The sequence below is a fragment of the Urocitellus parryii genome, chromosome 2, assembly GCF_045843805.1.
Source record: "Urocitellus parryii isolate mUroPar1 chromosome 2, mUroPar1.hap1, whole genome shotgun sequence".
NCBI classification, from domain to species: domain Eukaryota; kingdom Metazoa; phylum Chordata; class Mammalia; order Rodentia; family Sciuridae; genus Urocitellus; species Urocitellus parryii.
This window is the reverse complement of record NC_135532.1, coordinates 64425914-64498002: the sequence shown is the minus strand read 5'-3', so window position 1 is coordinate 64498002 and position 72089 is coordinate 64425914.

Sequence of the window (72089 nt, the reverse complement as noted above, 5' to 3'; positions counted from 1 at the left end):
CAAAAAACAAAAATAGTGATCATTAATTTCTTTCCTCTTATGTTTTTAGAACCATCAATGCCATGACCAATCTAATAGTGAAGACGATCCAAAATAAGAGATACACCCTGTTGGGGTCATCATTTAGAAAGTACAGACATAGCTTGATGTGAAATATGAGCAAATGGTCCTCTCTTTCTTTCATGTTGCACACTAGAAAACTCTTAAGTGTCGGGTATCATTTAGTGGGCTTCTCTGATCATGGTCCTAGACCAATTTAAAGTCAAGTAAGGATGAAGAAGTTAGATAGAAACCTGATTCTACAACTATCATACATCTAAAACACAAATGAAGTAATAGAACCCAGGTGGCCACATAAGAAACTTAAATCTCTATTGACAAAAAGAAAATGGAGAAATATTGGTTGGTAAAAGCAATATTTTAACCAGCCCAAAAGCTTTTGCTCCGGGAACAAAGGAGAAGCAGCCATTTAAAATGGTACTTTGTGTCAGTAAGTTTATTAAATAGGAAGACTGGCAATCCTGGGTAAAAGTAGACTGTCCATCCAATTAAATTACAGAATATTAAAAAGGTCAAAGCAATATAGAAGTCCTCTAATTCATAGAAAACACTAAAATTCTGATTTCTCATACTCCTGACAAAGATTGTAATTGCAATTTGAAAAGGGTAAAATATTTATCTAGTCCTTTGACAAAGATTGAAATGAGAATGTGACTGGTCACAAATGTAACCTCACAAATGTAATGTGAAAACTCATTTCTTCAAAAGTCTGAACCAATATACCTATTTCTTTTGTCTTTGTAAGAAGGATTATAAGATGGTTATAACAAAATCATTTTAAAATCTTTTAATATATAATTAGTCATTATTTTCTTATGTATAAAATCACATTACTTATCTAAAGTCTCCATGAGCTTCTGTATCACTTAAGCATTAATTCTCCATGGATGCCATGGATCATTTTGTGGTTTTCTGTTAATATTTAGTTTACTTCATATGTTGTTAAAGACATTCAAGAATGGGAGCTCTGTACCTGCATTATATCTTTCTAAAGGATATGTGATATAAACTGCAATGTGTGCACAATAATGCTATGACTTTGTTTGTAATAAACATTTAAAATGACCGACTTTCTCATAAATACACTAAGTAGGATGATCTATGAGATTTCTAATTTATTCTTGTTTAAAATTTAACCATGCTTTTTTAAAGCATATCAATTTTGTTAATACCATGTAATTAAAACATGTCAGTGCACAGCAAGTTTTAGTCTAAATTAATGACTATGAGAATTATTTTAATTAAATAACCAATTATAGAAAAATCGCAAGCATGAGAGCTGACATTTAAATGAATTTCATTTAAATTGCTTCTTAACATTGTCCCATCTAGGACACTAATGCAAAATGAACTATTGTATCAACTTAGATTATCACTATTTTTGTATGCACATAATGTATTCATATTCAATCACTGGAACTGAGTAGAATATTTGGTATTGATCTAAAACTTCTATTAATAAAAACACAACAGAATGAGCTCAAGTAAAAACAAACCATCTTTCTTTCTTCCTGCTTTCCTTTTTTTAAAGTATGGGCTGCTGAATATTATTATAATTCTCATAGGAGATAATGTTTACATATTTGGGAATTGTGCCTAGTTAAATCAAGAGGATTTAAGATCCATTTTAAAATAAATGTACATATATGATTTCAATTCCCTGCACACAGTGGGGCTCCATAAATGCTTCTTATTAGTGATAATATCTGTATTTCTTTGTTTTCTTCCTTTTTGTTTTTCAAAAATGCTAGCATAGCATATGGCTTCTCCCTTATGATTTGGACAATTCGAGACTTACCAAATGAGGAGGTTACTTGTTCTGTGACAGCCTAGCTGGATATCTGTCCATATGTTTGCTTCTATACAGCTCAACCACTCCATTGTCATTCTTTCTACTTAAATACATTCCTGTTACGTTATTTCGTTAAATTTTTGCTATTCAAGTGATAGTCATTCTTCCACAAAAATTGATTTTTAAATATAAATTTAAACAACTTATCATAATATCCCCCACAAAACACCTTTACCTTTATAATACTATTTCTGAGAGAGGAGAAGAATGTCTGAACAAAACACAAATTTAACCCAATGGTGCTTTTACTTATTGCACAATGCAAGTATGAAAGGAACCACAGAAAGAGTTAAAAGTTTTGTCCATATATAAAATGAACTTGAACACATTTTGATTCACTGTCAAACTATCAGTAAAATTTTAAAGGAGGTATTTTATCTGTGTATAACCACTATTCCTTTGTTTGCTGCCATATTTTACAGTTTGAGCCAAAACTTAAGAGTATAAATGGACTATTAGTAAGCTTTTAATTTATTTTTTCTAACACAAGTTTTACACATATCTTTGGAGAAAATCTTATTTATTTAGTAGTTTGCAACCTATTAATAAAAGGAGCTTTCTGCATGTTTGCTAGAAAAAGAAGCAACCGTATTTAGATTTGACTAGTTAATTGTTCTTCATTGGAATGCACTAGGGTATGTAGTTTAATTATAATGTTCACATTTGCACACTTTTTTCATCATCAAAAATTATTTATTATCAGGAAAATGTGAACGTTTTCCTACATATTTCATCTTGCTATCACTTTAAAAATAAAGAGGAGAAGAAAAGGCTACTGCATTTGTTGTTCATTGATTAACCAGTAATGTTATGTATAAATAATGTATCTGACAGTATGGCAGCCCACTTGGGACATTATGCCATTTACTACAAAATAGGATGCAACATACAACTGAGCAGTGAGAACAAATTAAACATCTTTCCTTGGTAACTTTAGCATTTTTATTAGGTGATAAACATCACATTGAGAGGAAAGCAGATGTAGTTATTTCAGTAATATTAACCTTAATCGAAAGCTAACTTGACATATAGCATAATACTTCTGCATTATAAAATTTTGTCCAATAACAATGGAAACCAAATTTTCCAAGGTCATTATGAGATGATATCTGTAAAAATTAATAACTATCTTGTGTAAAATTTCATCTATAGCTATTGAATTGTATTATTAATATTGATGGAAAAAATTTTTAAACATAAATCTAGTGACTTATAAGCATGAAAAATGCCCAAGTATTTTCAGTGTTGTATTTCTCTTGCCTTAACAAATGTGTCCTGTAGTTATGTGACTGTGTGTGAATTTGGTCCTTCAAGAATGTGTAATATAATTTCTAAACTCTTTTAGAAGCAGCTGAATAGTGAATAAAATTAAGAACAATTATGTACCTAGCAGTCAACATTCACTTCCCTTTCTTTTTTTATTTCATCATTTACTCATGGGGAAGTAGAGATGAAAACCCTAGTCTTTGAAGGAATTAACAATTGATGTATTAACAACTGCTGAAGTTCATTTAAAATATAGGGTGTGCTGTTATAAGAGATTTGTCCTTCCTTCACTTTCATTCAAAAATATTTATTGTGTTCTTATTTTGCATCAGGACCTATTCTAGGAGCTTCACTATACAGAAGTAAACAAAACAAAGATCCTGCCTCACATCATTCTTACATTCTCACAGTGGGAAACAGTCTATAAACAATAAACATGCCAGGCATGGTAGCAACCAAGGCAGGAGGATAGCAAGTTCAAAACCAGCCTTAGCCACTTAGGGAGGCCCTAAGCAACTTAGTGAGACCCTGTCTTTAAATAAAATGAAATTTAAAAAAAGACCTGGGGATGTGTCTCAGTGGGTCAGTGGGTAAGTGCCCTTGGTTCAACGATCCTCAGTATGTATGTGTGTGCGTATGTGTGTGTGTGTGTATATATATATGTGTGTGTGTATATATATATATATACATATATATATATATGTATATATATATATATATATATATAAGTAAACATGTAATATGGCATGTAATTAGGGTAAAATAAAGTGGGTGGGGATGGATGTTGATAAGAGTGGTTATCAGGGTAGGCCTCATTGAAAAGGGCATTTGAGTAAAGATTGAAGTAGGTGAGAGTTAGTCTGAACTGTAAGGAATGTATACTGGGCAAGATAAGCAGCCAGTACGTTTTTGTTATGGTTTGAATATGAGGTATCTCCCCAAACTCCTGTTCATACAGGAATATTCAGAGGTGAGATAATTGATTGTAAGAGCTGAAACCTATTCAGTCTATCCCTGTTTGAATGGACTGACTGGGTGGTAACTGTAGGCAGGTGGGTCATGGGGCCATGACCTGGAAGGGCTGTTCTTCCTACAGAATCTTCCTCCCTATTCCCACTCCCACCCCCACCCACACCTCCCCTCCCCTCTCCCTGACCTGGCCCTGAACTGAACAGTGTTTTTCTGTTGGTCCTTTCCCTCATGATGTGCTGCCTCCTCTTGGGCCAGAGAGTTGACTGTGTATGGACTGAGACTTTTGAAGCTGTTAGCTCCCAAATAAAACTTTTCTTCCTCCAAGTGGTTCTTGTTGGCTATTTGGGTCACAGCAATAAAACGGCTGACCAAAATGGTTCCAAAATTGGGATTCTGACACGTTCGAGGAACTGTAAGGAAGCCAATGTGGCTGGGACAGAGTAAGTAAAGTCAGAGGAGAATTCTGCAGGGAGCTGGGATGCCAGATCTTTTATGGCCTCATAGACCATTGTAAGGAATTTGGTTTTTGTAAGAATTGGGGTACTAGTGTTTTCAAATTTGGATAGACATGATCTCAGGTAGCTTGATAGGATCACTCTGTCTTCCACATTGGGAATTTGCTGTTGGAAATCAAAGGTATATTAATCTGCTCAGTTGCCACACATAGATCACAGAGTGGGTGGTTTAAATCATAAATATATATTTTCATATATTCAAAGGCTAGAAGTCCAAGATCAAATGCTGGCAGGGTTGGTTTCTGGTGAAGCCTCTCTTCTTGGCTAGCTGATGTCCACCTGCCCACTGTGTCCTCTCATGGCCTTTCCTGTTTGTGTTCACTTGTGGGGTCTTCTTCTTATAAGGACACCAGACCTACTGGATTATGGACATCTTGATCACCTCATTCAATTTCATTTACCTCATTAAAGGTCCCATCTGAAGTGCTTCACTTTGGGAATTTGGGTTTCAAGATATGATATTGACAGGGACACAATTCAGTGCATGACAAAGAGTAAAGTCAACAAGACAGGTAGAAGACTGTCACAGAAAATCTGGCAAGAGATGATGGCGACTCAAATCACAACTGTGCAAGTGGAGGAGGTGAAAAGTCCTTGAATTCTAGAAATATTCTGACAATAGATTAGAGACAATTTTCTGAATCATTAGAAATAAAACATTAAGGGAAGAATAACTCCAAGGTTTTAGGCCTGAACAACTAGAAGAATGGAGTTTCCATCACCAGAGGTGGATTCAACTGATGAAGGAACAAATTTGGGGCAAGAAGTGATCAGGAATTCAGAACTGGACCTATGGAGCTTGTAATTTCTATTATATGGTGAAGTGGAAATGTCAAGAAAGCTTTTAGATCTATCAGTTTGGGGAGATATAGAATAGAAAAAGAAACTAGGGAGTCTGGCATATAGCTGATTTTTGAAGCCATAGAATAGAGGTAATAAAAGAGTATATGAAGATGAAAAAGAGATGAATGCAAATCCCTGTGCTCTCCCCTTAAGAGGCCTGGGAAAGGAAAAGAACCGGCAAAGGAGGCTCAAAAAGGTAAGAGACCAACAGAGTGGAAAGAAAGTCAGTTAGCGTGCAGAAAGCCTGTGATAGTAGAAGCAAATGTGACTCCATTTTGTTTTATGACTTTACCCTGTAAAACAACCATGCCAAGTAGAAGGGTCATGACTGTGGCAAGGTGTTCTTTTCCTTTTGTTATAGAAATGTGTAAGAACACGGAACTACCTAATGGGGCATTGTTTCTGCAACTGGGGTGATTAGGCTAACTGTGATTGGTTAGGCTTCCCTGCACTTGACTGCACTCTTCCGCTTCTGTAACCTGGCTTGCTTGCATTGGCTAGACCCCCGAACATCCTTTTTGCTGTTTTCAGGCTTATAAGGAGCGCCCTTGCAATTGTTCAGGGCTGATCTGGGGAGCAGCTTTATGTTCTGGTCAGCCGCCACCTGTGTGCTTCAATAAAGGCTTGATTCGATTATACGTAAGTGGTCTGGAAGTCAGTTTATGAAACCCTGGGACGAAGCTTTAACCATAACAAGCCAACAAGAGAAAATATATCCACATAGAGGGAGTGCTGCCCCATGCTCTGACCAGTTCAGAGGGATAAAGTGACCATCTGGATTGACCACTGGATTTAGCATCATGGTCTTTCCGAAGATCATTTTACTATATGGAATTCAGATTGGAGAAAGTTTAATGGGGGATGGAAGGAGAGAGATTAGAGGAAATAAAAACACAACTTTTTTTCAGAGTATTACATCAGAAAGGAAGAGAAACAAATGGATGGCCTCTTGGGTCAGGGAAGATCAAGAGTACAGAATATTTTTAGAATAAAGAAAAGCACTTCAGGATATTCATTTGCTGATGGGAAAGATCCAAGTAGAAAATGAAATATTAATGCTGAAGAAGAGAGACTAGGATTACTTTAGTGTTCTAGATAATATGAGAAGAGGTGGGATCTAGGCACAAGTTGAGAGCTAGCCTTAGATGGAAATACAGGTAGTTTTGCTTGTGTAACAAGCAGGAAGGCAGAGACTTTGGACATAGACGCTGGTAGATGGTTAGTTTGGTAAAACTTTTAAGTTTCCTTCTTATTTCTTCAACTTTCTCAACAAAGTTTGACACCATGGGCATAAATTCTAGTCCTAAGAATGCTGTCCAGAGCACTTGACCTTGGGAGGGTGAAGGGAGTAGAAAGGTCTACAAGCTTTGGCCAGGTGAGAGTCGTCAGAGGTTAGCAGGTAGAGGAAAGCATGTCTCCAGATAGTGACTTAGATTTACATAGCATTTTGCTATTCACAAATACACTTTATTTCATACCAATGAAAAGCCAGTTTTTATTACTGATCATTAGTATCATGGTTTCTGATCATGATTTCCTTGTCCAACAGACTATGAGAATTCCTGGGAATTTTATTTCTCAGCAAGAGTTAAATGGCAAAGGAAAAAAGGACTGAAGAATGCATTTTAAAGGGGTGTCCAGAAAATTCTACTGAGCAATTGAATTCCAACCTACATGGCTCTGGAGCCTGAGAAGCAGGTAACATAGGAAAAAATAAAGCATGAAAAACTATAGTGCTGTGACTCAATTTCCTCTGATTCTTTTGTGTTTAGTCACTTTGATAAAACAGACTGTTTTCCAATTTTTCCTTTTTTAAAAATGTTTTTTTCATTGTCCCTTTCTGGAAGGTTTTATTGAATAAAGGGAGAGATGGACACAATCACTTAGGGTATGGACATTGACAGCATAATCCTCATAAATAGGTTGATGTGAAACAATCCAATAAATTTGAGACATGAAGGCACTCTTCCCTTTGGGATTAACTAGTTCCCTTCTTTGTACTTAGCTAGGATTATTTTTTCTTTTTCTTTATTTTTAAAGAATTAATTCCCAAATGCTGAACATTTCCATTTGTGTAACACTCTTAAGATTGTAAAGTGTGTTTGTACCCATTATCTCATTTTGTTCTTACCACAATCCAGCAGTCATCAGACTAGTGATTTGGATCTCTAACAGATAGGGTTGGGTGAGGAAGAAACCATGCTTGCCATGTTCATCCATGCGCTGCCTACACATAGTCCAAGGCAGAGTAGGGGTTCACATAATGCTACATAGGATTACAGGAACCAGGCAAGCATCATTCCCAGTTTACAGATGATTAAATCAAAGCTAACCAGGGATGTGGAGCTGGCAAGAGGCAATTTGAAATAAGGGCTCATGGTCCTTAATGTAGTATTTTTTTTTTATAATGAACCTTCATGTCAATGGAAGCCCTTAGCATTTCTGTAGGAGATGAAAAGTCTTAAAAAGCAATAATTTGAACAAGATGAATCCTGTTTAAATTGTATTTATTTGTTCAGTTAATAGAGGAAGAGAGTAGAACAGTAGAGGCAGTTTTGGGGGTGGGAGGGATGGGGAGACATTTCTCAAAGCATATAAAGTTTGAGTTATGCAAGGTCAGGAGATCTAATATATCAAAAGGTGACAATGCCATGCTGTGTACTTGATTCACTAAGAAGGTAGATTCCAAGTATTCTCGTTGTGCATACGCACACATACACACACATGTGCATACACATACAAAGATAACTATGTAAGGGGATGAATATGCTAATTAGCTTGAATGTGGTGATCATGTAACAATGATATGTACATCAATTCATCAGGCTGTGTACTTTAAATGCAATAAAAAATTAAAAATAGAAATAAATTGTATTTATAAACAAGGTCAAGTGATCAGTTATGGTATCATACTTTATAGTAAATCATGTTGCTCCTTCTTATACTTCTTGAAATGAAATTCAATTAAATAGACCTTTACCAGCAAAATAGAGGTATATGTGTATATGGTGAAAGGATTAGATAAAATTTAGTATCTTTGCAAGTATATGCATAGGTAGGATATTTTGAGAAATCAGTCTTATTATACATGATCTAAAATAATCTTTTATAACTTTTGGGTAATGAAGTTGCCCTCATTTTAACTACATGATTCTTTTTTAGATCAAAATACAGTATGGTTCTGTACTAACTGTTCTTTGGATTCTTTTTACACACGTTATCTTGTATGTTATCTAAAGTTACAAAGTTAGCTAGTATATAAAGGAAAGGATAATTATAAAAAAATGAATTGAATTCACAAAGGTAAGTCCTTTTTAAGGGTCTCTACTGGAATTATAGCTCTTGAAAACTTAAAATCTTGATTGAGACCAATCACCAGCTAAGATATATCAGACCCATGAAACTGAAATCTTTATGTAAAATGTATTTTTAGAATAGAAGCATTAGGGCTGGGTGTGGTGGCATGTCTGTAATATCATTGACTCAGGAAGCTGAGGCAGGAGGTTTGCAAATTCAAGGTCAGCCTCGGCAATGTAGCAAGGTCTTAGGCAACTTAATGAGACCCTGTCTTAAAATAAAAACAGGTGGGTGTGTGGCTGAATGATTAAGCATCTCTGCGTTTAATCCCCAGCACCCAAACCCCGCAGAGAAAAGAATAGAAGCACTAACATGAATGTAGTTCACTGTTCTAGGAACTGCCAAAATTTGGTATTTTGTCACCATCCTTTCAGTATTCAGATTGCATTTTATTTATCATTCATTGGGAATCAAGTACATCTCACATGAACTCCACGTGTGTCAAGCACATGTCCAATGTGACTTCTTGTTGTGCTGTAGTTTTGGATCCCACCACTTGATGGCAGATACAGTAAAAGCCTGTGAAGAAACGGGGAGAGCAGAATCCAAAGTGCACAGAGGCCCTGTTAGAAGTGCAGAGTCTCCAGGCATCCTGTTCTCTGTCTCTCGCGCCAGGCATTCAGAATAAAGATGCCACCTGCACAGAGTGGTACTAATGGGGTGAACATGTAAGCTGGTGGGGTGGGAGAGGCAGAGGATGGAAGGAGAGATGTGGAAGGGAGGAGAGAAGAAAGGGTGATGGAATTGGGAAGATCATATCTTCGTTCACGTTTTCATCAGCTTTTCGCTGCTACAACTAAAAGACCCTACCAGAACAACTGTAGAAAAGGAAAAGTTTATTTGGGGGCTCACAGTTTCAGAGGTCTTAATCCACACAGATAGCAGATTCCATTCCTCAGGGCTTGAGGTGGTGCATAACATGGTGGAAGAGTGTGGAAGAGTGTGGCAAAGGAAAAGTGGCTCCCATGGTGATCAGAAAGCACAGAAAGAGACTCCCCTCTTCAGATACAAAATATATACCGAAAGCCACAGCCCCAATGTCCCACCTCCTCCAGTCACGCTCCACCTGCCTTCAGTCGCACTCAATTAATCCCATCAGGTGATTAATTCACTGATTGGGTTAAGGATTTCATAACTTGATCATTTTTTCTCTAAACTTTCTTGCATTGTCTCACATGTGAATTTTGGGGGGACACCTCACATCCAAACCATAACAGTTCAGACACAGGTACATTCATAATAAAATCACTTCATGATTATTGGGCACTCTGCTTCTTATTTTTTGATGGAGCATCTGTACATAGAAGGAAGCAACAAACCTTCAAATATCTATATGTAGCTACCTACCTCGAAGGAGGCAGATATCTTTACTAAGACAGGAAGACCTTTCTGTTTCTTTCCATTTATACACACACACACACACACACACACACCCCTTGAATTCAGCTACAGGTCATGCTATAATATACATACAGAAAAAAATTGACACTGGGCATTTGGTTTCTTAATTTTTTTGATGGGACGTTCTTACAAACAGAGGAGAAATGACTTAGTATTCAAGTATCTATCACTATATAGATTCAGACACAACCATGCTGTACTGTACCTTAATATAAAAATATGTATGTTGTGAGATTAAAATCTGGCCAATATTATTAACTGAAAGATTTAAAACATTCTTCAGGTATTATCAATCATATGATAATTCTGAATCTCAAATATCATGTATATGCATATGGAAATGAATGTCTTATCATACTAATGTTCAAGACCAGGTAAATAATTTGTCAGGCCCAGTGCAAAATACAAATGTGGGCCCCTGGTTCAAAAGGCAGGAAAAGTAATATTAAAGATATTAAAATATAAAACTTTTCATTTCTTGAAGTCTCTCTCAACTTATATTGATGTTTCCCTTTTGCTATTTCATATCATCCTAAGTAAAGATGAATTGAAATTTTAAATTATTAGCATAAATTTTATCATTCATCTTTATATTAAGTCATGACAGTTTTAACTACAATATAGAATCATTTAAGCAATATACCGAGTCACCAAAATTATGCAACTTACTTTATAGCTTGTGTACACATTTTGATCTTATCAGTAAAGTAGAAAAGCTTTACAAAGCTAACTCAACTATGTTAGTTTCACTGTTTTTGTTTGGCTCTGAACACATTTACTACCTTTGGCTTACTAATGAGTAAGGAAGGAGCCAAAGGAAAAGGAATTGTTTTCATTTTCTTTAAACTTACCATTTTCAGCAAAAATTGGTTGCCAGCAGAGGAAACTATCATGTATACGAAAGAATTACAGATTTCCTTAGGCCTTCATGTTTGTTAAAGTTTTGTTCAGACTTTCTGCATTTGAGGAAAGCTCTGGTACAAACTGCAGGTATAATTACCTAGAGACATCACTGCTCCCATTTTCTCAGTTGTTTATATAGCACACCCACCTTGCACTTGATTTTAGTCTTGCCAAACTCCCCTGCATTGTGGATCTGCCACAATTTTGTGCTGATGGGGAACAGCAAACACTATATGAAAAGGTATGAAAGTGTGAAAGTGAAAGGACAAGAACTTCTATTCTGTGCATATGTTCTCTGTTTATTCACATGCTCCACCACCCTATTGGACTTACGTACAAAACTCAAGTGCAAAGATAAAATTATTAAGTGATAATGGAGCATTAAACCAGGCATGGAGCCCTTCTGAGCATGGGCCTTGTACTCCTGCACTGTTTTTGTATCTCAGAAGCTGACCTTGGCAATTACTTAATTCTTTGAAATCCTCTTGAGGTACACACACACACACACACACACACCATACACACACATATGTGCACATGGAAAATCACACAGTGGCCATCATCAGTAAGTAGTTCAAATGATTTTTATACAGAATATTCCAGAAAAATATACCTTTAATTTTGTTGGAAGACAAGAATTGGAAACTACCTGGGTTGCAAAACCTTTATTCTAGCATTCACTAAAGCATTTCCTTTCTGGAAGCTTACACAATTCTGTGTTTCCAATTATCCATTTGCATGATTCCCTAGAGCAATGCACCCTAGTAAGATATAAGACCAGGGAGACTTATGCCCATATTTCTGAGGCTCACGGAAGGGAATGATAAAAGGAGAGATGAAAAAGAGAAACCTACACTCCCTTATCAGCATATTTTCAAGCAAATGAATTGTAGAATGGAGTGTGTGTAAAAGATGAGGATGCGGAAATTGACTCTCTTAAAGCAATGGGCACTTGGGTACCCTTTAGAGAATCTTTGCATGACTTCAGCGTAATGCAGTTAGAGGCTGCTTAAGAAAGTGAAAGCAAATTTATAATTCATTAAAAGGCAATCAAAATTTAATACAGTTTAAGTTGTACCAAAAATTCCTTCAGATTTTACCAGAAATCTTAAATATAATAAATCCTTGCAAAAGAAACTAGATTTGGTCATTTGGATGAGGAACAACACAGATTCTGGGATTTCGTTCTTATGACATAACTCCAGAGAATGTAACTAAGGAAGTTAAATATATATTGAATTCTCAGAAAGAAAATCTCTGTTTTGGTTGGCTTAATAATATAAATGTATTTCCTTTATCTTTTAGACTTAGGTTATTTTTTAATTGAGTACAATCTTTATATAGGACATCTGATTTAAAAACTCAGGTTAAAACCATTTCTTTGTAAATTCATCTTGCCTTTAGAATTATTTAAGGCACATTTTCATTGTTAGGTTATATATCCTTGACTTTTTATCATCTCCCTCTCTCTCTCTCTCTCTCTCTCTCTCTCTCTTACTTTGTGTCTAATATCTCATGTAGATGGTCCTAATTTATAATCTCAGAAATGCTTTAAAGTACAATCACATGCTATTTTTCTAAAATTAAGAAAAACAGCTTGCATTAAATTCCTTTCAAATTTTGTTCCAGGATTCTCTTTGATAAATTACAAAGTTAGAGTTCTCATGATAATATTCTATATAAGAATAAATGAATTACAGACCTTATATTCCACAATTTATCATAGACACCCCCCCACACCTTTTAATTCAACAAAGAAAGATTGAGTATCTCATGTGTCAGATGCCTTGCAAGACACTGAATTACCATAGAATAGTGGTAACTGCAGATTTCTGTAGCCTAAACGCAGAGACGTGCGATGACCTGAGAAGTTTTGCAGCTTTTATGGACTTTTCTGGATCTTGAAGTGAAAGGACAAATTAAGCTACAGGGTTCATGATAGAAAAACTGTTTATCGTTATTCATACAAAATTTCCATCTAAATTCCTAAATCAACAAAGCTTATGACACAGTTTCTTAATATATAAAAATAATGAAATGAAAGTAATGATGTTTTAGATTCTATGCTTTATATTTTAGTGATTTGAAGGTCTTTTGGGATAAGGTATCTATCTACATGCCACCCTGATATTGAAAATGGCGGGGGTATTCTTTTCCATATTGATGAGATGGTTTGATTATCATGTACTAGAAATGACCTCAACATATAAGTGATCATGCTTTTTAATTATTGTCAGAAATAATGGCGTAAGTTCAACTATTCAAAACTCAAATCATAAGTTTTGGCGGATGTCCTCTAGCAGTTATTGGCTTCTGTCCAACAAGTCTGTGTTACAGGTCAAATCATTCAGTTATCTATGGATACATTGTACCAATTAATCTATTTTGAAGGTTCACCAGGAGTTAAATTGTTTAAAATGGAATAAGTGTTATAAGTATAGTCTGTGAGGTATTTTATGACTGGAGGTGGATAGGAATAATGATAACTCTCAGAAATCATCTGGATTGTTTATCTGTTTGCTGAAACAGGGTAAAATAAGGTTTTTGGGAAAATCCCACCCATTCTCATCACTTCTTTCATTCATTCCCAAGCAAAGGTGGCATAGTTTGTTTTTAAAAATATATTTGTAACCTCGTGCAAGTCAAGTGTCAAACTTTATAACTTAACTTTAAAATTACAACAAATTATGTTCACAGTCTACTGTTTTATATTTTTGTCAATCAATATTAACCTTGAACTCTCTGATGTCCAAATCTTCTCAAGGATTCATTAAGAAACAATATTGATGGAATATATGTGATCCACAGATTATTCTAGGTATTCTAAATTTGATTCTGGGATCAGGTCAGCTACATATTTATAACACATTGTTTTGGAATAATAGTGTTGGCTTTTACTGCACTTTCTTAGGAGAATGACACTGACATCACTAGGGAACATAATAAAAATCATTATGAGAAACAACAGTCATTAGCAGGACTAACCCCAGGGATACTGAGGACATTTTCACTTTTATCACACATAAAGGAGATCACATAACACTGTTTCCCTTACAGGAATTGTGTTTCCTTACAGGAACTGTGATCAAATTTCCCTCTTTGTTTTGGGAAACAGCTCACCACTGGCAACTTGAATCTTAATCTTTCTTTCAGCTTTCTTGTATTTTCTCCTCAATTTTTTTTATTCAATTTTCTTGTATTTTTATCATATTATAATGTGTCATGCATTATAATAGTCTGATAATATTTAAGTCATACCAATTTTAAGTGAAATATTTTTAAAACTGCACAGAAAACAAAAGGGTTCAAGATTTTAGAAATGGAGCCATTTCCCCTGTGGTCAGATTCAGAAATGTGATCACAAGGAGTGGCACTGAGGGTCTTTGGAGGATCAAAAAGTACTGAGACTATGGCATCAGTTTTGTTATACAGGAATCTAGAAATTCCTCTAGATGATAACAGACAGAGAGTGGAAGGAAAGATAGTGAGCTGACTGTGTGTTTGAAAACCATCACTGAGTGCCTATAAATCCATACCAAAAAAAAAAAAAAAAGAGAGAGAGAGAGAGAGAGAGAGGTTGGTACTGCACATAGTCAAAGGCATGGGCAAATTTCTTATGAAATAAGTTGAAACACTATTTTGAAAGAAGATGCTTAGGATGTAGGTGACTTCCAGAGGCAACAGTGAATGAATTGCTTAAGTACAAAAAGTACAGTATGGAGGAAGAGCCCATCAGAGTAGGATTGGGAGTCGGAAAGATGGGTGCTTGTGTGTGTGGGGGAGGGGTTTCCACACTTGGGTAGATCTTAGATGATGTGATACCTTGGATATGTGATATCCCCTGAAAAGCTCATGTGGCCACACAGAAGTGAATGCTTAGATTATGGGAGCTGTGACCTAATCAGTGGGTTCAACCATTTGGTGGCTTAATAATTTGAATACATTACTGGGTGGTAACTGCAAGAAGGTGGGGTGTGATTGGATGAAGTATCCTGGGGACATGACCTTGGGTCATTTTGTCCCTGGATTCTTGCTCTCAGTCTCTGCTTCTCTGCTGTCAGGAGCTGAGCAGCTTGCATCTGCCACACCCTTCTACCATGATGTTCTGCCTCCTCTTAAGTCCAGAGCAATGGAGTTAACCAAACATGGACTGAACCTTGGACACTGTGTGCCCAAATAAACTTTTCTCCAAGTCTTCCTTGTCTGGTGTTTTTATTGCAGCAGAAAGACTGACTAACACAGGAGACAGAAGGTCTGGATAGAACTAATTAGTTTCTGATTCCAAAAGGTGCCTGGTTTCAGGACCTAGTCCCTATCAAGGCATTGCTTTGAATCTTGGCTAACTGTGGAGACATCAAATTTGGCACAAAATTCCATTTCCCCCTTAATCTCTGCTTATAAATATAAGTAATATTTCCTTTGATTCACTCATGTTCTCCTAGATATTCACAAATCTAGAGTCAAAATGAGGAAGGAAAAATTTGAAGTTGTACTGAATGCAAAATTTACAAAATCAAAATATTTGTGCTGTAACTTTCATGTGCATCCACCCTGTGTCTTTCACTCAGGGGACCCATCCTGTAGGGATCAATAAGAGGTCATCCAGGCTCATTCTCAGCCAAAGTTTTGCATCCCCTTGCCCGGTTCTTCCCCCATTCCTTACCTCTAACTCCAGTCCTGAGTTTGTCTAGCTCCTGACCTTTCAGATTTCATCTTCTACTTCAGACCCTAAATTTATTCCTTAGCGCTGATGACAGGTTTACTGTCCTACTATGATCTTTTGTGCTCCTGTTTCAAATGTGATTATATACTGATCTTTCTCCACATTGCTTTCTGTGCACACACACACCAGGTAACTATCCTCCAGATAAAATCTGCTAGTGGGCACTCATTCAGCCCCAGTGGGCAGAGCTAAACACTTCACCATCCTAAAGGCCTAATAAACAAATCCCCTCTGTACCTCATCTAATTCTTTGTATTCAACATCTTATTCTGTCCACACTCTGCTCTTCTCTAAGTGAGCTGCTGATCTCATAATATCCTGGTGTATTCCGAGTTCCTGAGCTAGTGGCATAAGGGTTAAATGCCTATTTTCATCTTCTCTGGATTTTGTCATGAAAGTGTTAATATTTCTATTAAGTGACTAGGACGAGTAATTTGGTAGTGCACAGGGCCTTTGGGGCTACTAAACCTTTCAGGATCGAAAAGCACCCACTCCACATATGTAGTGAGCCCTTTGTCTCACCTGTTTCACCACCTGCCATATTAGAGTAACCCACAGGCAGGAAAGCAGATGGGGGATAGAAATAGTGAGATAAGACACATGATTAGAAATGTACAATATTGTTTAGGTGCTTTATTCTTGCAAATAGATCATGTAGACTGAGTCTGGAAGTTGGGGAATCTTTAGACAAATAACAGTTAAATTATTAATATGCTTAGAACTTTTTATATGATTAGCAAATCACTTAGTATTAACATTCAAAAGTTACAGTAAGAAAGCCGAGGCTGAAAATTTTGAAATCAATTGCTTAAATCACATAGTCTACTAAAAACAATAGTAACAATAATGCACGCACCATTCTAAGACTTTATCACATTCATTCATTGGTTTGTCTTAACATTATTATTATGAGGTAATGACTTAGTCATCTTCATTCAACTATAAGCAAATCAATGAACAGAGAAGGTATGCCACTGGCCTGGAACACACAGGTAATAAATAATAAGGCAAGGTTCAGATACAGGAAGATTCTCTCAGAGCTTGCATTTTAATTCTCCTACCACGCTGCTGACATAAGGGACCTGAGACTGAATCCTTACTTCACTCACCTTCTGCTCCTTCTAGCAAGCAGGAGACCTAAAACAGTATATTTGTTTAGATTTTTCCCTGGGGTGGGGTGAGAAGTCCCACTATAAAGTGGGAAGGGAAAGTTGCTTTTTTGGTACTTAGATAAAAATGTAGAAAAAGAAAGCAAAGGCCAATAATAAGTGTAATCCTAAGAAATATCAGTTGGCTGCTGTAAGTCTGTGTAACTCCTGAGTATCTTTGGAAGATACATGGCCTCCACAGGAAACTATTTGGTTTGGGTACAGTGATTTCTGACGTTCAGGAAACTTGCAGAGCATACCAAAATATAAAGAGCTTCTCACTGATCCTCTCAGTGGTGATAAAATGTTACATAAATAAACATTTCACTTTGTTTCCTTCTAAGTAAAATTATCTTTGCTGCTTTGATAGATTTTCTAGTACTGAGAGCCACCGGTCCTAACCTCTGTTGGAAGAAAATGAGAAATAATCCCTATATGCAAGATAAGACAAATCTAATAGTTATGTTTGCAAACATCAAATAGCAGTGGGCTAAAGAAGTGCGATATAAAGCTATCAATTAATTTTGTTGTAACTGTATGCACCTGTGAACAACTGTTTAATTAAAGAGGCAAACAGAAATCTCTCACAATAATACCTCACATTACTTGCACTTATGTGACTGTCAATTAGCTAGAGTGGATAAACACAGTTGGAATCCTGCCATGTAGACTTCTGGTAAAGAAAGAAAGGAAAGAGATATAACCAGGAGATAAGTGAATAGAGAAAGGAGGACCCACAGACAAATATGGACCATTCTCTATGGGATAAACATCCATTTCAATAAAGGAAATGAAAGTAGATGCTTTCCACTGAAAGGACCCAACTCCCTCAATCACTGGAACAAAGAAAATGAAGCTTTCATACACAAATATACATCAAAAGGAAAAGGAGCCGGAGCATCTGGGCTGCTTGCAAATATGAGCTTAGTGCTGGTGTTTTATTTCTTTATAAAAGAAAGCAAGGCGAATCCCCAGGCAACTTGTCTCCCAAGGTAATAATATCTACCTCAAGGTCTCTCCCCAGTTTCACTCTGTCCACAATTCTTTAGTCTTTCAAAAAAAAAAAAAAAAAAAAAACAACAACTCTGGCAGTGTGTGGAGGGAGAGGAGCTTAAAACTTGTGAGAATGTCAAGGTTCCCTGTGGAAGAAGAGATGAATTGTACAAGTTGGAAATTTCCAGTTGTCAGCTCTGCTCTCTGGTGATTTATTTTGCTAATTGAAGTAAAAAGACTATGGAGTTATGAGATTGAAAATTGAACAGGCAACATTTGAATTATGATGAAATTATAGCCCACCACTAAAAGCCTCCTTCAACCTGTGTTATCAAAGGGGGTGGTGAAATCGTAGCTGCTCTAATCCAGGTGCTCTTGAGGAAAGTTAAATGATTCTTGAGGAAGCAGACAGCACATTTGCTTTTATTACCAGAGAACAATCACTAAGCCCCTGAGCCCACAAAGGGCTGGAAGCTCCTGGAGGGCTGAGATTAAGTCCTACTCTTGGTTTCCCTAGTGCCTAATATAGTGCCTGACACTCAGTTAAACTCAGTTAGGTATACACTTAAGTGAAAATTATGCTTTTTAAAAGATCTCATGTCCTACCCCCTCTTCTAGTTCTTAAGGCTTTGAGGCATGGACCAAGTTTTATTTTATGAGTAGAATCACAAAAAAAAAAATTTAACTGGAAGAAAGCCAGACTCACTTAACAAAGTAGTTTGCTGCTAAGCCCTTGCTTGTCTTGAGACATAAATCTAGAAGAGAAAATATTTAAAGGATCAAGTGTCCACAGGTGTGGTCCATGTGTGTGCCAAAAAGACTCATATGACTACACACATTTCTGAACTTTTTAAAACAAGAGTACATTTCTATGACAAATATGAAATAATCTCTTAAAATAATACATGAATTATGTGCAATTATTCAGCTGTGATAATATGCTCCAAATCTGGCCTATCACCTGTCTTTGTAAATAAAGCTTTGTTGGAACACAGCAGCTAATTCATTTACATGTTGTCTATGGCTGCTTTCACACTACAGTGGAAGAGTTGATTAGTTGCGACAGAGCCGATATACCCTGCAAAGCCTATAATATTTACTATCAGGTCCTTTATATTAAAAAAAAAAGTCTACTCATCCATGATTTACTTGGTATGATTGCAATTTTTTTTTTAATCTTACAAAATGTCAGGCACTGTGGTGTATCTTATTAGCTCATTAACATGGTTTATTTCATTAAATGAACATGACAAACATATGAGTTGGATTTGATTTTTATCCCCATTTTCCTAGTTGAAGTTTAGAAATGTTAAGTAACTAGACTGCTGTTCAGAGGTCAATCACTCCTAGAAGCCACATGGCTGAGCCCTTAGGTAAAGCCTCAGTTTACTTCCCTCTGTATTCCAGTAGTAATCTGTATTTTCCTGTGAAAACAATTATCACATTGTTGCTAATGTTGACCATGTGTCTTGTTTCCTGCCAACTGGACAGGTTGGTTCTAATCCACTGCTTGTATTTCAGTGATTGTAGCATCACAGGTGTTTACTAAATTCTTCTCGAATACCTGAATGAATGAATACCTGTGTCTGCCTGTGTTAGTATGTCAGTCAGCTCAGGCTGCTACAACTAAATGCCATCCTGGGTTGATGAAAGAATAGAAAAGTATTTTATCACAGTTTTAAAGGCTAAGAACTCCAAGATCAAAGTTCCAGCAGGCTTCAGTTTCTGGTAAGGGCTCTCTGGTCTACCTTCTTGCTCTGTTTCCAAAAAGCAGAATGAGAGAAAGAGAGAGAGGGGAGGGGGGGGAGAGAGAGAGAGAGAGAGAGAGAGAGAGAGAGAGAGAGAGAGAGAGAGAGAGAGAGAGAATTCAGATATCTCTTCCTCATTTTTTCTTTTCTTTTTGTTTTGAATAAGATATTATTTAATTTTTTTTTCCTTCTTCCTCCTATGGGTACCAGTGCTATTGGATGAGGATCCACACTTGCAAGTTCATTTAACCTTGCTCACCACTTTAAAGGCCTATCTTCAATACAGTACCACGGAAAGTTGGGCATAGTATTTTGGAAGGAAACAATTCAGTCCATCACAGATAATATCACAAACACCATGGGGTGGGGTAGCCAACTCTACTAGTACTTTCAGTCTTCTCTGCCTTGCTATGTTTATTTTGAAGCTGTAAATGTTAAAAGTTTTCACTTCCAATCAGAGATGGTCACATGAGTGAGATCTGCCAAGGAGTGAACCTCAGTTAGTTCAACCTATTGCCCTCTGCCTTCTTCCTGCCTGGGAGCAAACATCCCATGATACATGGAAGTGCAGCAGCTGTCTTTGTATCAAAAAGTCCAGAGTTACACACTAATTTGGGGAATGTTAGAAGGGCCCTGGTTTTAAGGATCTGCACACTGCTCTGCTCTAGAACTGCCTGTTTCAGGTGTCTTAGTACATGATATAATACTAAATGGAGTTCCGATTGATTTAACCTGGCATAAAGGAAGTGACTCTGCCAAACTTGCTAGAAGCACTGGCACTAGGTCTAACACTACATAGCCCTCTGATATTGAGAGAGCCCTTTGTCTAAGAGTTAAACTAGATGGCTGCTAGAATTTCTCCCATGTATAAAATTATATGATTTTATGATTCATACAGAAAATGAATTGACAATAAGCCAGGACAACCCCAAATAACACACTAAAAACTCTACTGAAAAAGAGGGTTACTGGAAGGATTTATATGAGATTAACATGATTGTTGAATTTCTGAATATCTTTGGTTTACCTTACCCACAGCATCTTCTGGATCTGGTACTTTCTCTGAGAGAATTACCTTAAATTCATACCGATTTATTTCTTTAGAGAGAGGCATTTTGCTTGAGCTAGGGAAAACTGACGAAGAATGTCACCATGTCTCTCCTGTCCGGCTTGTAGCTGCTGCTGCTCTCTCATATGTGTCCCTGTGACTCCAATTGACCCTTAAATATACTGTTAAGCACATATTTTATACATGACAAGATAATCAATAAATCTCATAAATATTGATGTCTCAGAGAGGAAATGCATCTTCTGCTGGAGATCAGCATATGGAGTGCAGCACCCACCCAGTCATTCTTCATGAGTCCTATGGAAAGTCATTGTCACATTATTTTTGCTTTCTTGCTATGTCATTATAGACTGTGTCAAGGATGCCTGTCAGGCACTTGTACCAACAATGTTTTGAAGCCATGACATCATTTTGACACTAATTTCCATTTTTCCATTATTCCATAAGAAGCCCCTAACATTTCCTGTTTTATGGCAAGCATTTTACTGTCTAAGAACTCAGACATCAACTGTGAATAGCGTTTCCATGAAAAAGAAATACAGAAAAACGACAGGTAGGTTGTTAATTGATATGCTAAGGATTAGAGGAATCTTGGTGTATCCTGGTAATGTGATATACAGAGGTTGAGCGGACTGGACTCCCTCCTCCTCTAAGTCTCTGCCTAATGACACCTCCATTTTTCAATTTCTTAATAGCCACAAGCCCTCTGGAAGGAAATCCTTGGCCTCACCAAGTCTTAGCATTTTTAGGAATAACTTCAGTGTGAGTGAGATAAAACAGTGGGAGCCAGTGATTTTTCAGAGTGCTTTACACTGTCATCCTCCCCGTCCAAGTCTGTCGCACTTAGAATAAGTGGTTTCTCTAAAATCCTTCAGCGCATCGACGCCTCCTCCATCCTTCTTTCCATGTTTGAACCTGGCTTCTTTGGAATGGGCAGTGTAATGTTTGAAGTCATAATACCAAGTTCTGCATCTTGTTACAGGGAACTCAAGGGGGTGGAGAGATGCGTGTCCTTAGACTGTAGAAGTCCTGGGCTCTGAGGAAGCATTTTCCTTACTGAACTCACTGTGCCCAGACAGGCGGCAAAATAAAACAGTCCATAGGATGGAAGAAAAATTACCAAACAAGAGAGGGATATAGTAGAAAATTAAGAGATGAACTCATCTTAACAGGGTAACTTATTGTGTAAAAAATTAGCTTAGTAAGCCCTGTCATCCTAAGAATTAGAGCTGAGTTATGCCATTTAAATTTTTTGTGACCAAGTTTTAAAATTTAGGCTCTTTTGATGCTTTAGGAATGCATAGCAGTAATGTTCATAGATTCTGGAACTATGTTTTCTCAGTTAAAAAACTACCTTTGTTACTATCTCTGTGTGACAGCTTTTGGGAAAGTTATTTAATCTATCCATGCCTCAGTCTCTTATTCAGAAAATGGGGATAACAATAGTACCTTACCTCAGAAGGTTGTAAACATATCTGAAGCGCTTAAAACAATATGTGGCCTAGACTACGAATTTTTTTCAATAAATATTAGTTGTAATCAACAAATGGTCACCTTTTATTGCTTTTTATGAACACTTGCTTATTAGAGATAAATCATAATGCACCAAATACTCTTGGTGGACCATAAAGCTGCATCTGGTCAAATCCCATTCCGATAAGCTGATTGTTCTCTCAGTTTTACAGTGAAAGGCAGAACTAGTCCCAGAGCTGCATTTCTGGTATGTTTCCAGTTAGTGTAGCCTGAGAGACATTTTCTCAGAAGAGCTGGAACATGGAAGGAGGCAGCCACTTGTAGCATGCACAGTCCTTCTCCTGGTCATTCATTTATGTGCTAATCCGTGTGCATCTGTGGAGGGATTTTGTAGGTGCAATTCAAAGTCCCTATTCATAGCCAGGTGCAGTGGCACATACTTGTAATCCCAGCTAATAAGGACGCTGAGGCAGGAGGATTGCAAATTCCAGGCCAGCCTCTGTGACTTAGTTAGATCTTGTCTCAAAATAAACAGTTAAAAAGAATGAGGATGTAGATCAGCAATAAAGGACCCTGGGTTTACTCCTCTGTACTGCCCAAAACAACAAACAAATAAACCAACAAACAAAATACCCTAATCATTTGACCTTAAATTTTATCAAATGAGTTGGCATGGCCATCTTACCCCATCTATCCTACATTTCTCTCACTGGAATTTGTGGGAGCACATTTCATAATTTGTTTACTAATTTTTATTTTCCTGCAATGATTCTTCCTCTCATATCATTCTCCCTATCAGTTCCTACTGTTGAACAACAGTGAAACCTTTTAAAAGAGGGTGAGTGTTTTGGTTTGGATATGTGGTATCCTCTTAAAGCTCACTTGTGAGATAAAGCAAGAAGATTCAGAGGTGAGATTATTAAATGGTGACAGTTGTAATTCAATCAACAGGATAGTAACTGTTGGGAGGTCGGATTCGACTGGAGAAAGTGGGTCACAGGGGACCTGCCTGTGGGGTTTATATTTTGTCCCTGGTGGGACAAGCAGACCTCTCTCTGCTTTCTGGTGGCCATTTCTGAGCTTCTTTCTTTTTTCATATTCTTCTACCATGTTGTGCTGCTTCATCTTGGGCCCAGAGTAATGGAGCTGGCCCTCTATGGACAGAGATCTGGAACTGTGATCCCCAAATAAACTTTCCCTCCTCTATGTTGTTCTTGTCAGGTCCTGCTATTATGTATAATTATAATTCACCAATTAAAATTAAACTCTAAATAAATAAATAATAATAAGAAGAAGAAATAAAAGAGAATTAGAACTTTCCTGAATCTAGACTTCAAGGACTGGTTCATACTTCTGGGATGTCGGCCTGATGGTAACAGTCCCTCCTTGACTGGCTGACTGTGCCCTCCAAGATTCCTCTTATACAGTTCATCATCCTGCCTTCCTGGCCTTCTGTCTACAGATTTTAGGGGCTTATTTAACTGGCTTACATATTTTTGTAAAATTATTTCCATGATACACATGCTATCTAATTTATTTATTTCTAGTTCTGTTTTTATTTTTTTTATTATTTTTTATTTTTGCCATCAAGCCTAGCAATGATTTATTTCTTTTTTTTTTATTGTTGGTCGTTCAAAACATTACATAGTTCTTAATACATCATATTTCACAATTTGATTCAAGTGGGTTATGAACTCCCAATTTTACCCCGTATACAGATTGCTGTATCACATCAGTTACCCTTCCATTGATTGACAAATTGCCTTTCTAGTGTCTGATGTATTCTGCTGTCTGTCCTATTCTCTACTATCCCCCCTCCCCTCCCCTCCCCTCCCCTCCCCTCCCCTTTTCTCTCTCTACCCCTTCTACTGTAAATCATTTCTTCGATTTGTATTATCTTGTCTTACCCCTCCTTTCCTCTTATATGTCATTATGTATAACCCTGAGGATCGCCTTCCATTTCCATGCGATTTCCCTTCTCACTCCCTTACCCTCCCACCTCTCATCCCTGTTTAATGTAAATCTTCTTCTCAAGCTCTTCGTCCCTACCCTGTCCTTGTTTACTCCCCTTATATCAAAGGGGTCATTTGGTATTTGTTTTTTAAAGATTGACTAGCTTCACTTAGCATAATCTGCTCTAATGCCATCCATTTCCCTCCAAATTCTATGATTTTGTCATTTTTTAATGCAGAGTAATACTCCATTGTGTATAAATGCCACATTTTTTTTTATCCATTCATCTATTGAAGGGCATCTAGGCTGATTCCACAATCTTGCTATCGTGAATTGAGCTGCTATGAACATCGATGTAGCAGTGTCCCTATAGCATGCTCTTATTAGGTCTTTAGGGAATAGACCGAGAAGGGGAATAGCTGGGTCAAATGGTGGTTCCATTCCCAGCTTTCCAAGAAATCTCCATACTGCTTTCCAAATTGGCTGCACCAATTTGCAGTCCCACCAGCAATGAACAAGAGTGCCCTTTTCCCCGCATCCTCTCCAGCACTTATTGTTGTTTGACTTCCTAATGGCTGCCAATCTTACTGGAGTGAGATGGTATCTTAGGGTAGTTTTGATTTGCATTTCTCTGACTGCTAGAGATGGTGAGCATTTTTTCATGTACTTATTGATTGATTGCATGTCCTCCTCTGAGAAGTGTCTGTTCAGGTCCTTGGCCCATTTATTGATTGGGTTATTTGTAATCTTATTGTCTAATTTTTTGAGTTCTTTATATATTCTGGTTATTAGGGCTCTATCTGAAGTATGTGGAGTAAAGATTTGTTCCCAGGATGTAGGCTCCCTGTTTATCTCTCTTATTGTTTCTTTTGCTGAGAAAAAACTTTTTAGTTTGAGTAAGTCCCATTTGTTGATTCTAGTTGTTAACTCTTGCGCTATGGGTGTCCTATTGAGGAATTTGGAGCCCGATCCCACAGTATGTAGATCATAACCAACTTTTTTTTCTATCAGATGCCGTGTCTCTGATTTAATATCAAGCTCCTTGATCCATTTTGAGTTAACTTTTGTGCATGGCAAGAGATAGGGATTCAGCTTCTTTTTGATGCAAATGGATTTCCAGTTTTCCCAGCACCATTTGTTGAAGATGCTATCCTTCCTCCATTGCATGCTTTTAGCCCCTTTATCAAATATAAGATAGTTGTAGTTTTGTGGATTGGTTACTGTGTCCTCTATTCTGTACCATTGGTCCACCCGCCTGTTTTGGTACCAGTACCATGCTGTTTTTGTAACTATTGCTCTGTAGTATAGTTTGAAGTCTGGTATCGCTATACCGCCTGATTCACACTTCCTGCTTAGCATTGTTTTTGCTATTCTGGGTCTTTTATTATTCCATATGAATTTCATGATTCTTTTATCTATTTCTACAAGAAATGCTGTTGGGATTTTGATTGGCATTGCATTGAACTTATAGAGAACTTTTGGTAATATCGCCATTTTGATGATGTTGGTTCTGCCTATCCATGAGCAGGGTATATTTTTCCATCTTCTAAGGTCTTCTTCTATATCTTTCTTTAGTGTTCTGTAATTTTCATTGTATACATCTTTCACCTCTTTTGTTAGGTTGATTCCCAAGTATTTTATTTTTGGGGGGGATATTGTGAACGGAGTAGTTTTCCTCATTTCCGTTTCAGAGGATTTGTCGCTGATATACAGGAATTCCTTTGATTTATGCATGTTGATCTTTTATCCGGCCACTTTGCTGAATTCATTTATTAGCTCTAATAACTTCTTTGTAGACCCTTTTGGGTCTGCTAGTTATAGAATCATATCATCTGCAAATAGTGATAATTTAAGTTCTTCTTTTCCTATTTTTATGCCTTTAATTTCTTTCGTCTGTCTAATTGCTCTGGCCAGTGTTTCGAGGACTATGTTGAACAGAAGTGGTGAGAGAGGGCATCCCTGTCTTGTACCAGATCTTAGAGGGAATGCCTTCAATTTTTCTCCATTCAGAATGATGCTGGCCTGTGGCTTATCATAGATTGCTTTTACAATGTTGAGGTATGATCCTGTTATCCCTAATTTTTCTAGAGTTTTGAACATAAAGGGATGCTGTACTTTGTCGAATGCTTTTTCTGCATCTATCGAGATGATCATATGGTTTTTATTTTTAAGTCTATTGATGTGGTGAATAACATTTATTGATTTCCGTATATTGAACCAGCCTTGCATCCCAGGGATGAATCCTACTTGATCATGGTGTATAATTTTTTTGATATGTATTTGAATCCGATTCGCCAGAATTTTATTGAGGATTTTTGTGTCAAGGTTCATTAGAGATATTGGTCTGTAGTTTTCTTTCTTTGAAGTGTCTTTGTCTGGTTTCGGAATCAGGGTGATGTTGGCCTCGTAGAATGAATTTGGAAGTTCTCCCTCTTTTTCTATTTCCTGAAATAGCTTGAAAAGTATTGGTGTTAGTTCCTCTTTAAAGGTTTTGTAAAACTCTGCTGTATACCCATCCGGTCCTGGGCTTTTCTTAGTTGGTAATCTTTTGATGGTTTCTTCTATTTCCTCTAGTTCTGTTTTTATTAAACCCTGACAGATACTAGAATTTTGGATAAGAATATCATATATTTGGGTCACCTTAAGATCCAAATCCAGTCTTTATGATCTCTAAATAATTAACAGTGTAGATGGCAATTATAAACTCCTATTCAAGAAATTATAGAAAAAGATAATTCAGTTGCCACCTTCAATATGACTTACCTATATTGGTGCCAGTGGTTAATTATTAGAACCTTGGGACTGATAGTGAGGAAGCCAAGACAAGTGTGATAAATGTGAGAAAATAAAAATTTGGGAACAAATTATGAAATATTACACCAAAGAATTATATTGAGAATAGAGAAAATGAAAAGATATAAGTTTGAGGAAGATAAGTTTGGACAGAACAGAATTTAATGCAAAAGCATATAAGGCAAAAAGGAAAAAAAGCTAGCAATATAAAAGATAGTATAACTAAAAAAAGATAAGACAAATATGACCAGGATTATATACAATATGGAAACCTATAGTAAGGTGATGAATTCATATTTTAGCATTTTTCTGTATTAAATGGTGAGTAAAAACGCCAATTTAATAAAGGACAACTTTTTTTTTCTTTCTACAATTTTATTTCCTTTAAAAAAAATTAGTTAGAAACTACCAGAATAAAAATGTACTTATTGGAACCAAGTTGAATATTTTCAAAAGCTGAATTAACTTTCTAACTATATCAGTAGAATTTAGCATTAGTTTAGAACTACAATCTTAGTTTCATTCCTACAGCCATAGACATTGAAAGAATTTCAAAATAAATAAACAGTGGGGAAAAAATATGGGTACCTCATTCTTTCCATTCTTGGACATACTGTATCAGCTCTGCTTGATGAACTTGTCAGGAAGAAGAGAAAAAGATGCACCAATCAGAAACATGGAAAACAGTTTATTATTGGACGTGAGGGAAAAGAAAGGAGAAAGGAAAAATTTGACCCAAAATACTAGACTTGTGTGCCTTGGAAGATAACAACCAAGAATAAGAATCTGATTTACACAGATAAAGCTAATAATTTCTTATTATCAAGAAATATTACATCATGAAGAAAGTTTGAAAAACAACAATTCCCTCTGACCTCAGGATACCATTTTATTTGCTTACAATTTTATGCCATTCAAAAAAATGTATATTTTTAAATTTGGAAGCCAAAAAGCATATTCATTTCCTTCACTTCATGTTCTTTAGTAATTTTACTAAAGAAGAAAGTCAGGAAATTTCTTGTCCTCAGACTCTGTAACTCTGGCTGAGTATTCCCATGAAAATGTGAGTGTCATGAAAGAAGAGTGTGGCCTCTAGAATATGAGGATATTATTAAATGTGGAATATTTACTATTAAAAGATAGTTTCCCAAAATTGCCAGTCATTAGGGCAACTTTCTTAACATCAAAATATTATTAGTTTTATATACTAAAACAAATTCAAGTTTCACTAACTCCCCAGGACAAGTTGATACTCTGCTATAAGTGCATTTTCCTTAAAATAACTTTTTATTCTTTAAGAGAATTAGCATATTTATGTTTAAGTACAATGGAATGAAACATGATGAGTTAGAGTAAATTGCAGAGGACTGAGTGTTGAGTTTATTTTTAAAGCAATGAAAAATTTTCTTGCCTTTTTAAGTGACACACCAAGCAAACTCTCCAAAAAAAGGAATTACTACTCAATATGATAAACTTAAAAACAATCTTAATAACAATTGCTAGGTCAGTTCACAAATTAAATATGGAGACTATGGATCATATTGTATTAGAATCTATGTGGAAGATGGAAATTAATAACCATTGTTTGTTACTGTTCTATAATTTTACAAAGACTTTGACATTCATTATCTAATTTAATTCTCAAAATACCATATGAACTATGTCTATATTAGCTTCAAGCCTTTGATATGCATTTACAACATGCACTGCGAATAAACTAAACTTCTACCAACCCACAAGCAAATATAACAATAAGTTAGTATGCAGACAGAGCAAACTGGATGCAGAGGTAATTATAAAGTAATAATTCCATGTTATTCCTGATGTATGAAACACACACACACACACACACACACACACACACACACACAAAAGTTACTTTTCTTCCAAGTAGTCAAGGTATGAACCCTCTAGTGAGTTTTTATATCTTATAACTATTAGGTACTTTCTTTGGGACACTATTTTCTAAATTGAATTGTGAAAGAAAATATTTTCCTTATTTTATAGGTACATTTTGTTTTGACCAAAGTAAGTATGACTAAGGATTCAAAGTTACTCTGAGTTGTCTCAAAGTTTAAATTTACCTTTGATACAAATTGGGCATTTAAAAAGTGTCAGAGGTTTTAAAATTAATTTGAAAAACAGATATATGTTTTTTAAGTCACATTATAGGGGAAAAAATCACCACCAATATGGATGAGTAAGTTCTCTCTCTTTTTTTTCTTTTTTGCTTGAATTTAGGAGCACTCAACCACTGAGTCACATCCCCATCTTATTTTGTATTTTATTTGATTTGAAGAGAAGGTTTCACTGAGTTGCTTGGTGCCTCACTTTTGCTAAGTCTAACTGAACTCCAATCCTCCAGCTTCAGCCTCCTGAGCCCCTGGGATTACAGGCATGTGCTACCACAGCTAGCTTTTTTTTTTTTTTTATTGTTGTTGTTGTTTATCTCATACTTTGAAACACTACTATGCCTCACACTTTAAAATAAAACTTAAAAATAAAATTTAAATAATAATAAAGTATAAGAAGGATAACAAAAAGATGCCCTCAGGCTGGGGTTGTGGCCCAGTGGGAGAGTACTTGCCTAGCAAGTGTGAGGCACTGGGTTCAAGTCTCAACACCACACATAAATGAACAAAATAAAAATAAAGCCCCATCAACATGGAAAAAAAATATTTAAAAATATAAAAAATGCCCTCAATGAAGGAAGGGAGGATGTGATGATATTTTGCTGGTGATAACTTCTTTGATGGGAAGTGTAACTGGCGAGATTATTTTGGATAGAAGAGAAGGTACACATCTAAGTCTTTGAATTAGTGGATTGTCTGTTGTCTTCCATGTGTGTTTCATGAAAAGTAGAACTCTTTGCTACACTATCCTGATCAGCATCCAGCCCTCAAAACCAAACATCCAAAATAAGAACACAAGAAATTGGAGTTAAGTTCAAAGACCAGAATCAGAAAAACGACATGGTATGAAGACAAAGTAACAATTGTGACACGAGGCTCTGTGTGTCATTACAAAAATCAGCTGCCAGGAAGCTCCATTTTGTGGTTCATCTCTTGAATGTGAATGTCATCATGGAAAACATTCCACAGAGCAAACTTGCTACTGAGGCCTCCTTATTGTTCATGCTTTGCTTTGTTTTTTGCCTTATTTCTCTTACCCTTTCAAAAATTATCATATTGTTATGTCTTCACAGCCCACTACAATCCATCTTGTGACAAGGATGAGTATAAGCTAATTTATACATTAAATGGGTTCACTGGGTAGAGCCATACCACCAATCTAAAATAAGTGGAAAGCAGAACACTAAAATATATATATATATATATATAATCTATATGTAACTATACAGCTGAAAAATCTGACACCAAATACCTCAAGACGGCATGCATTTGACTGTACCTGCATAGATCTCTTTATTCTTCCTCTCTTGATGCCAGGCTACTTGTACTTTAGGTGCAAAAAAAAAAAAAATACCCTGATACTAATTAATGGAATTAGTTGACAATTAATTTTGTAATACCTATCATTAATATCATGTTTGTAGAGGGCAGCCTGTAGAATTACTAATGTAAATAATCTTTAAGAGGATAGCAAGAAACAAAATTTGATTATTTGGCTATTCAGCAAATATCAATGAAGCCTTAGCATGTGCAAGTCACTTTCCCAAATAGTGAAGAGACATAGGTAAATGAGAAAGTCAGAGGTACGGTTCTCCTGAAACCAGCATCTGGTGAGGTTGGTACAAGGGGAGTGCTTTCTATAGTTTGATTCTGGAACAAAGGCCCATGTATTAAGACTTAGTCCCCAGCTTGGCAATATTGGGAAGTGGTAGAATCTTTAAGAGGTGAGGTTCAATGGGAGTTCTTCAAGTCCTGGAGGTATGACCTCATTGTCTTCCTTGGAGGGGGTAGTGTGACCCTAGTGTCTTCCTTTTTCTCTCCTTTTTAGTTCCTGTCCAGAAGGTAAATGGATGAGGGGGTAGCTATTCCATTTGTTCCCATAATAATATGCTACCACCATTCAAAACCAATAGGGCCAACCAGTCTTGCACTGGAACTTTCAAAGCTGTGAACCCAACTAAAGCATTTATCTAATAAGTTGTTTATGTCAGATATTTGGTATGGTAACAACAACAACATCCAACTAACTAATGCAATGCTCAATAAATGTTAGAAGAAAGTTGCCTTTAAGGATGGTGTTTAACAAAAGCCAAATGTAGGTAGATGGAGCAGATAGGTCCAGAGATAAAGTCATGGAAAAGGAAGAAAGTAGTTAAAAATAAGTTTTGGGAAAGGATTCTGGAAATATGGTGAAGAACCAGAAATCTATCTACACACCCAGGCTGAAAACTGCACTGGCAGAATATAATTGAAATAACCATTTTAGAACTCTTTAGTCTGTTGAAGGCTTGGCACTTTCAGGGCAAAGTTGGATGATAAATTGTGGCTCCTTTTGGCCAATTTCAGCACTTAGCACAGTTACCTAATTCCATCCCTCAGACCAATGACATGAAACTGCACATGTTCCTGGAGCAACTTGCAAATAGTTTGCAGGAACCAAAATGGGCAAAAATAATCCTGTCCCCCAAATATCAAAGATCTGTGCTCTAATCACTGCTGCTTCTGATCACTGAAGATAAAAAAAAAAAATTTGCAGCCATTATTTTGCACCACCTGGCTTTGTTGAAAATCCCTTCTCCTCTGACTGAGGAGCCTTCTAAGGGATTTAAAGGACTGACATATCTCTCTGCTCCTCCCTTATTTTTCTCTTTTTTCCCCTTTCATTTTCTTTCTTCAATGTAGAGTCCTACATTGAAAACCAGGATTTCAAAAACAATCCCATGAATGCAGAAAATAAAAAAGTCAATGTACATGCTCAGGGGAATACCAAGGCTCATAAATAACCTGACAAAACCTTGGATTTACATAGTCAGGTTGATCCTCAGCCCAGAGACAGCCACAACAACATGTTTTAGAAAGAAACAAACTCTAAGTAAGGAAGAGAATCAGACTTCCAGAGTCATAAAGTATTAGATTAGTGTAATTTGTATGAAACAATTATAAGGCACAGAAAACCCAGGAAAGGGATGATCCACTCAAGAGGAAGAGAGAAACTCATGGAAACTATCCCTGGAAAAGACTTGGTAGTGAGTCTACTAGGCAGAGTTTAAAACAACTATCTTAAAAAATGCTTAAAGATCTAAAGGATGATAATGATAAAATTTTTAAAAATTATCTACAAACAAAAGAAAATATCAATAAGAGAGGAAGAAATAAATTCTGGAGTAAGAAAATTGATGTAACTAAAATGAAAATTTCATTAAAGGGACTCAGGCATTTCTGGACTATAGGAAATAACCAGCAAATCTGAATATAGGGAAATGGAAGTTATTCAGTATGAAGAAGAGAAAGAAAAAAGATATAAAAACAAAAGGAACTTAAGGGATCTATGGGTCACCATCCAGCAGACCAATATATATATATATATATATACATTGTGATATCCCAGAAATAGAAGAGAGAAAAAAAGGAGAAGAAAGAATATTTGAAAAACAACTGTGGCTGAAATTTCCCCAAATTTGAAGAAAAATTGACTATAAGCACCCCCAAAGTTGAACAACCTTCAAAAGGATAATCTCAAAGACACTCACACACTCACACTAGGACACATTATAGTCAAATTGTCAAAATCCAAAGTCAAAAACAGAATATTGGAAGAAGCAATTTATCATATAGAAGGATCCTCAACAAGATGTCAAAGAGACTTGTCAACAAAAACTGGAGGGATCAGCAGGCTGACATATTCAGAGAACTAAACAAGGAAAACAAAACAATGCTGTTAGCAGTGCATGGCTTTCTGTGTGACTATTACTCGCATACCCAACAAAACAAGGATCCTATAAGAAAATTATAAGTAAATGCTATTTATGTACATGGAGGCAAAAACACTCAACAAAATACTATAAACTGAATTTGGCAGTCTATTGAAAGGATGATATAGTAAGTGGTGACTATTCCTGGAAGGGAAGGATGGTTTAAAAACCTATCACTGCAGTATATTCTGTTAATAGAAAGAACAGAGGAAAATTACATAATCATCTCAATGGTGCACAGAAAGCATTTTCTAAAAATAGATTTTCATCATAAAAATTGTCAACAAACTAAGAGTAGAAGGAAAGTATCACAATATAATAAAAGTTCTACACAAAAACCCTATAGTGAACATCATACTTAAAGGGTAAAAGACTGAAAGCACTTCCCTTTTTAGATCAGGAACAAGGGAAGGAGGCCCACCACTGATACTTACATATTACTGGAAGTCCTAGCTAGTACAATTAGATAAGAATAAGAGATTAAAAAAAAAAATCCAAATTCGAAAGGGAGAAGTAAAAGTACCTTATTGCACAGCTGACAGTATATTATAAATAGAAAACTAAAGATTCACACAAAACTGAAGTTCTAACTAAAAGTTGTTAGAACTAATAAGCAAAGTAGCAAGATTCAAAACACACAAAAATCTATTTTTATGTGCTAACAATGAACAATTTGAAAAGGAAATTAAATAAGTAATTCTATTTTAATACTATCAAAAAAGAATAAAATGCTTATGAATAAACTTAATAAATGAGACAAAATAATTTTATAATGAAATATTCAAAACATTTCTGAAAGAAATCAAACAAGACCACCAATAAATGAAATTCCATGTTCATGGATAGAAAGACTGGTATTAAAATGTTAGTGTTATTCAAATTGATTGGCAGTTTTAATGCAATCCATATCAAAATCTCAATGATTTTTTTTTTGGAAAAATAGAAAAAAATAATAAAGTTCATAAAGAATCTTAAGGGACCTTGAAAACCCAAGAAAGCATCATACAAAGTAACAGAAATAAAATAGTATGATACTGGCATAAAGACAGATATAAATACCAAAGATACAGAATAGAGTGACGGAATAAACCTTTACATATATAGTCAAATGGTTTTCAACAAGAGAGTCAATATCATCCAATGAAGGAAGAAAAGTCAGTCTTTCTAACAAATGGCTCTGGGAAAATTAGATAACAACTTGCAAAAGAAAGATGTACCCTTACCTAACATCATATACTAAGATTAACTAAAAATGGATTCATGGCTTAAATGTAATATGTAGAACTAAAAATATCTTAGAAGAAAACAGTATTTGGCATTCACAACAATGGATTTGGCATTGATTTCTTGGATATGACACCAAAGGCATGAGCAACAAAAACAACAACAAACAGACAAGTCAAACTTCATGAAATTTTAAGAACAAGCATCACAAAATGCTATACTATCAACAGAGTAAAGGAGCAACACATAAAATCAGAGGAAATATTAACAAATATATAAAGAGCTCTCTAAACTCAACAACCAAAAAAATTCAAAACTGAGCAAAGGGCTGGGTGTGATGTTCTACTCCTGTCATCTCAGTTCCTAGAAAGTTGAGACAGGAGGATTTCAAGTTTGCGGCCAACCTGAGCAACTTAGTAAGAACCTGTATCAAATTTTTAAAAAAATAAACAAATAAGTTAAGAAGGCTGAAGATATAGCTCAATGGTAGGATGTCTCTGGGTTCAATTCCCAGTAACACAAAAAAGAGGATTGGGCCAAGAAGAAATTGAATGAACATTTTCCAAAGAAAATGTATGAATAATCAATCAATAAGCACATGAAAAGATGGTCAACATTACTAATTCTTAGGGAATTGCAAATCAAGTGGGATACCATTTCACATTTATTAGGATGGCCACTACCAAAATACAGAAACTAACAGGTACTGGTGAGGATGTAGAGAAATTAGAACACTTGTGTGCTGTTGGTGGGATGAAAAATGGACCACATTCTGTGGAAAACATTATGATGGATCCTCAAAAAATTAAAATTAGAATTATTGTAGGATCTAGCAATTCCATTTTGGATCTTTTAGGGAAATAAAAGGAATATCTTTTCTTTGCCCATTATAAAGTTCATGGCTAAGATGCCTATGACAAGACAGATTAACAAAAGCAAAGCAAATAAACTTATTTACTATAAGTTTTACATGACATAGAAACTTACAAAAATAAAAACCAAAAGAACAGAATAAGGCAAAAACCAAACATATAAACTGTATTTTATGCTTTGGTTTAATGATGAGTGGACAGTCATGCAGAAGTTCATTTGGACAAAGGGAGTATAATCTAATGGTAATGATGTAGGGGGGCTTTGGAAGGCCTGTTTATTTAGGGTTTTTTTTTTTTCTGTGACTTAATTCCCTTCCTCCGGGTACAATAGGAGCCCTTTGGAATGAGTCTTAGTATCTATTTTAGAGGAAGAGAATTCTTTAATGGCCTGCTTCAAGTGACAACTGTAGAAGTCAGTGAGACTGTCCTGCTTTTATTTTTTCAAATGCTGAGACGCCATATCTCGGGTAACAACCTGAATCCCATCGTTCTATACACAAGAGAAATGAAAACAAGGTCTTCAAGAAATACTTGTTTATCCATGTTCATAGAAGCATTATTCACAACAATGAAAATGTAGAAGCAACCCAAGCGTCCAGCAAGAGAATGGCTAAGTAAGATGGAGTATATACCCACAAGGAAATATTGCTCAATCTTAAAAATACAGAAGATTTTGACATATCTTATGTGGATGAACCTTGAGGACATTAAAGTGAAATAAGGCATTCACAAAAATACCAATTCTGTATGAATTCACTTGACTTCCTAGAGTAATCAAAATCCCACAAAGAATAGAATTGCAGTTTCCAGGCAATGGGGGCGCAGTGCTGGAGGATTGGGAGGTTATTATTTAATGGGTAGATACAGAGTTTCACTGTTGCAAGATGAAAAGAGTTCTGGAGGTAGATGGTGACATCATCCCACAACAAAGTGAATGTACTTAATGCTACTGAACTGTCCGATTAAAAATGGTTAAGATAGCAAATTTAATGGCATGTATATTTTTCCATAATAATAAAAACTGCAAATTTATTTCAAGATCTTCTAGTGTTAGTTTCAAATATTTGTTCAAATATTTAGTGTGAAGACCTAGAAGCAGAATATTAGAAATGAGACAATTATGTGTGGGAAGGAGCAGGGGATGAATTAGAATGCCTTTCCACACGGCAGATTTCTATGAAACAAGAAAATAGGAAACCAAGGCAAAAATGAGTGACTAAGTATACAGAACATCATTAAACTTAATTATCAGGGACAGGAGAAAATCCCCTTAGATCATACAGAAAATAATCAAAGAAGCAAAGGAAAATACTTTTCACCCAAAGATGTACTCATTCAGAAAAGCTCATTTTGCCACTGAGTTCAACCTTGTAAATATACCTACTTGATTTCTTTTGCAAATAGTAAATATCAAATGCCACAAAGGCCAAGTACAGATGTTTTGTTTCTTGGAAATTCCTTGACTTGGCTAATAAAGAAGTTAAGACAGATAATGAACCTCAATTTTCTGTCTCCTCTTGTGAATGTGATAACATTTGGGCCACTGGAAGTATTGAACAGAATTTGGTGCTTATTATTCCCAAAGCATGCAAAGGTAAAATTCCATTTTAAATATTGATTTATGCAGCCTGGTTCTGATTGCTGCCTCTGAATTATCACTGCTTCCATAGTCAGAAAAGCAAGTTACCTGAATCAGAACTGTGCAAAGAAGGAAAATCTTCCTCTTGCAAGGACACAGGCAGTTCTGCTGCCAATGCAGGTCAATCAAGTTATAATGGGCTCTAATTAGCACTCTGCAAGCTGTTAAATTCTTTATCTGCAGCTGAACAGCAGTTAAAAAGGTGTGAAATTTTTCCTTTCCTTTGAAAACATCACAGAGTTAAAATTTTTTTCCTAATCTCTTTCTTATATCTTAAAGTCCATAGGAAGAGCCAAGTTAAAAAAAAGAAAAGATGGTTGAGATTCAAAAGGTTGTTATTATTTTTTTTAATCTTTTGGGATCCTAGAATATCTGCTTGGCTGACATCCCTCAGTTTTCAGGTCTGTCAAATGGGATAGAAACAAAAATACCTACCTTGCAGAAGCATTACAGGGAATAATTATTTAATGTTCATTATGCCCTTTGAAGTTGAAGAAAATGATTCATGTGCTAAGTGTTATAATCATCAACCTAAGCCCAGACAGAAATATCAGAAAAATTAACGTTGGCTTAAGTGAAGAGAACATTTATTCTTGAGGCATGTAGTTTTATATTTTTGACACTAATGCAAATTCCACAAAACTGAGATTTAAAGCAACATTATGAAGAGAAAACTTCTCATGCCACTCCATCTCTTCTCTTCTGATCAGATAACAGGAAGCTCTCTGGTCTGAAATGAAAAAGTATTTCTCAGTTGGCATTCACTGTGCCTTATTCATCATCACAGAAAAATGAATTTAGTACATGCAGGTGTGAGTGTAATTGTGCATGAAAAATTATTTACAAAAGGAAGCAAAATGATCCACTAATCATATTTGTGTTTGGTGTCTCTTTTCACTTTCTTTTTATGGTATATAATTATAATTACAATCTTAGAAAATTTGAGTCATATTGTTTCTCTTTGGTGTCTGTTTCAATGTGGAAATGCTGTGACATTAAAATTGTCATCAATAAACATTCGAATGCCCACTGAATGCTTTGTACATTAATGGATCTCATTTGGAGATAAATATGAAAAGCAGCGTTCCAACTTTCATGAACCTCAAATTTAATTAAGATGTAAAATACATAAATACAAGAAAAGATGTTTGAACTTGCTATATTGAAAATAATAGACAGATTCTCAAAGAAAAATTATATTGTCCAGAAGAGGGGTAAAGAGAAATTATTATAATCAGTGTTTGCATTACTTGTCTTAGGATATGCTTTTTTTTTTTTTTTTTTTTTGTGGTGCTGGGGATCAAACCCAGGGCCTTACTTTTATTTGAAGTGAGAAGAGATTTTTTTTTTTTTTTTTTTTAGAAAGCATTCATGGAGACAATAAAGGATTGAAAGCCCAATAGATAAGAGAGAACTATGGAGTCCTGACAGGGACAAGTCCCAGAAGGTTTACTCTGCTGTGATTGTAAGACTAGATCCTGGTCTTTAGTCTTTTTTTTCCCCCTTGGTTGAAGGTGGGGGAAAGGGGGTGGGGAAGTGGGGGGATGAGGTAGTAGGGGGTGGGGGTGGGGGGATGAGGGGTAGAGGGTGGGGGAGTAGAGGGTGGGGGTCTGGGGGCTATCAGGGATTAAACTAAGGGGCACTCAACCACTGCACCATATCCCAGCCCCCTTTTGTATTTTATAGAGAGACAGGGTCTCACTGAGTTGTTTAGTGCCTCCCTTTTGCTGAGTCTGGCTTTGAACTCAGGATCCTCTGCCTCTGCCTTCCCAACCCCTGGGATAACAGGCATGCACCACCCACCCCCACAGGGCTAGGCATCACCTTTTACAAGTGAATAACCCTCACATGTATATCCTTTTGTCCACATCTGAACTTCAGACCTGTATTCAAATGCTTCTTGGGTACCTTCTTTTAGATGTCTTTCCTGCAGCTCAAAATCATTTGTCTGAAACCAAAAGCATGAAATTCCCTTTCTCCTGCTCTGACCTCAGTTAATAGTTCTGCTTTTCACCTAATGTGTAGGTTAGAAACTTGATCTTCATCCCAGCTAGCTCCCTAACTAGCCCCATCTAATGTATCATCAAGTCATATCAACGTCACTTCCTAAGTACTTAAAGTCATCCACATCTCTCAGTCCCCTACACTACTTTATGTCACTGTTATCATTTGGCTCAATGAGGACATTTGACTTGGTGTCAAGAGAACTGGCTTTAACTTTCTTAAGCAAAGACTATGAAGTGTAAGATCTAAAATAGCTCTCAGAATTAGAGGGAAGTTTCAACAATTTGGCCTAAACCAAACAGGAACAGGATCTGAGGCTGCAGGAATGAATGGTGCCTTTGCTTATTTGAGTGAATCACACAATTTTGTAGTTTATTGTCATTTATTTCAGGGTAAAATTCTACAAGAGGATGTAATTTGCCTCACTTGAGCCAAGGGCCCAACTCCTGGTCAAGTCTGGGTGCAGGAGAGTTGATTATCTGCTGCCCAGGAAATCACTGTAAGGTGTGATCCTTTTAAATTCCCCAGTTCTCAGAGTTTCCAATCTCAGGTCCCTCCCTCTTACTTTGTGCACAGCCAGAGTGACCTTCCTGAAGAACATATGTAAACAGAACTATAACATCCACTTCAAACCCTGCAGTTGCTGCCTATTTATCAAAGGGAAAAAGTCTTCAGGGCTTCATAAACCAGCCCCTCCTTGACCCTCCTTGACCCTCCAACTTCACTTTTTGCCATTCTAGTTCCCCCCGTCCCTGACCTTAGACTCTCCTGGGTCCCCACCACACTGAAGTTCTGAGGAGGCACTCCACATTCTTTGCTTTTGATCTTTCTAAATATTCTCTGCCTAAAATACTCATCCTTCTCCTCTTTGTCCTTTTGTGTATCTCCTATCACCTTCCTTAGCATAACCCTCTATCAAGACTGCTAGATGGCTGGTATGGTGGTGTACACCTGTAATCCCAGCAGCTCAGGAGGCTGAGGCAGGAAGATCACAGTTTCAAAGCCAGCCTCAGCAACTTAGCAAGCCCCAAAGCAACTTAACAAACCCTGTCTCAAAATAAATTAGAAAAAAATTAAAAGGGCTGGGGATATTGCTTCTAGGGGTTCAATCCCCTGTAAGACTGCTGGTGTCCTTTTTGTATTCCTACCTGGATGCAGTTGATTGAAGAATGCACCCCACCATGCTGATCTCCACTCAGAAATTCAGAATCTTACCTCATTTGAAAATAAGGTCCTTGAAGATGTAATTAGTCAAGAATATAGAAGAAAACTCATCCGAGATTTAGAGTGGTCCCTACATCATGACTGTATCCTTATTTACAAAAAAAAAAAAATATGTAAGAATACAGAGGCAAAGAGAAGATCTTGTGAAGACAGAGGCAGAAGTTGGATTTCCGCTACAACAAACCAAGAACATCTGGAGCTACCAGATAGTGGAAGAGAGGAAGAATCCTCCCCTAGAAGTTTCTAAGGGAGCATGTCCTGCTGACTCCTTGATTTCAGTTTTCTGACTTTGAGAACATAAAATAAATTAACAAGTTCCAGTTGTTTTAAGTCACCAAGCTTGGAATAATTTATTATGGCAGCCTCCGAAAACTAGCACGTCTCCTTCCTTCCTTCCTTCCCTCCCTCCCTCCTTTATTCCTTCCTTCCTTCCTCTTTCTTTCTTTCTTTCTTTCTTTCTTTCTTTCTTTCTTTCTTTCTTTCTTTCTTTCTTTCTTTCTTTCTCTCTCTCTCTCTCTCTCTCTCTCTCTCTCTTCCTTTATTTCTTTCTTTCTCCTGAGATTGAACTCAGGGGCACTCAACCACTGAGCCACACACCCAGGTGTTTTATATTGTATTCAGAGACAGGGTCTCACTGAGTTGCTTAGTCCCTCGCTATTGCTGAGGCTATCTTTGAACTCTTGATCCTCCTGCCTCAGCCTCCTGAGTTGCTGGGATTACAGGCGTGAGCCAGCATGCTCAGCCACCACATTTTGACAACATGCTTTCCTTTGTAAAGACATTTTCATACCCCCAAAGCTTAGCATATTATATCTCCCACATAATAGGCTCTCAATAAACATTTGCAGAGGGGCTGAATTAAGGCAGGTCAGCAAAGTCTTCACCTTGTGTCCCCTAAGTCAGAACTCACCTCCACCTCCATATTGGGTGTGTCGTCTCCATGCTGAGGATTCCTTAGACAGTAGATTAATGCCTCTAGAACCTAGAGTTAAGATAGCAAGCACCTCAGGCTTACCTGAGCTAAAGTGCATGGAAGAAAATATACCTCCTAGAAGGGATTTACCCTTAAGCTAAAAAATAATTTCAGATGACAGTAGAAAATACAGGTAATATTATCTTAGGCAAAGGAGATAACCTTGGGTATCTGAAATCAAGTCACCTTTTGAAAATTCTGTAGATTGCATAACCTGGTCTGATCCTTCGCACATAGATCTTTTAGTTAATGATTTTAAGATTTTGCCAAGCAGATATGAATACTGCAAATTCCAGAATATCATCTTCTGGGTAACCAGCTAGTAATTTGATTAAATGAAAACTCAAAACAGAAAGCAGTGCCAATTTAGTCTTACGCACAAAGGTAAATAACTGAGTCTGTTCTGGAACTAAACCGATCTTTTATTTCAAATGCCACTTTGCAGGAATTAGCAATATTAGTTGAGTCAATCTGTCTTCACTATTCGTATATTAAATAGATGCTGGCTTGGTTTGAAGAAGCAATCTCATGAGCAGACCAAAATAACAAAGGCATATGGGTGCAGATTTCCTTACCCTTCGCAGACTACGCCTGCTCTGGCACATATACACCCTAAGTGCTAAATGCTATAATAAGGTATTTCACTGGATGCACATCAGTTAAAATTAAGAAAGGAGCTGAACTTCAAGGGTTATTAAAAGCTCTTTTCTCACCAGCTCAATCAGTCATTGTCCAATCTCACAAATGGAATAACAAAACCTGTGATGGCATTAGCACTCACCCTGAAGAGCTATATACTATCCGTCTTAATATTCCAATTTTGAAGATTCCTTAAATGACACATTTTAAGATTGACTTCCACGTAGAGTTTATGTTGAAGCCCTCCAAGCATTCCTAACAAGAGCTATATCACTTATCATTTACTATTATACAGAAGACAGAAAACTGCAGGAGTAGGCATTAAAAAACGCAGCCTATAATATGCAATGAACTCTTGCTAACTGGTTAAAGGTGCTTTATAAATTCTATAAATTAATATTTTATATAAAAATGATAGGTATATTTCCTTTGCTTTGCAATAAATAAGTTTTCTGGAATCAAAACTATAGTAAGACTAAAAGAATTAAATACAATTTTGGATATAAACAATTTTCAAGGTTTTGAAAAATAAGAACTATCAGTAATCACCCAGTTATTGTAAAGAGATGCCTTACTTTGAGAAACTCAAAATGTACTGCTGAAGGAAAACTGATTGACCTAAAAAGTTGATTGACTACTTGAGAATATGACAAAGGAATAATATTTCATATGTAACCAGTTAATGGAATGAACCAGTTTTAATGCACAGGGCATTATTTTTTTGTGTCTACCCAAGAAAACTATCTACACAGACTTCCCTTGGGAAGTTTGTAATATTAAGATTTGCAAAAGAAAGCATTCAAACATCCTTGCTCTTAATTATTGTCTGAAACTATAAAGCTGCTAACCCTTAAACTGCCCCCTTCCATATTTGGTATGTAGGAGCAAAGTCTCTGTGCTCATTAGGAACATGAGCTTATCAAAGAAAAAAAAAAGAAAGAAAGAAAGAAAGAAAGAAAGAAAGAAAGAAAGAAAGAAAGAAAGAAAGAAAGAAAGAAAGAAAAGATCATTGAAAGTGTTGAAATCATTGCCTAGAATGAAATGGATCAAATAAAAGTAATACTTCTTTTACTGTTTCCATAAATAAATTCACTTTCCCATCACTACCAAATGTATCTTTCCCTCTAACACTTTAGTCTCAGAAAACTCACTGCTGTTCACCCAGTTGCTCTCACCAGGAACCTGGGAATTGTGCTGAATTCTTTCCTCTGTGTCATCCCACACATCTTACCAATGTTATCTACCAAATATTTTTTGAATGTTTACATTCCTAGCTATAGCATCATCAGTGCTGTCCTAATGGCACAAAGGGGAGTAAATGTTTCTGAGAAGCAAACATTAGTGGCAGCAGCAATGCCACCAATAGCCACCGGGCGACCGTACATTAGCCTTGATGGTGGAGCAAGGGAGGTGGGAGTGTCGATGAGCAAAGGGCTATTTAAAAAAATATAGTCCTGACTTTGGGTCTCTGGGTTTCATTTTCTTTCATAATTTTCATTTTAGTATCATAAACATCATAACACCTCATCCCTACAATTATGCTGCCTCCCTTTCAAGTTGGACCAAGTGTAGTAAGAGAAGAAAAGAAACCTCCCTGGGTTCCTTTTTGCCCTGTTCAGATACTCTGTCATTTCATTAGAAATTTACTATATGAAAAATAGGAACAAGAGGAAAATGATTATAGGAAATGCAAACACCATTATCACAATTACTTTTCCAAATTATAGGGTTTTGATCCCACAATTATTAAATTTAGGACCCAAAATACCGGTATAGCTTGCTCTCTCTTCCCAGCGGCAGCCTGTCTCTTCTTGAGAAATGAAATCTCATCTTTCATCTGCCTAGGATCAGCCGCTCAGAAAAATTGTGACCTTTTTGCCTTCTGGTTTTCTTTTTTTTTTTTTTCTATTTAAGACAAAAAATTCAAATGCCAGGGAGAATATTTGGGATCTCCCCATTCCCTTCCAATTCCTGATTTGTAGTGCCTGTTGTCTTCCAGAGATAATTAGCAAGAAGATTCCTTTGACTGACCTCCAAATGACACTGCTTCTCCTACCCCAAAAGGAATCCTAAGTTCCCTGTATCCTTTTTACTGTGTAAAGCCTCATCAGTGCACCTATTTTGAAATCAGAATTAAAATAGCCTTCGTGTTGCAATGTTCTTAGAACTTCATTAAACGACACAACAACAAAATCATACTGATAATGCTATATCCACAAACAGCCCAAAGACAGCAGCTGGATCATTTCCATGCAGTGATGTGTATGTTGCAGTCAAAAGCAACTTTAAAAACAGTTGGTCCAATACATATCCAGAAAAACGAGCTCTCAAAACCAACAACCTGAGCGAGCTAGCTCCACCCCTGGATTTCCTACCCTTTCTAACCTGTGCTTGTACCATGATTTAAGCATCCAACAGGGAGAGCTGTGAGCAGCCCAGATCTGTTATCATATTGCATCCCAGACTCTTTCAACTAATTTCCTTTCATCTTCTCCATTTGTATAGCTCTGTGTCTAAACACATTCTTACATCTAATTCTGCCTTTTATTCCTGGGCACTTATTTATGGCTTGGAACTTTTCTCAAACACGATCTTTCAGTTTTATTTATGTGTGTTTTGCCCTGACACAGGACCACTCTCTGTCCTGACAGTGCCCTCTTTCTAGGTCCAATCCTGTGCCATCCTGCACTGTAATGCTAGGTAAGTGTTCCTAGAATGCATTCCTTTGTGTAATCCCTTACCTCTCTTGCATAATCTCAGAACAAGTTCACTAAACGATTATATTTATTTTTATATGTGCCAACTTGAGGGTAAAGGAAGACTTTCAGATACACTGAATACAATTTCATGTCTAAAGTTCAAATATGCCATTAATTTCTCATTTAAACAGAATCACTATTACAGAACAATTAAAAACAAAGGATTCATTCCCAGGGATTCAAAGCTAGGGATTAAACCTAGGTTGCCCCAATCATCAGTTTTGTAGCTTTGGACAAAATTACCTAAACTCAACTGTGCCACTCTGTTAAACAGGAATGACAAAAATAGCACCTAGCTCAGGATTGTGAGAATGACAGTGGAAAATTATCTAAAACATCACCGAAGAATACTTGTTTATTTTTTATTTTTTTGCATGGTAGTGAGGATTGAACCCAGGGTCTTGTGTACAGCAGACAAGTACTTAGTCCTGAACTACATCCCCAATCCTATATTTTGAATACTTGAGTATTATTGCATTTTCAAGGAATATGAATTATAAAGCCACTGAGCTTTTGTATTTACTTTTTTTATAAAACAACTTACTGACTTACTGGACTTGGTTGCTTCTTATATCCTAGAACTTCTATCTGTGATCTTTTTTCCTAAAGAAGAGTTTTTAGAATTTTGTTTAGCACACACTCAATTTATACAGTCACTCTCTTTTTTTATTGCTTGCATCAAAGCATCTTTATTTTTTTGTCTTTATGATTCAAAGATATTTTCATTTGGAATAGATTTTCATTTTGGCATTATTTTCTTTTATCATATTGAAATAATTATTTCAGTCTTCTGATGATACTGTTGAAAAGTTCTTGCTTTGAAAGTCTGTATTTATTTTTTTTCTCTTCTAAGGCGTCTGCTTTTGGTGTTATGCAATATCACTGTGCTATATTTGGGTGCATATTTCCTTTTACTCACTAGGATTTGTTGAACTTCTTAAATCTTCATGTGTTAAGGAAAGGTCTCACTTCTTATCTCCTCATTGCCTCTTCTCTGTTCTCTCTCTCTCTCTCATCCTGCTGCAAATCTGATTCAATATAGTATATTCTCCCATTTGATCATTCATGCCTTTTAATATATCTTCCATATTTTCCACTCCTTTCTTCTCTGTACTACATTCTGAATAATTTATCTTGACTTGTTTTTCATTACACCAAATTTTCTGTCTTCTTTGTTTAATAACTATTAAAATTAACCATTGAATTTTTCAATTATCCTATTTTTTATTTCTAAGTTCTGTTTAATTCTTTGCAAATCTGCTAATTTAGGCTCTGTTTTGTCATTTGCCATTCCCTGTAGATAATTGAATATTTTGTTTCTCAAATATAATAAGCATAAGTATTATAATATATAAAGTCTTTATTTCTCCCTTTTGTTTTTTTTTTTTTTTTGTTCCAGTACCATGCTTCCAGCCTTAGATTATCTTCTATAGGGAGCTCCTTTACTTGGAAAACCAGAGTAAAGATTCTTTGAAACCTTGGATTAAGATTTATAGATGATGAGTTTTTTGTTTGTCTTACTTGAGGCCCTCTCAGACATTGCCAATCAGATTCATTTAAGCAAAATCCATAATTGGAGGGTTTTCCCTAACTAGTAGGGTAATAGATTAAGGCTTTGATACAAACCAGCTCTCACCCTCTCCACCAGCCCTGCTCTGCTCAACTGCACAACAGCTTTTTCCTGGATGTATTTGGGGACAAGGAGGTGTTACTTTTGGTTTAACTGTGCCACTCTGTTAAACCATGAGTGTTAAACTCATTATTTAACCACTCTGTTAAATAATGAGAAGGTCAGGTAAGGTGTAGGTCTCCTGTTTGTGGTTTTGAATTTTTTTTTTTTTTTTTTTTTTTGGTAGTGGTGCTGAGGATTGAACCCAAGGCCTTGTGCATGCGAGGCAAGCACTCTACGGACTAAGCTATGTCCCCTGCCCCTTGGGTTTTGAATTTTAACCCACATTCAAGAGACTGTGAAACTCACAGTTCATGATTCTGCTGAGACAGATGCCCCAAGGAAATGGGGAAGTAAATTATGATGTTGATGGTGGTGATGAAGGCGGAGTTATGGTGGTGGTGAGTGAGGGACAAGCAAAGAGGAAGGTTTAACCAACATCTAAATTCCTGCCTTCACAGATTATTGTTTGATAATATCTTGCAATTTTGTCATCTCTTCAATGATTAAAAGTAGTTTTTAAAATACATGCTATCCAAGTTTTTTTTTTTTTCATTTAGATTTGCCCCAGAAAGGCGGGTTGGTATCAACCAAAAAGGGGAATACTAAATTATATCTATAGAACACATTAGTCATGGGGCTGGAGCTGTGACTCAGTGGTAGCACTCTTGCCTGGCATGTGTGAGGCACTGGGTTTGATTCTCAGAACCACATACAAATAAATAAAGGTCTATCAGCAACTAAAAAATAATTTAAAAAAGATAACACATTAGTCATACTAAGAACTATAAAAAAATCAAGCATATTCCAAGATTCATATTCTATTTGGAATTTTTTTATTTTAAATTCTACAAGTCGTAAGTCATCGTAAGATTTTAATAAATATTTATTGACTAGGATATATATATGTATATATATATACATATATTACTTATATTTTTTTCAGTATTACTTCTATTGTCTCAATTCTTATAAAGAATATAATGTTGAGCTGGGGATGTGGCTCAAGCGGTAGTGCGTTCGCCTAGCGTGTGTGCGGCCCGGGTTTGATCCTCAGCACCACATACAAACAAAGATGTTGTGTCTGCCGAAAACCATAAAATAAATATTAAAATTCTCTCTCTCTCTCTCTCTCTCTCTCTCTCTCTCTCTCTCTCTCTGTCTCTCTCACTCTCTCTAAAAAAAAGAATATAATGTAGCATATCATACATAGCTCAAGAATTTCCTGTGTATAAAAACAAATATTATACTCTACCATATATTGATAAATCCATCATTACATGCATAATTATATAATTAAGGATGCAACATTATCTATAGAGAAGGATTCCCAAAGCGACTTGTGATCAGTGCCTTTTAATATATATATATATATATATTCCCCCCCTCCCCCAGTGGAAGTTAAATGATGTAGCTTTCTCTGAAGGCCCATACCTTTGGAAGGCACTTTTAGTTACTAAATATGATGAGATTAAGACATTCAAAGACCTCGACACTGAAAAAATGTAGGTGCCCTCTTCTAATGGGATTCCAAATAAAAACAATTGTAAACCATCAAAATAATGCTAAAGACTATCCCAGAGCATTTAAAGAAAATGAAAAAATACACATTAAACTCTTTTCTAATCACATGTTCTTAATTTTTTCCCCTTTGGGTAGTGCATATGTTTAATTTTCCCACTAGGTCCGAGGTTTCTAGTAGAGGAACTTCTTTTAAGAACCACTTTCTAAAATAATTAGTTCACACACACACTTACTCCTGTGGTCCATCCCTTCATCCCTCACCACGTTATTCTGGGCTTTACTATCATTGTAGCTGGACTCTTCTGTTTTTACATGTAGTTGATGCTTTCTAATATTTTTTTATCCTGGCCATGGTCTTGTCTCTCACATTAACTTGATTTTATGTTTTCTATTCCCATTATAGAACTAAGACCTTATAGCCAAAATATCTTGTGTTTGGCTAAATTTGAAAATCTATAACAAATCAAAGAAATGACTTTGTAAAGGTAATATATTGCAACTGCATACTGATTAAGATGTCTCGAGGCATAGACTTGCCAACATGAAGATTGCTTTCTGGATATTTAAGAAGTTATTGACTTCTGAGCTTCTGTTACCACATTAAGATGGAAATAGAACTTGGCATATGTTGCTCTTGCTTGCTCAGCTTTCTTCAAACCCTTTGGTAGCTGTGGGATTGTTCAATTCAGTCTTGTCTTCTCCCAGTCTCAGGTAAGAGATAAGTCAATCAAATTCCCTTTCCCAGGAATCTGAATCTGTAATGAAGTTACAAATGATAAAATTTATTCCATTATCAATGTGTGAAAGACCCGATCCTTGAGTTCCTGCCTAGAATTCCGTAAGCTGCTTTTCAAATTTCTTTCAGTACTCAGTTTTATATGTTCAGCTTTTGAATCTACAAAAATAGCCAGTTTTTTTTCAATGATGCTTTTTTTTCTTTCTGTTGCATGCAACCCAAGAATTTTACCTAAACAAAAAGGGTTTCATTAATTTTTACAATTGACAGATCTCCTTCAAGTGTCAGAGCTATGCTTAATCTCTAAATGCCAATGAGCATTGAGAATAGTGTCACATTCAGAACAGGTCAATACATATATTGACAAGGGAGACTTTGTAGTTATCTCAGGAGTCAAGAAGTTTCAAGATCACTTCTATTCATTGTCTATGTAATTTATACACAGGCACTGATCACAAGTCGCTTTGGGAATCCTTCTCTATAGATAATGTTGCATCCTTAATTATATAATTATGCATACAATGATGGATTTATCAATATATGGTAGAGTATAATATTTGTTTTTATACTCAGGAAATTCTTGAACTATGTATGATATGCTACATTATATTCTTTATAAGGATTGAGACAATAGAAGTAATACTTAAAAACAATTACAAGTAATTACTTTAAAATTTTTAAATTCTGAATATCAAAAGAAATGTTCAAACCTTTCAATTTAGAAATTCCTCTCTTGGAAATCTAGTGTCAGTTCATAATTCCACACAGGAAAGTTTCTTAAATTATTAGGAAGAGTTTTCAGGCCATCTAAATATTCAACAACAAGGAGGGTGTTGTAATCATTCGGTAGAACACTGCACAGTTTCTCAGTAGGTCACATTCTAGCACAGAAGTTTGGATGACAGCTAGAGTTTTCCCCCTAACTCCATCAGTTTTAAGAAAGACCTTGGGGAAGTCACTCAGCCAATTTTTGTGTTGTGCCTTAATTTGTCACTTATAAATTATAGACAACAATAAAACTTATATTATGGTATGAGATGTAAATACGTTACTACATGTAAAGTTCTTATAATCTGCCTCACTTAAGCATTAAGCATTGAAACCACTGATAGATTCCTTCAGATTAACAATTGCTTAAGGGATAGTGAAATTGTGGCTGATCTTTTTTCCACTACCATGTTTCTTTAGTTTACAAAATTAATAAGATTTTTTTCTGATGAAAAATAATTCTTCAAAAATAAAACTTCCCTGGGTCATTTCTTATATCAATCAAATTATATATATATGCGTGTGTGTGTGTGTATATATATATATATATATATATATATATATATATATATATACAACTTCTTAGTTACAAAGGCATCCATCATTTAGAAAAACTTAGAATTCAAGCCATTCCTAAACTTCTCTTTCCAGAAGAGTTCTTCATGAAAAATTTAGTCTATTATATTTTGAAAGTAAGTCTGGTCTTTTGTCCATGTTATATTCAGTTCATATTCAGGTATTGGTTAAAATTAGTTTTTTTTCACTTTAATTTTAATACAGAAACATGCTGAAGGAGTGTGGTGTATGCCAGGTTACCTGTAAAATCAAATAAGCACGACACTTTCTCGGGGGGAAACAGATCATCCTTGGTCAAGATGTTTAATTTCTAGAAAGGCTTTTAGGAGAAAGATTTTCTGATTTAGAAAACACTTCAAAAGAACTTAAAGTGCTCCCAGGTCTATTCAAAACCTCATTTGCAATGATCAGAGTCGTATACCAGCAATCCTATGATTTCTGATAATGGGTTCTGCATTAATTTCTGTTGTTTCAGGAATTTATGTAGATAAAGCTCATCTAAGCTTGTCAGTCTTATCACTCTGAGATGGTAAGAGGGTTAGATGCAGATTAATTGGGATGGCTTAAAATGGGCTGTAGGAGGAGAAAGTCCCACTCAACTTACCTGGTAAAAACAGCCGTCATTTACTGAGTACTTAGAACAGTTCTGATACCTTACTTAATGTGTTTGTTTTTTAGTTGCCCCCACCATTAATGAAGCTGCACTAATTTTATTTGTTTCATAAGTTTTTTTTTTCCTTGAAGAGCAAAGGAAAGGGAAAAGGGTGCTTTTCTGTTTTTTGTTGTTGTTGTTTTTGAAAGATTGTTGGCTCCTTTCTCTTTGCACATAAAGCAATAATAAAAAGATGAGATGGTGGCAGAGAGCCTTCTGTTGTGATCCTTGGCTCGAAGGCAGAGAAGACCATAGATTTAACTGGCTGTAGCAAAACTGCCTAGGAGACTGACAGTATCAACCATCAGGCCCATGTGATATTTTCCCAGAGGACATAACAATACAGTCCTTCACTCTGACAATACTCAATGAAACCCAGGATCCTTGCTTTTCGTTCCCTTCTCTTTCTTCAGGTGCCTCCTAGCTTCTGTCTAGTAGTCCAGTCCCATCCAGGGGGTGGGGAATGGCGAGGAGAGCTAAGACTTGCCATATTCTTAAGAGTGTGGTAATGATCTTTTCTTTTTGGTCTTATCCTACCTCTGTCCTGTAAGAAATATTCTTTACCATAGAATCTGTTAAGGTTTAGATGTGAGGTGTCTTCCAAAAGCTCACGTAGGAGGCAATGCAAGATAGTTCAGAAGTGAAATGATTGTTTGGGTTATGGGAGCCTTAATCTAATCAGGATATTAATCCTCACTGATGTGGATTAACTGGGCAATAACTGGAGGCAGGAAGGATGTGGTTGTGGGAGTTAGATCATTGGGGGTGTGCCTTTGGGGTACATATTTAGTCCCTGATGAGTGTAGCTCTTTCTACTTTCAGGAGACATGTCTTGAGCTGCTCTCCTCCTCTACACTTTTCTGCCATGATGTTCATCCTCACATCTTGGGCCCAGAGCAATGGAGCCGGCTGTCTATGAACTGAGACCCTGAAAACTGTGAGCACCGAATGAATTTTTCCTCTTCTAGAATTATTCCTGTTAGATGTTTTGGTCACAGCAGTGAAAAAGCTGACTAAAACAGAATCCCATTCCCATTATATTGATTAATATTTCTAAAATAGAAACCAAACTTCTAAATATTGGCTGCTTTTCAGCTCCCCAATACACTCTGTCTCACCCACCCCTCTTGTATTATCTTTCATCATTTCAGGTGTTTCTGTGAATTGTGGCTGAAAAAATACGATTTCCATTGAATGTCCGGCTTTGCTACCAGATCTTCAGTGTTCAGCTCTTAATTTAGATCATTCATCCCTTATGCCTTTCTGTCTTATCAAACTGACTTACAGGAGCATTCTAGAGCTTCCTCGGCAACTTACAATCAGTTAAAGTTCAAATACTGAAGCTTGAATTTTGTACAATGACACATGTAAAACAGAATTTTGCAATAAATTTAAAGAAATGGAACTTAATGTATCTTAATAGCTTTCCTTGAATCTATACCTTCAATTGCTAATAAGCCACATCATTGAGGAAATTATTTCAATGATTGATTATGTATCTTCTAACTCAGTTTTAACTTGTTAAGATCCATAAATAAGAATCTTTTAAAAAATATATGCATAACAGCTTCTGAAGTAGTCATGTATTTCTTTTAAATCAGAAGCCAAGAATTATTATTAAAATGTGTTCATGTAATTTAGATCACATAGATCTTAGCAAATTAAATATATTCATCATAGGAAATACTCAGTTATTTTATATCCTTCAGTAGAAATTTTGTTAATTGATCTCCACTTAACTAATTCCCAAGCAACAGAATTAATGGTGGCTAATTTAAAAGGAAAAGCAATTTATTGGAAGAAACCTGAATAGCCAGATTCTACAAATACGCTGAGAAAAAGAATATTGGAAGTCAATCAAGCAAATCAACATAATATTTCAGGGACTTGGAACTCTGTACATTCATAGGGACATTAATACTCAATACCACAAGCATCTTCTATGTCCAGACTCCAAACAATGTATTTTCAATCTCAATATTCTTTAGTTATCTTCAGTCTAATGATAATTCTCCTAAAAACCAAAGGCTTGGGAAAGACAGAGGAATTATCAGATGCAGGGGCTCTTTTGGTGTAGCTCACAATACCTAAAGAGAGACTAGAGCTTCCATTTTGGGTCTCAGATGGAGAGTTAAATGTGGGGCCTTGCATTTTACCAGGAATCATACAAAGGGGTTTCTCCAGGTAAAACAAGCACTGGATGTTAGGCTACAGAAGAAGACAGACCCATCCAAGAAATTACACATATATAGTCCATTCCTTTTCCCTTCAGAGTAAACTTTCCCATTTTGGTCCCAAAAGATTTAATTTTCAAAAAATCATAATTATATTTTTTGTATTTGCACATTGTTCTCTAGAAAAGAAAGAACATACCAAAGCATATCCAAAAGGAAATCTAAGGTAGAAATTAGTTTGCAAAATTTTTGACTATTTATTAATTGGGTAATTTGTTTTTCAGTGTTAAGTTTTTTGAGTTCTTTATGTATTCTTATTATTAATCCCCTGTCAGAGGAGTAGCTAGCAAAAATCTTCTCCCATTCTGCAAATCCTATCTTTGTGTTCTTATTTCCTTTGCTGTGCCGGTTTTAAATTTGAGGCCTACCTACTTAGTGATTCTTGGTGTTATTTTTTGTGTATTAGGAGTCTTGTTAAGGATAACAGTACCTGTACCAATATATTGGAGTGTTGAGCCTTTGTTTTCTTCTAGAAGTTGCAAAGTTTCTAGCCTAATTCCTAGGTCTTTGATAAACTTTGAGTTGAATGAGTGCATGGTGAAAGATTGAGATTTGAGGCACCTTTGTCAAGTATCAAATGAACCAAACCCGAAATTAATAGAATACAATGAGAAATGAACAAATCCAAAATTATGAGAGACACTATAAAATTCTCAGTAACTGATTTAATAAGCACGCACAAATCTATAAAAATATCCAAAGTTTAAACAATGAAATTAGCATACCTGACCTAATGGAATATCTGTAGAATCTGGCATCCATATCTGCAGATAACACATTCTTTAAAGGCATGTGGAGCCTTTTCAAAAACTGACCTTAATGTTACAATAAAGCAAATTTTAGTAATATCCAATTTGTTCTCTGAACAAAATAGATTTGTATATTTGTATCTTTATATATTAAATCATTTTAACAAATAGTAACTAAAACATAACCTATGTTCATAAATTAATGAATATTCATGTAAATACATCTATTAACTCAATAAAGAAGTCCATACAAATTATAATCACACTACAAATTAGAAAATGAAAACAACAGATCTAATTTCCAGGTAGCTAAAATTTAGAGGGACAGTTTAAATGTGTATTTGATATACATATACAAATGTGTATTTGATAATCATTGAAGCATCTCAATAAATGAAGAAACACATTAGATAGAATTAAACAATGCATATTAAAAATTTATAGTATAGTATCAGAGAAAATTTCCTTAATCTGTTAGAAGTTTCTGTTATGGTTTGTATATGAGGTGTGTCCCAAGCTCATGTGTGAAACAATGTAGGAATGTTCAGAGATGAAATGGTGAGATTATGAGAGTTGTAGCCTAATCAATGGATTAATTCATCTGAAGGATTAATAATTAGAATGGATTAATGGATGGTAACTATAGTGTGTTCCTGGAGGAAGTAGGTTACTGGGAGCATGCCCCTGGGGATTATATTATATTTTGAGTTCCTTGCACTCAAAACTCTGTTTCCTAGTCATCATGAAGAAAGCAGCTTTTCTTCACCTCAAATTTCCACCATTGTGTTCTGCTTCACCTCAGGCCCAGACCTATAAAGTCAGCTAACCATGGACTGAGCCTCTGGAACCCTGAGTCAAAATAATCTTTTCCTCTAAGTTCTTCTTTTCGGGTCTTTGGTCCAAGGAATGAAAACCTGACTAACAGTTATTTCTATAAATCCTAGAACAGGACTGGAATTGTATCCCACAGTCAAACCTAGTGATGACTTTGTAATGTGTCAACTTGGCTAAGTTAGACTGCTTCCCATGACTACTTTTCCTGAGAATTTCAGGTTGAGGTAGGCCTCAGTACATATTTTGAAATGAGTGGGTGAGAAATGAATGATAGAACTGAAGCAGCAGTCATATTATGTCTTAAGCTTAGAAGATCAAGGTAGGATTTCCAGGCACCGTTGTGGTTCAACTCATGTTGGTGTGGAGTATCAACCAGGGATGCAATTGTTACAACTTCCCCTGGATATTTTCAGGCTCTTCAGAGAGAGTGCCTACATGACAAGCAAGAAAACTTGGGTTCTATTCCCAGCAGCAAAACAAACAAACAAACCAAAACAAACAAGTAAATCCTAGAGCAGCCACATTTAATAATCAAATATGGTAGGATTTCTATTTGAAATTGGTATATTGGAGAACATATCTTCTCTCACTGTCTCTATTCAACATCATCCTAAAGATTTTTATTAGGGAAGTCAAGCTAAAAAAAGAAATAAAATATATAGGATACAGAAAGACATAAAATTGTCATTATTTTTATATGATGATTGTATTTGTAGGAAATCCAAAAGAATATAGAGATAAATTATTGGAATTAATAAGTGAGTTTAGCAAGAAAAAATCATATTGAAATCAATTGAATTGCTATAAATCCACAACAAATGGAATATAAAATTTAAAATATAGACATAATTTATAAACTTTCAAATACCTAGGAACAAATAATGTGTAAGACCTTTATACAGGAAACTATAAATATTGTTAGAGAAATTAAATGGAGAGACAGTCCCTGTCTAGATACCCGAAGCATGGTCCATGCACAGCAGCCTCAGCATACCTGGAACTTATAACCAATTCTGAATCTTGGGATTCATCCCAGACTTACGGAAACAGAAATGTGTTTTAATAAGATCTCCTTGTGAATTGTATACATATCTTAATGTTTGAGAACCAATCATCTAGAAAATTCAATATGGAAAGATCTCAGTTCTCTCTACATTAACATATGTGTGTGTATGTGTGTGTGTATAATCGTAATCAAAATTCCAACAGTTGTCTGTGCAAGAGTGTGAATGTATGTGAAAATTGATATACTGTTTATAAACTGTATATATAATTTTGAAGAGCTGAGACATTTTTAAAGAACAAGTTGGAGAATAAATTATACTGAATTAAGATTATAAAAGTATTTATTCAAAGAATCAGAAGCATGAAGGTATTAAAATGTATGGCTATAGGTGTGTGTGTGTGTGTGTGTGTGTGTGTGTGTGTGTGTTTGGCCCAGATTTCACCTTACATGATTGTGGGACTTGATTTAGGGGAAGCCTGTGTAAGGCCGTTTTGTTTGCATCTGATGCTGGAGCTTGAGGTCTGCAAGTATCAAGAACTCAAGATGAGGTATACAAGTATCAGACCTCTTCTAGAGAGTTGGAAGAGAAGAGGGATGTAACGTGAGGTAGAGTGAGGCAAAGGTGAAACCATGAGCACAACCTGGAAATCCCAGACCAGCAGAGTCCTGTGTCCATTCCCACTAGTCAAAAAAAGTGAAAGTCCTGCAGGGAAAGCGGGTATCCCTTATTATGGTCCTAAATCCATCTGTGATCTAGGAAAGGCTGAAATGGTTCCAGGGGAAGTTGGATCAATTGCATCCCTGGTTGCTGCCCCACACCAAGGTGAACCAGAACTACTAGGGTACCTTGTGATCCTGCCCCAACCTTCGAAGCCTGAGAAATAATATGGCTAATACTTCAGTTCCCTCTTTCATTTATCACCCAAAGAATCTAATGAGGCCCACAAAAGAAGTCCTTGGAAACAATTTAGTTTAGCCCAGATGACACACTACAAAGCCATCAAAAAGTGTGGCATTGTGGCTGAGATATTAAAAAAAAAATAAACGAAATGCAACAGAATTGAAAGCCTGGAAAAAGACTCACATATTGTTGCTGCTTGGTTAATAATAAAGGTGGCCAAATCCACACTTACAAATTTAGAGTTTTCTAGATTCAGGTTCTCTTTTTCTTGATTCCTAAGTGAATTTGTTTTATTTCAAAAGTAAGGCCTGTTCTTGGGGCTTGATACTTATGTTAGTCAGCTTTCTATGGCTAAGGGGAAAATATTTATTTTGGCTCAGAGTTTCAGATGATGGTCAATGAGCTCCATTGCTTTTGGTGATCCATAATGTGGTAAGGAGGACGTTGTTCACCTCATTATGGGCAGGAAGCAAAGAGAGAGGGAGGAAAGGGTCAGAGTCCCAATATCCTCTTGAAGGGCATGTCCCCAATAACCTAACTTCCTTCCAATAGGCCTCACCACCCAAATATTCTACCACTTACCAGCAGCACCACAGGGTAGTGAACAAGCCTTTAAAATGTGGCTGTTGGGGGATATTTGAAATTTGAACTATGACAGCACTAAAAAGGAAGAAATGAAAATTCTTAAATATAACTAAGCTTGCCCTAAGTGTCAACTAAAGGCTGGGCAAGAGCAGCGGGATAAATAGTACCTTGCAGTGTAATTGCTGGATAGAAATAGAGGAGAAAGATGGTTATAGAAGATTTTTAAAAACCATATGCTTGCTGAGCAGCTTCTTTTCTTTTAGCTTCCGTTCAATACAATGGATCATGTTTATATTATTTAGTTTCAAAACTATATTCTAAGATATGCACATCACCTTCTGCCTACAAAATTAATAAGAGTTTAAAAAAAACTAATATGGAAACTAAAAGAGTACATTGTTAGTACTTTGATGGTCATTCTTTGTTTGGCATTATGAAAATCTCAGAAAACTATTTTAAACCTCAAATAAAACACTTCAAATCAAAGTTTAAAGATTTATTTTCTAATGCATATTTTCAGAAAACTAAAATATTCTTTGAACAAAGTACATCTATTTCATATGTACCAAGCTGTCAAGTCAATTTTAAATAAACATTTCTAATTGGGTAATATGCTCTGATTTATATGGAAATTTATAAACATTTATAAACATAACCTCTTCTATTGTGATTTTAGTATAGTTTATTGAAAGCACTTTTTCAAGTGCTATAACAAGGTTCTATGTCAGGACTTCACAAACTTGTGTGCACACTGGAGAAACTTAGGGAATTTCATACAGTACTCATGCCCCAGAGATTTCACTAGTTTTGGATGTGACCTGGGTATTGGAATTTTTTAAACATATCCAGGTGATTCTAATGCATGAACAGGTTGGGAAACCATTGCCCTATAGTATATCCCTGACCCCAGTCTATATTCAGAAATTGGGAGTCTTGAACACTTACATTGAGGGTTTATATTTAATACTTAATATATTCTCCTCAATCTATCAAAACAGTTCTTCCTAAGGTCACTGTGATGGTTAGTTTTATGGGTCAATTGGGAAGGTCATGGTACCCAAATATATAGTCACATACCAGTCTAGATATTTTTGTGAAGATATTTTATATAAGATTAACATTTAAATCAATGGACTTTGAATAAAGCAAATTACATTCCATGATTCTATCAGTCAAAGTTCTTAAGAGAAAAAGGACTGATCTCCACCAGGAAGAAGGAACTCTCTCTTCAGGGTATCTTCATCAGTTCCTCGCGGAGTATCCAGCTTGCCTGGCAACCCTGATGATTTTTGACTCCTGTGCCTCCACAATCATGTGAGCTGATTCCCTAAAAAAATAAGCTTCTATATCTTCTTCCATCCAAATGCTTAGAACCAAGGCTCAGAATCACTCATATATAATCCTGGGAGACCTGACTTATGCCGCTCTTTAATACGTTCATTTGCCTCCACTGATTGATGGGGAATTGCATGACTTCCTCTTCTTTTGAGGTCACGTTTTTCCCTAGACCCTAGCAAAATCTCTATTTTCAGTTTAAAACTTATTCCCAAACTAAAGGTCATTTTAAAACTCTCAAATATAAAGTGAAGCTCCATTTTCTCTCTGTTGAAGAAAGGGGAATATTGGGAACAGGTCTTATTGTTCTCTAATTGTTTTTATTAGGCTCTGAGCAGGAAAAGTAAAATCCCTTTGTCTTCTCTTGGATGCAAGATGGCTACTGCTTCCACCCCCAGTGGAACTCATCTCAGCCATATATCCTAAAGGCCTGCTTTCAATTTTCCTAATGCAAAAAGAGGTCAGAGCTCAAAATCTTTATTCTTAACTAAACAGGGTCAAAAAGGCAATAGATATTACTTTTATATCATTGTCTTTGAAAAGCGGATGATATAATGAATTATAATCTCTCTCTTTAATACGTGAATTTACGTGTGTTGAAGGTCAAATGATATGTTCTGTAGCTAATAAAAAGCCTGGAAAGACCAACTGCTAATACCTCAATTACTTCAGTCCTCTAAGCACAGTTTATTCTGAATGTTTTTGCCTCATCTGTGTGGGGTACAGTTTGCATTATTATCATCCTTGGGTTCTCACTGCTATTATTTTAATGAATTCAATTTGCAAAATGCACTAAAGTAAAAAAAACTTAGTGCTCAAACTACTACTTTTTCTGAACCCACATACTAGCCAGATGTAGTCTGTCACACCATGCTAGTATATGCTGTTTGATGTTGTGCATCATAGTATTTTTTAAATTATTCACATATTGAATTTAAATTTATGCAATAAAATGAAGTAGAGAATATGCACTTTTAGTTTGCTTTCTTTGGCAGCTATTTATCCATATCACTTTTTTATTTAAATGGCAAATCTCCAATTTTGAAGTTTTATGCTAGTGCCTGAAATCCAAGGAGGGCGAGTGTTGTTATTTTCATTGTTTGGGAAACAAAAATGTACCTCTGATAATTTTTGTCTTTGATTACTGCTTCTTCAAAGGATTTAAACCAGAATGAAAGCCTTTGAAATCTTCAGAGATGAGGAGACATGAGAGTTATTCTGTATGCACTGGATAAACAGATGTCTTAGCTTTTCAAACCAAACCTGAAAAATATAATCACAAGCTTTATCAGAAACAGAGAACAATTTTTGCAGGTGTATAATGTTTTATATTTTACTAATGTGAAATGGAAGAAATAATGTCATTTTATTCCTTTTTCTTGTCTAAGAATTTAGTTCCAATTAACATTTCAGAAAACTTTTTTTTTTTTTTTAATATCTCAGGAAGCAAGATACATTCCTTAGGAGGAGGGGAAAAAAAAAAAGACTTGTCATTTTGGGTACAGATAAGCACCATTAGAAACATATCTATAAATTGCTTGGGAAGTTGAAATCCTAATTGAGAAATTCCAAATTAATAAAAGCCAAATTTCATTCATTTACTCAATGGACCAAATCTTGTAATCAAATTTATTTTAAGACACCCATTGACTTCAGTGTGAGTTTCTTATATGGAATAATTATAGAATTAAGCTCAGTGCTACTAACTGAGAAAAAAAAGTTAAAAAAATACTAATAGGCTTTGCTTTGTGGCAACTGATGGCCTACACTGGATAACCTATTCTTTGGATGTGGATGGCATAGTTTGTTCACTGATTCACAGCAGTACAGAAATGGACCTAATGATGCAAAGAAGCAAATAATCTCTATTCATTATGTTTTCAGCCTTTCTAAGATAAAAGTACTCCTTACTTACATACTTATAGGGATGAAAGAGAAATAAGAGAATCGTGCTACCATCAACTAGCATGAATCCTTGTGCCAGAAACATGAGTAATTTTGAGGTTTAAATCTTAAGTGAGGCCTCTCAAAAATACCACATCTGGCAATTCAGCACCTTATTAAATATCCACGTTATTCAAGCCTTTTGTTGAAAACACTGAAAAGAGCTGCACCGTTGGATAAATTCTAATTATTTTGGTGAAAGAAAAGGAAAAATGGAGGCAACTGCTTAAACCTGCTTATTCTTCAGGGAGCAGGGTTCTGTTCAATGCCGTATCCTCTTGGTCTTCTGTTTGCTTGATTAGAACCTTAAAATGAACCTGAAGACATTATTTTTGAAATTTAAAAATGGTGAGATCAATCCTATGTTGACAAAATGTGCTTCAGATCATCAAATTAACCCTTCAAATTGCATGGTAGACTGTTAAACTTGAGGACTTTGGACAGGATAACATATTCCCTTTATTGGAACTGATGTCAAAACAAGGGGTTAAGGGACGTATAGAAGATTTCATATGCCTTAGGGATAAATTCTTTTTTTTCTTCTTTTTTACAGCTCCCCTAAGGGACCCTTCATACTTACTGGCTTCCCAGTAGCACTAAGAACAGTTATTTCACCAAGCGCTGAAACCCCATTTCCTCTGCTGATTCTTAAATCCAATAATTGGACCAAGTGTGATTTCAGGGACAGACTTAAACCACTGCTACCTCTTTTTCCCAAGATATCTCCCTATTGGCAAGTACTGAGTCAAGTAGCAACACTGTTCAAATTTATTGAAATGATTTACTTGGGAACAAAAATGCATTTATGGACAATTTGTGCTGACCACTATGAATTATTATACATTTTAAGACATATTTAAAAGTAGATATTGAAGTTTACATAAACTCATTGCAATTTCAACTTCTTTTCTACCATAAGTGAAATAATCATGAAAAGTCCCTATAAGCAAATTGAGGCCTGTTTTGCTTTCCTCCTATACTAAAATGAATCAAAAATAAAAATGTGAGATATTTCATAAACAACCAACAGAAACAAACATTAAAATTTACTTTTCTATGACATTATTTATATTTTATTTCCTTATTAGAATTAATAATATTAGTCTACCATTATGTTCTAGCTAGATATTATGCTAAGCCCTTTACATTCATACTTTCTAATTCTAATACCAATTCTGCAAGATGACTATTATTTTTCCCATATGAAATATGAAGTAGTGAAGACTAAAAACTAATATAACATGAAGAGAGTCCTTTACATTAACTGTGAGAGAAATCTTTTCATTTTTTTATGAATATGATTCATTGTCTATTTCAGGTCCCATTCTGCTCTGTGGTGGAAATATCAATTCAAATCAAAATAAACTTAAAAGTCTAGGGTTTATTCTATTTTTTATGTCATATGTGACTTTGCAACCTTCTTGATCCTCACTGTCCTTCTCCTTTGCATCACAGTGCCAACGGTGTCTGCAGATCTAGTCATCATCCTTCTACACCAGCAACTGCAAAGATCTCTGTATTCATTTTCTGTTGCTGTTAGAAATTATTGCAAACTTGATTGTTTTAAACAACACTTAATTATTATCTCATAATTGAAATGATAAGAAGTCCACAACTGGTTTCTCTTTTTAGGGTCTCATGAAGCCAATATGAAGACACCAGTTAGACTGGATTCACATCCAGGGTTTCCAGAAAAGATTTCACTTCCAAGCTTATTTGGTTTGTTGGCAGAATCTAGTCCTAGACAATCAGGGGAGAGGGGTCACTGTGTCCTTGCTGGTTGTAAGCTGAGTTCACTCTCAGCTCCTAAGGTCACTTCCCAGGCTTTGCATGTGAGAGCCTCACCATCTTCAAGCCAGCCAAGGCCTATTGTATGTGTTTTCCATCTCTCTGATGCTCTCTGCTACTGGTCAAAGAAAAATTTTCACTTTTAAAGGTCTCGTGATTAGATAAGACCCACTTGGATAATGTTTGTTTTTTTTTTTTCATTAACTCAAAGCAAATAGACTAGTAACTTTATTTACATCTGAAAGACAATGGCCATGATGTCTCATCATATTCAAAGTCCTGAGGATTTAGGGTTAGAAATCTTGGGGGTCCATTTTGGAATTTTGTGTATAATATTGTCTGTCACAGTGGCTTCTAGGTATACAGTCCAGGCCCTATGTTCTTTAGCATCTTTTATTATCAGAAGTACATTTAGTTGTGCCTTGGAAAAAATCTTCTTCTGCTCCCCCTGTTTTCTGAGGCCTTGTTGTGGATTCTTGCTAAATTTTGTCCCATAGCCATCCCAAATATTTGCAGCTTGAGTAACAGAGGTTTGACATCAGCAAATAACGAAAATTTCTTCAATGTCAACTCATTTATTCTTGGCACAACATAGAAGAACCTATCTGCTTAAAGATGGCTACTCAGAACAAGTATTCCTAGTTGAAGGGGCAATTACCCTGGCCCTCACAACGCATATTTCTATGTTCCTTTAAGAATCTTCTTTTGCCATTCTTAGGGAGTTTAATTCCTGCTAGGTGTCTCCTAACTCTTTGAGAGATGTTGACTATGATGTTGGCTACCTCTTTCCAGGTGTGAGTAGTAAAAACCCGAAGACTTTCCTGAGTGCATCCCATGAGACTGGGTGATTCAGTGCTCAGAGTCCCAAGTCTGCACCTGAACCCATGCCTTGGATTTCCTTCTCACCAGAAGTCTCTTTTGGATAGTTCAAGTCAGTTATCTTTATTTTAATCCTTCAGGCTATGATATGTGGAATTGGGAGATTATCCACATTTTAGTTGTCCATAGGAAAATGGGTGTGGACTTCAGGGAGAGTAGTATAAGAAAGAATCTTCACCATGGTTGTTTTTTCCTGACATTCTCTTCCCACCTTCAACTATCCCAAAGCAATTTTATCCTAAAACAAACTCATTTTACATAATTCTTTATTCTCTCAAATCTGGTACTTGGAACATGATCTTTATATCCTGAGACCTTTGAGAATTTGTTTTTTGAAAAACCCAAGGCTTTAGCTGTTATAAATTGAAAAACGGTTGTTCATACTTATTAGCTTCCTCAGGAGCCCTGATGCCCACTTTGCAATTAAAAATGTAAACATAAACTTAAAACAAAAACAAAACAAACCAGAATTTTTAATCTAGTTGTAAACATGAAACAAAAACAGAATTGTCATCTTGTTTTCTGGTGCAGAGTGGAATACCCTGTTTAAATTTGAGGTAGAGTTAGGGTTTATAGGAAGCATAAAAGTGTGATTGAGACAAAATCATAGTCTTTAAGACTCCCAAATATCAGCACACCATACTATACTATAAGTTTGACTGTAAACTTTATGCCCTGTTTAATCAGACTATAATATTACAGTAAATACCATTTGTTTTTACCATTTGCAATAGTTTTTTTTTTCTTTGATATTGGGGGTGGCAAGAGGCAGAGGGTAAAAGGGTTTCCGGAAGTGAAATCTAAATTCTAAACAATGTGTCACTGAATTATAAACAGGGAGTAACTGATTCGGAGCAGCATCTAAAATAAATTTGTAATTTATACTCTATTTATAATATTAAAAGAAAATTAAAATCCCAACATATGGTTCAACAATTTCAAAGACTCTTCTCAGTTTATTGAAAGAAAATCTTTTGAGAACTATCACCCATTGAGCCGACAACTTGGAGAGGCCACAGACGGCTGTCACCCTCCACATGGATGTCCTGCTCACACAACTTCTGTCCAGACTCCTATGCCAGGCAGCCCTCCCCGCAGAAGCCCTGATCCCCATACTCAGGCTCTAACTCTTGTGCAAAACTGGCCTCATAAGTGGATGTCCTTCACACTAGCCTAATTCATTCATGGTTACAAATCCATAGATCAGAATTAGAGCCTCTAAATATACTGGTTCTATGACTACTTTGTAAATACCAAATGTGGACATTTACCAACAAATCAAGTTAGCCTCAATAATCAATTCTGAAAACATTAAAGAGAGTCTGCAATCCTTCATTCTATCCTTTATATTGCTCCTTTGGAAAGTGAAAGTGATTGAATTGGACCATGTCTTAGGCTAATGTTAAATTAAAAAAAAAAAATTCCCACCCAATATAAATTACTTATTTTTAAGAAAAGACTATGCAAATTTTCACTCTCTAACCCAGACAATCCAGATAATGTTCATTTTTTTGTTATACCTATTGCAATCACACCTGAGTAATTTGTAAGCTGTACACCATAGTGTGAAGAAACAGTAACACCTTCTGTGTGGAATAGAGGAGACCAGGGAGAGAAGATAAATGAGTAATTGGTTAATAAAAGTAAATTTACATGAAACAAGGAAGGAAATTCAGGTGGAGGTTCCAGTCCTCATTTCTATAACTAAATTGTAGGGTATTTATAATTTTCTTACTGTACAACTATTTCCATACATCAGCAGTTTGCAGCTAATGAAACTTCTCAGTGCAATGAACAAACTTATCTTCCTGAAAGATCTATGCCTGTGATGATGCCTAAATAAGGTTTAAATAATCTTCCATGAACTTTTAAAAGGCAAAATGTATATACAGTGAAATGCATAGATCTAAGGGGTAAAATGTTATGAGTCTTGACAAATGTATATGTTGCTATATTTACACTCCATGGAAGGAAGGTATTTCCAAATACCTCTCCCCACACCAAATCATTTTCCTCCAGGCCAATCACATGTAGGGAAATTTTTATCTTATTTGTAACACTATAGACTGTCTTTAGATATTTTTGAACTTTATATAAATAGAATCACCAAATATGTATTTTTTCACATCTATCTTCTTTGGCTCAAAATAGATTTTTATGTTGTTTCTAGGTTTTTGTATACACCAGAGGTTTGCTTTTTTTTGTCTTTCTTAATTACTTAATAGTATGCTATAACATTAGTACATCTATAATTTGTTTGCCCATTTTCTATTGAGAGACATTTAGGTTGTGTCCAGTTTTAGGTACAATTAATAAAGCTTTCATAAATGTTTGCATCCACATTTTTTGGAGACATACATTTCTTTTGAGTAAGTATCTGAGACTTAACTTGCTGAGTCAATATGGGTGTGTGTATTTTTGATTCTCTGAGAAAAGCATAAAACTATTTTCCAAATAATTATAGCATTTTGCATCCCTACCAGCAGTGTATGAGAATCCCTGTTATTTAGCATCCTGGCCAGTACTTACTGTTGCTAGCCTGTAATCTTAGCCGTTGTAGGTGGTGTTGTTATATCACTGCATTTCTAAAACTGTTTGTTTGATTCAGAAGGCTAGAATTTTTTATCCCTCCCACAACAAAAGATCAAAATATACAGAAAATTTCTCCTTGAAATGTAAGATTTTTAAAAGTACAACACTTAATGTTAGAAAAACAACTTTAGTGCATGTCCTGCATGGAAAAGATCATCCAGTAGTTGTAAATTTGGTTTACACAATCCCTAAGTACATAATAGAAGGTGACAGAACAAAGGTTAAAAATTAAAAAAAAAAATAGAGGGGAAAATAAAAACATGCAAACTGGCCAACTCATAGAGGAAGATTGTTAGTATGACAATGATTAAGAAAATTAAATGTATTTAGCTAAGTCAGAAAAATAAGTTAAATATTGTCCATAATTTTCAGATTCTTTATGTCAAAAATAATCTTGTGGATTGTACTTACTTTCACTATGGCAGTGATAGCAAGATTTCTAAAATGGGTATCTGTGTTCTCTTTCTGGTGCTCTTCATTCCTTCCTCCAGATCTTTAGTCAGCTCAAAGGATCTTTTGACCTTTCTTATAGTTCAGGGATATTATCAACAATTTTCTTAAGCTTCTGTTTTTATGAAAATATTTTTATTTTCCCAAGATTTTGAGAAGATACAGTATTTATCCATATAGAATTTTGGATTGATAGGATTATATTAATTTGCTTTCATCACTTAGAAGATGTGGTTTTATCACATCCTGTGTTCTCTTTTGCCTCCCAGAAGCCGGTAGATGCTCTGTCTACAGTAACTGCTTCTCACAGTTTGTCTTTGTTTTTGGTTTTCAACAATTTGACTATGGAGTGCCTTGTTGTGGTTTTTTTTTCATATTTCTAAAAACTTACTGGACTTGGATCTATACATCAAATTTTTTAAATCATATTTGTTTTGCTACCAGTCTTTATTTCTTGAACTATTTCTCTGGTTCAATCTTATATTCTTCTTTTTGGAATTTAAGTACTCAAATGTTAATATTGTCCTAGAGGTCACTAATGCTGTATATGGTTTTTGTTTGCTTGTTCATTTTGTTTTTAACTTTAGTTTTTTTCATCAGTTTCTTCAGATTGCACTATTTCTATTGATCTGTCTTTAAGTTCACAGATTCCTTTTCTGCTACCTACACTATATTATTTTGTTTGGTGACTTTTGTGTTATTTCATTTTACTGCCTGGAATTTCCATTTTTAAAGACTAATTTCTATTTCTCTCCTGAGATTTCATGACTGTTTATTCATTGAGACTATTTTCCCTTTAATATTTTAAACATATTGATAATCACTACTTTAAAGTCACTACTCATTATCTCTGCTAAGTTCAGCCTCTGGATCATCTCCTAATTGATGATTGTAACTCAATGGCTAGTATTGTCTTGTGTTGTCATATCTAGTGATATTTAAACAGTTGACATTATGGGTGATAGGCTGTTAAGATCCCAGATTACACTCTCACCTGCTGAAGAGTTGACTCCTATTCACCAGACGGCTCAATTAATGCCTGAACATCATGATTTTGCATTGGTTTAGATTTAAATATCATTAGTGTGAATTTGTGGAGTCTTAGTTTTTATCTCAAGCTTTTCTAACTTGGCAGGAATCAACCCCTAAACATGTGAAACTTGTTGGGGTGTGGTTTTAAATTTTGTTAATGTGGCTTTTCTGTGTCTTTCCCTAGAATGTGGTCCTTATCTCTAAGGTAGTGGTCCTCTTTTATCTCAGCTAGATGTCAGGGTTTTAAAAAAGGTGTTAACATTATCTGGGACTAGATTTCCAGAGCTCTGGAGTCTCAGTATTACTTAAGCCTTGGTACCTTCATTCCATTCTAACCTTCATGGAAGCTGTTATCAAGTAATCCTCTAGAAATTTTCCCTGCTTACCTATAGCCCAGCCTTCAGACACATATAGGACACTCCCATTTGGATTTCTCTACTTCTCTGCACAGCTCCCTTCACAAATGCTTTTCCCTGCAGATTCCTGTTGCTTCCTCTGCCCATACTCTGATCTCTACCTCATGAGTGCAGCAAGGCTGCCATCTTTGCCTAAAGAGAAGTGCTCTTCCTGGGGCTGGAAAAATTGTCCCTTGGCTCCAGGACAAGATGGGATGAATCTTGTGTGTTTTTCTTCTGTCAAAAACCAAACTGCTTTAGTGCCTGTGATCCAAACTTGGATACTCATATATTTTTTCAACTTTTCTCTTTGTTCACTGATAGAAGGCTGGTCCAATTGCAGTTACTCAGTCATAGTTAGAATCAGAACCCAAATGAATGCATTATCAAATACACAGTGTAATCCCCTGGGTTAAATCATTGCTTAGGAATAAAATGAAAGAGCTTGTCTCTAAGTGATCTTCTTATTTATTGTAAATATTTCATTGAAATGTAAGAGTAACTCCAGAATGCATTCCAATATGAAGATGTTGACTTCCCAAGTGCCATGATTTTGAAATTACTGTACTGTGTACATTTTTAAAACCCTTGGTCAAAAGCTACTGAGTTATGGAGCTATGTTTGCTACAATATTAAAGAATATATTCTTGTATATTAATTCAGCAAATATTTATTGACTGCAACTATGTCTCAAGACCTATGATGGTTAGTATAATGTATAGTTTTTCCTAATAGTTTTTAATATTCTCTTCTTTAATTTCGTTTTGTATACTGTAAATAAATCTGCATCTTAATTCTTCAGTGTTCATTTTTATATATCTTTCAGTAATTCATTACTTAAAATGCCATTTATTGTCCACTAAATATGTACCAGACACTGTTGCCTGCTGAGAATATAATGAATGACTGAGAACTAATATCCATGCTTAAGAGAGCTGGGTCTATTAAAGACTTAGGCATATGAATAGTAAAAGTTAACTAATAAAACTGTGCCCAAAATATTTGGGGGGATACAGATGAGAGTGATTAACTCTGCCAGAGGCTTCTGATAAAAGTTGCTAGAAAAAGTCAACCTTAATCTCTCAGACTCACTGAGAAAAGGCAATCAAGATTTACTCCTGATTCTACTGGTCAGAGGATCATTGGCATAATATATTCTTTTCTCAGTTTCAGTTTGTAACTTTTCTCACTATCTGCTTTTCCTTTCTAAAGTGGGAATGATAATACTGACCTTGTGGTTTTGTGGCGAGAATTATAAATTGAGGCTGTACATGCATAAAAATGGCATTTGTCATTATTTTGTTACACACCATGACTATTTTACTGTTGGCATATGCAATTTTTTGCTTATTTCAGAATTGTGTGAGAGATTTCCCCTGCATACTGTGATTGGCAAAATGTTTCAATATGAACCATGCATGAATTATCAACTCAGAAAATGAAAAAATCAGCAAAATGACATTCAATTGTAATTTTCTTTGTTAATTCAGGAGTTACATTGACATTTTCCAGAGTTCCAGGATACAATTGTGTTTTTTCTGTTTCCTTTGAACATTTCCATAGGTAGAGAGGTTTGTGCTAAAATTTTCCAAAACACAGAAGAATTTTTTGGCATTTGAAAGGTGACAGAGTAGTATGTACTTTTCATAGAAAATATGTAAATTTGTCATGCTATTTCTGCCAACTTTTATTTCCCTAATATCTTGTGTCTGAATTTCTTCTATCATATTTTTTCCTCTCTTTTTTCATGTTTCACCATTATTTTTCTTTAAAATATAATTGCAACTAAAGACTTTTGTGTATGGATCTTATTTTTTGTTTTCATATAATTAAACTAATTGAATAGCACCTTATATGTGGTAAAAAGTGCCTGTTTTAAGAGGACAGTTTTGAGTTTTGAAAATGTATATATTCATGTAACTACCATGTCATCCAAATTATAGACCATTTCCATTGTCCCTAAATGATTTCATGGACTTTTTATTGTACAGTTAGTTCTTCTCACAAACCCAGGACTGTCAAAATTTTCTGGTCCTGCAGATTTGCTTTTTCAAGAATTTCATATAAATATATTCATATAATATGTGATTTTTGTGTGCTCGTTTCTTTATGATGCTGGGGATGAACTCAGAGGCTCATACATCTTAGACAAGCGTTCTACCACTGAACTATACCCACAAAGACTGGCCTTGAACTTGCAAACCTCATGCTTCAGCTTCCCAAGTAGCTGAATTACACATGCATGTCATTCCAACCAGCTATTATATGCTTTTTTAAAAATAATGGTTTCTTTTAGTAAGCATTATGTATTTTAGATTTACTCATGTGTTTGCTTACATCAGTATTTCTTTTTTTTTTTAATTGATAAGCAGTGTTCCAGTATATGGATAAACCATAAAGGGCTCTTCCATTTACCTATTGCTGTTTTACATTTGTTTATTTGTTTGTTTTTTCCAATTGGGGGCTACTATGAATGAAGCATTTATTCATAAACAAGTCTTTACAAAACTTATGTCCCCATTTCTCTTGGTAAATTTTGTCTTTGTAGTTCTACAATTAAATGCTTTTTGTGTTTAATTTCTATACATGCTCTTATTTTATTCTTCTTGTTGGTTTAATCTGCGTCCTTTTGAGTCAATTGTTAGTACTCCATTTTATCTTCACTTGGCTTATTAACCTTAATTCATTGTTTTGTTGTTATCTGTTTTTTATGTGTTTGCTGGCTCTAGGGGCTTAGGGGTTACACTATGCATCTTAAACTTAATATAGTCTACTTTATGTTTGCATTTTTCTCTCTCTCGTTGTGTGTGCTATTTTTTCTAGACACTTTATGTATATATACACAAGCATTACATATGTGATAATTCCCCAAACTCAATCTTTTTACTTGGCTTTTAGAAATATTCTTGTAAAAGAAATTTTAAAAGGAAAAAAATTATATTTTTTTCACATATTTACCATCAGGTGCTCTTCATTCACACAAATTTGCTTCTCGTATCATCATCTTCTGCTTTAAGAAAAAAAAATTAACTTGGGGTAGCAATGGGATATCATATAATTTGCTGGCAGTGAATTTTCTCAGGTTTTGTTTGCATAAAACAAAAAGAAATCTTTATTTTACCATCATTTATTTCAACATATGTTTATTTTGGGAAAAAAATTGAGATTCAGCAAAAGAAACATAGTACACATTTCCTGGATGTTTTTCATCCAGTGTTCTCCACTGCTAACATTGTATGTTTTTCCATGTAGAAACTTATAGAACATAGGAAACTTCAACTGATACATCAACGGTAGCTAAACTCTTTTATTTGTATTTCACTGGTTTTTCCACTCACATTTTGTTTCAGAATGAAGTTCAGGTTACCATATTGGAGTTAATGGCCATGTTTCATTAGTCTTTACTGGTCTAAGACAGTTTCTCAGTCTGTCTTTCTCTTTCATGATCTTGACGGTCTTAAAGACTTCTGACCATGTGTCCTGTGCAGTGTACCCCAGTCTAGGTTGGTGTAATGTCCTCCCATATTAGATGAATTGTTCACCTTGCTTTTTGAAGGAATTTTTTTTCTAGGGTTAGCATTCTATTTTTCCAGGGAGATTGCTATTCACAATTCTTCTTTCAGCACTTTAAAGTTGGGGCTCCATGATTTTCTGTGCCAGATAGTTTAACGATTCTGAGATAATTTTCATGTGTATGTTCTCTACAGGATGTGCCTTTTTACTTCTAAATCATGTGTTATGGTGTGCCCTGGTATGCGGTTATTTTTATTTGTTTTGTTGTTTAATTTTTAACCTCTATGGGAATAAAAATCTGAAAACATTTAGACATTAATTTTTTAAATATACATTGTCCTTCTTGGCTCTGGTTACATATGTCAGCACTTTTGATATTTTATCCAAGGTCACTGATGAGCTCCTGATTGTCTTTTAAATTTATTTTCTTCTTGTATACTTCAGTTTGGATCATTTATATTATGTTCACTGATTTTTCTTTTGAAGCATCTAATTGGCTGTTAATTCCACTCGTTAATATTTTGTTTCATTATAGGTTTTATACTTTTATCTCTAGAACTCTCATTTGTTTTTTTGTGGGTTTTTTTTTTTTACATTTTCCATTTCTTTCCACATTATTATTGTGTTCTACTCTTAATCTATCTTATATCATAATAAAAAAATTGTCCAGCCAGGAATCTGGTTAATATTTGTGATAGCACTTCTCTTTGTCCAACTACTGTAACACTGCTATTTATGGATATTTTTATTGAATGATTTTTCTCCTGATTATGCTTATAGTTTTTTTTTTTTTAGCTATAGTTGGACACAATACCTTTATTTTACTTATTTATTTTTATGTGGTTCTGAGGATCAAACTCAGTGCCTTGCACATGCTAAGCGAGTGCTCTACCACTGAGCCACAACCCCAGCCCCATGTATTTTTTTTTAACCTCTTTTTAAGTTGTTTTTCATTGTATGCTATATACTGTGAATTTTATGTTAGGTTATGTTGCCTTCTTTCAAAAATATGTGATCATTTTTGCCAGTTACATTAACATTGGCTTGAGCCATTTGAAAGTAGTTATAAAGCTTTATTTTAGCATCATCTTTATTCTGGGCTAGTTTTGTCCTACTGCTGAGGCATGATCCTTCTGGGTCTCCACGGGCCTGGTTGTGCCACAAGAACTCTGCTCTCTTCTGGGTAAGAATTCAAGGCAGCTCTGTGAACTCTAGGTATTGTTGAACCTGAGCTAGAATCACTTTCTCTCTCATTCTCTCTTCTCTGGTTCTTTGCATTGCAAATGTCATCAGATTGGGTCTCCACAAACTTTTATTTGTCTCCTTAGCTTAGTATGAAAAACACTATCTTACATCATAATAAAAAAATCCAATCAGAAATCTGGGTTAATTATCAATTTACCTCCTTTATTTACATGCCTTATATACAATAGTTTTATATTACCTGTTGTCTATCATATAAAAACATGAGTTTTTAAATTCTTTTTAATCTATTGATTTTTGTGTGTGTTTTTTTGGTGAGGTTTTGTTTTTTAAAGATTTTTCTATGGTGAGAGGCTGAATCTAGTCTCTTTTAATACCAAGCCTGGAAGCAGAGCTCCATTTTTCTTGTTTGTTTTCTATATTAGCAAAAAACTAAA